This window comes from Manduca sexta, chromosome 14 (genome assembly GCF_014839805.1).
Source record: "Manduca sexta isolate Smith_Timp_Sample1 chromosome 14, JHU_Msex_v1.0, whole genome shotgun sequence".
Lineage (NCBI taxonomy): Eukaryota > Metazoa > Arthropoda > Insecta > Lepidoptera > Sphingidae > Manduca > Manduca sexta.
Window position 1 is genome coordinate 4835923 of NC_051128.1, and position 72089 is coordinate 4908011.

The 72089-nt window shown below is 36.4% G+C and overlaps 3 protein-coding genes across 6 annotated transcripts in view; 1 reads left to right on the forward strand and 2 right to left on the reverse strand.

Moving 5' to 3' along the window:
• LOC115456145 (alpha-amylase 4N) overlaps nucleotides 1-5256 on the reverse strand; it is an 11695-nt gene extending 6439 nt beyond the window's left edge. For 2 of the 3 annotated variants that reach the window (XM_030185061.2, XM_030185082.2), the window contains exons 1-4: nucleotides 5035-5256; nucleotides 4017-4196; nucleotides 3460-3617; nucleotides 266-437 (exon numbers count right to left, since the gene is read on the reverse strand). In XM_030185061.2, coding sequence (XP_030040921.1) covers nucleotides 266-437; nucleotides 3460-3617; nucleotides 4017-4193 — 507 coding nt within the window. In that variant the 5' untranslated portion in view covers nucleotides 4194-4196; nucleotides 5035-5256. Of the gene's footprint in view, nucleotides 1-265; nucleotides 438-3459; nucleotides 3618-4016; nucleotides 4197-4831 lie in introns of all 3 variants that reach the window. The other variant, XM_030185072.1, reaches the window with a different exon arrangement.
• A 1496-nt stretch (nucleotides 5257-6752) lies between these two features.
• On the reverse strand, nucleotides 6753-36588 carry LOC115456130 (F-box/LRR-repeat protein 4). Of its 2 annotated transcripts, none has more exons than XM_030185052.2 (13): nucleotides 36256-36588; nucleotides 35841-35934; nucleotides 34481-34670; nucleotides 33906-34066; nucleotides 26284-26408; nucleotides 18969-19121; nucleotides 18668-18765; nucleotides 16766-16875; nucleotides 15888-16043; nucleotides 15064-15229; nucleotides 14322-14507; nucleotides 10503-10572; nucleotides 6753-10188 (listed from the first exon to the last, which is right to left on the reverse strand). In XM_030185052.2, exons 1-13 carry the CDS (start codon nucleotides 36478-36480, stop codon nucleotides 10078-10080), a joined length of 1845 nt encoding a protein of 614 aa, XP_030040912.1. In that variant the 5' UTR covers nucleotides 36481-36588; the 3' UTR covers nucleotides 6753-10077. The 2 variants fall into 2 exon arrangements, with proteins under 2 accessions (XP_030040912.1, XP_030040903.1); XM_030185043.2 differs by having other exon boundaries at nucleotides 34481-34673; nucleotides 36256-36587.
• Nucleotides 36589-36836: 248 nt separating this feature from the next.
• LOC115440117 (splicing factor 3B subunit 4) lies at nucleotides 36837-40822 on the forward strand. The gene is made up of 6 exons (XM_030164291.2): nucleotides 36837-36932; nucleotides 37240-37323; nucleotides 38173-38270; nucleotides 38681-38857; nucleotides 39680-39864; nucleotides 40335-40822. The coding sequence occupies exons 1-6, from the start codon at nucleotides 36899-36901 to the stop codon at nucleotides 40783-40785; spliced, it is 1029 nt and encodes a 342-aa protein (XP_030020151.1). The 5' UTR covers nucleotides 36837-36898; the 3' UTR covers nucleotides 40786-40822.
• Nucleotides 40823-72089: the final 31267 nt, after the last annotated feature.

Here is a 72089-nt window from a genome sequence, read left to right on the forward strand (position 1 = left end):
AAAATCGCTGGTTTTGACTTACAGCTGATCGAGTAAATTTGTGTTTTAACTAAGCATAGTTTTGCAAATTTTTATAAGTAATACTGTTAGTGAATAAGCGGACTTAATATAAGTTTTCTATGCCTACCTTGTTTTACTTAGTATTTTATTGTGTAACTTTATTGATAAAAAGGAAAAATTCTAGAATCATAATAATTCAATCATTACTTATACCCTTACATACAATCGTAATGAACATATAATAAGACTTAAAATAATATTTTACCTGATTAGGATTATTGTAGTTGTCGATGGCGCACGGAGGCAAATGGAAGTGTTCGCGTGCGTAAGGCACTGAAGGATAGCTGAAGGAATCATAATTAGCTGTACTGCCACCAGTCCCGATAGCTTCTCTGAGGTGCCCAGTCATGTGATTGATGACAACATCGGCGTAAATTCTGCATCAAGTAATATATAGTTAGGGTGCAATCCGCCTTTTTGCAATTACGTTCTAATTAAAGAACACATGTGCACTTTGTGATCTTTATTCTTGTAATTCGGTGAGACAACAATCTGACATGACCGAATAGATCAGGCGCAGGACCAATGACTTTACGTGCCTTCCGAAGTATGGGGCTAACACATCGCCAACTTACTGATGCTGAGCTGCGATTTAGTAATGTTTAAGATGGAAAAACCTGCCAAAATTATTTTTGGCCCGACCTGGTATTCGAACCCAGGACCTCAGCGCGGTAATCTTACTCGGACTGTAAACGCATTACAACTACGCCACTGAGACAGTCGCTAAAGTATTGACATAGAAGCCAATATATATAAAAACACTCATAAATGCCGTGATAGTACAATAAGAACGTATATTTTAAATTGTATAGTTCCAGCTGGAGACAGTATTGATATCGCTGACAACAAATAAGTTGCAATGATAAAAATGCATAAAATTGATAGCGATTTGTAAAATATATAATTAGTAATGAAGATAGCAGACGCAGATTACATTTAAACTTAAGGATGTACTAATTATTGTAAAATGACAAGTCGTGCTACGGCTCAACGTCCAGACCTAATCTTATTAAGGGAAAGTAAAAACTAAACATAAAAAGCGAATATCTTCTCTTTACTAATATACAAAGAAGAGTTTGCTTGAACGCGCTAATCTCAGGAACTAATGAACCGGTTGAGTAAATTCTTTAACTAATAGGAAGCTAAATTACTTCTGAGTGCTATATGCTACTTTCTATCCTGGGAAAATATTTATCCCGGAAAACTTTTTACGCGAACACAGCCGCAGACAAAAGCTAATTTTAATATAAATCTTATGTTCAGACATGTAGGTCGATTATCAAAATCTTTCAAGTACGATGATAGATCCACAAGCGGCGTGTATGTGGTTTTTGTGAAAATCCGTCAGCCTCTGTCACAACGCGTTGTTCACGCCTTAATAAAATCCAAAGAATATAGCGTGAAGTTTTGATCTATATCTGTCCCAATTATATTATGAAATATGTTTTAATAGTGTTTTGTGTCGATGTGTGTTGAACGTGCCGGCTTTCGTTCCTCGATCTGACATTCACCGAATAAAGTAGAGAGAATTGAAAACTTGATAGACATCGTCTAGATGTTATTTTGTAACCTTAATATGCTTTAACGATGACCTTTAATATCCAAATCCAGAAACTACTCGAACCGTTATCTCTCTAAAGAATAAAAATTAAATAATTCCACACTAATCAGGTTGACTCAATCTTATACAAATTCAAGATATCGGCGCAGTCGGATATGATTACCCCCAAATACGATAATACTGATTCTAGTAAATTCTATTATATTTTTAACCTGTTGACAGAACGAAAGACATCAGAAATTACTAGATAAAGTGAATAATATGTAATTTATAAGATAGAGTACCTATGTGCTTCTTGGCTGATGGTTATGCGAAAATTGTAGAGTTGATAATATTTTGGAATCATTTCACAAACCGTATTATAAATATCAATGAAATATTTAAGATATTTCTTATCTTTTTGTGAAGAAAAAAATATTTTGTGCCTATTTAGTTTGTTCATATTACAAAGAAGAAATTATTAACCTGGGAAAAAAAAGGGTACACAAATGTATACAATTGGAAGATGCATTTATATAAATAAGAATCAGTTGCTACATGTATGTAAGAACTTGAATGATTCCTTTCTTCTTGTGTTGCTAATTATGAAGACGAGGTTTGAATCACTGAATAATTTTGGAAAATCAATTGAAAAAGATGAGAGATATTAGCAATTTGGACGATATTTGTGTATAAAAATATTTTTCGTACACGCTAATCTCTGACACCTATCCAATTTCAATGAAAATATTTATGAGAGTTTATTTAGTTCCAGTTTGAATTATAGAATGATTTTGGACCCGATAAATAGCGCTATTCTCGAGACCTAAAATATGAAAGGTTTACATAAAATGCGGTCTATAGCAGAACAGCGTGTAACAAGCCCACTAGTTAAATAATAAAACAGCTACAAAGAAACACTTATCATTCCTCATGCTCGTTTCAAACCTTATCAAACAATAATACATAGGTAACGAATTGAATGACTCTATATCTTGCTACGCCAATATTATTATAAGCAGAGCTACATTTTTGTAACAAGGTATCAGGAAACAAAAAGATGACGTGAGAATAAAATAGGACGCACGAGGTGAGACGCTTGAGCCAAGAATAGCAGCCATTTTTATTTTCATCGATATTATACATAGGGTGAATTTCCTGTGCGAAACGGGAGCAAGAAATCAATCTGTATTTTTACTTAGCAACTGAAAATGAGCTATATTGTCTTTTGAATTGAGTATATTAAATATGAACTGGATTAACTTCATGTCACTATGAATCTAGTAATCACAAGAATTTTGCTGTAGATTACATCAGGACTTTCACGATAATTTTAGTGCGCATTTGGCAACAGTTTAAGTATCTACATGTAGTTATCTTGATTATTATAATAGGTATTAAACAGTTTGATTCCACGAGACGGAGCTAGGAGTTTATTAAATCCATCCTAGCCAAATTTCAGCCACGGCGGATATTCAAAACTGAAATCAGCCAGGTATGCAGGAGATATTATAGTGCACAAGTGTACGCAATGCACAGGTACACTCTCTATTCCTTTACTCTCATAGTCCGGTGAGACGGCGATCCAACATAACCGGAGAGAATAGTCGAAGCAATGACTTTACGTGTTTACGAGGCACGAGGTTCACACCGCCAACTTCCTAACTCCGAGCTGCGACTGAGTATTCTTTAGGATCCATCTTAACCCAGTCACAATTATTTCTTGGCCAAAACTGGAATTTGGACCCAGGACATAGGCGCCGTAGTCGCACAAGTACTGCATACACATTATAATTCCACGGAGGCAGCCAAGAGTTTATTAGCAAGAAATCGGCATGAAAATTAGATGCAATTCTTACCTGACACCAGCATCGTTACACCTTCTCGTCATATTCACAAACTCTTCTTCGTTTCCAGATCGGGTCACGAGCTTGTACGACATCACTTGATATCTCTCGTACCATGGTCTTGAGCCGTCAGCAAGATGGATCACAGCATTTTCTGACGGAGGAGAAATCTGTTGGACAACATGATCAAATAGATGTATATTTCAGATTTTAATTAATTTGGTCGTTTCAATAATTTACTTGAGCTACTGCTAACGACTGCAGTTAGGTAGGCTCAAGGTTGGATTCCTATATAAGACTTGTTAGTCTGGGGCAGTTTCTACTACTGTCTCATTAAAAGTTAAACGACAGCGTGATTTGTCTTTCTTATTTTATACAAGATTTTTCAGAAGGTCTGAAACCTTCAACATAACTAAAGCCAATGAGGCACTTGATTCTTCTAGAATTATAAATATTTACGGACAGTAGAGCTCGCCTCTCATCATATCACATACTTAATTCTAGCCAATGCTATTAAGAACATAGAACTATTCAAAGCATTTAATGGTTGCATAGTAAAAGAAATTTACCTGCACTCCGCCATATCCTTTAGGTCCCAGAAATCGTTCGCACTCGTCGGCAATATCATTCCATTTCCATTCGAACAGATGGACTATGGTAGATCGGTCAGGCAGTTGGTTAGTCCTGCTGTGATGGTCACATTTCACCAATCCGAAGACCAGTCCAAGTAATAGGTGTACATACATTATCTAGAATACGTTCAACATTTTAAATTGCGGAAGGTCAGTGTTACAGCGATATATAATATATTATTAAACACACACACACACAATTTATCATTTCTGTACACAGAAATGATAAATTGTTGATGAGAGCAATCTTGCGCTCATTATAAAAACTAAAAGTAACAGTAGCCATTTTTCCTTTTTTTTTGCGTGTCAATTCAGTTCGAATAAAAATGTCAACGCATGGGCAGTTCTGCGTTTTATTTAATCAAAACGAAAAACGATTTAATACAGTGGTCAATACGGACCCGAAACAGTCAGTTTTCTTTATCTAGTTAAGACTTAATCATCGCCTCTGAACTAAATTTTCCAAACCAGGTGAATGCTAATTGATACAACGCAGATACTGATTTACTTTACGGAATAGGAAGCCTGCGTGATTAAAATTCAAGCGATAAAAATAATTATCATTAAGAAGATATATTGATGAAGACGAGAAAACCAATAGCCTAGTTGGGAGTGGAATGCACTGGCGAGGCGAATGTCGCAGGTACAAAACCCTAGGGCATATACCTATAAACTTATGTGTGTATTCTTTAAGAGACAGTGGCATTAAGGTATCTAGTACAGGAGTATCATAATTAAAAAAAAAATCTTACCTCCAAATTACAGAAAAATTTAAAAATAATATCGAGGCGCTGGATTTCTATCCCCGCCTGTACTGGCCCGAAAAGAGGAAACAACTACAATTTATACTCTTCTATGCAAAGAAGGCAACACTACAATACGATCCAGAAGTATTTCCTTTATTTTAGCGTGACAGATCTTCAAATTAACATTATAATAAACTAACTCTACTTACGTGGTATCTAAGTGCAAGATTTCACATAGTTAAACAATGTTTCTTCAGACGCTCACCACAAAGTGAGATTGGCAGGTCACGATATACGTTGTCCGCCAGCTTAGCAGCACTGGCCGTTTTATTATAATTGTATATGAGTAAATATATTTTTGTGTCCGATGCCAGAACGTCCAGATTGCATGGAAACCATATATTTTAATGTTTGTCTTCTATAATGCTAATTCTATACTCTATAAATTCAATAATTGCGATGAAATTTTGTATCATCATATCTTACAAATACATTTTAATATCTAACGAAATTCCACTTTATATTAAATTGATTAAGTAACACAAAATGAAACAAAAGATTTCTATCCATTTTTACAATTATTTCTATTGTATTAGGAATGATCCTTTGCGTAATCCACGCTTATTGCTTTACAGATTTACTATATTCTACACTATTTTAATTTACAATATCTTCCGAGAGCATATATAACATAGTACGTGCTAAATGTAACTATAGAATACAACTGCATTATTTCTTTCATAAGGTTAGTTCTGTTTAATTCATTATTAATTGTTATAAGTAGTTGAGATCACACCTACAACTGATATTTCCCGTTTGATGCTACATTCTTATGAGTACGATATGGACATTATAAAATATAATATGTACCTAAGTTTATTTATGGTCAAGAAACTTGAAATCTTAGGAGTCCTATTTGTCATCTGAAAAAGCCTTTATAAATTATTCGTTTAATAAAAAAATGAGTCGTTGCTTGCACAACGGGCACGTTTGTATAGCGAAGATAAAACAATCGGACAGGTCAAGGTCAGAAATCCAAGTCAAACACAATATCATGGATAATTATTTTAGGTATTGCCAGTTTTTAGTGCAAAATTTCATCCACTTGCACATTAGTGGGGTCAACACAACACACCTGTTCACAGTTGCAGGAACGATTTGGCAATATTGACAAGCTTAATCTTGGATCCATTCCCGAGAACTGAACCAATCAGAATAAGTATTTATGAGCATGTCACCAAGCTGTATTCTGATTGGTCCATTTTCGGCTACCCATCGAAAAGAGCGAACTGGATTGTTTTATTAAAACCAGTGGTTAATTTACATCTTCCTGACATCAACGGGTTAAATCATATTGGAAGAGGTAGTAGAATGTGGAAGCAATAATGTACCAACCAACAAATTATACAAAAATAGTTTATTAATATTTAACATGCAATTTATGCAAAGGTTCAGAAAAATACGCCAAGAGCTATTTATATATGATACAAAAAAAAAATCGACTGCCTCGGTGGCGTAGTTGTATTGCATGCCCGGTACAATAACGCTCTGAGGTCCTGGGTTCGAATCCCGGGTCGGGCAAAGTGATATTTGGGTTTTTCTGCTCAGTATCAGCCCGGAGTCCGGAATTTGTGCCCGATATGGCGATAGGCTCGTCCCCTATCACATCATGGGACGGAACATACTTGGCGAAAAGTGGGTGCCCTAGTTGCGCCTCTGCATACCCCTTCGGGGATAAATGCGTGATGTTATGTATGTATGTACAAAAAAAAATGAGAACCAATCCGCCCATTTTTTTTTATAAATAGATTTTTTGCTGAAACAAGTAACAGTCCACAAATGTTTCAAAATAGTTAGGTTAGAGTTGGAGGTTGGTCCAATTGGTATTGCAATCGTATAAAAACGTCAAACTAAATCAAACACAGTGTCATATTTTATAATTTAATTATGAAAAAATATCGTCTACGAAATAAACTTACAATCTATGACTTATGTTTTGGACTTGAGACATTGCACCGGCTCCCGAGACGTAAGCGAAGCAGGCATATTCTTTAATATTTTCGCATTACTTAACATATAATTTTGTGAAAATACAATGAAAACTATTTAAGCTAATCATTAAGTCTTTTAATGTAAACAATAATTTTTAACATAATATGTATCCATTTATGCAAGAAATAGTATAGTATTAATACCAACTCAAAATTATTTGAATCCTAATATGGTTCACATTATACATACAATATGTTTAATTATTCCTTACTTTATAAATTTAATTACTAAATTAATTTGAATATCAACAGCCAAATAACAACACAAACATAGCAATATTTCAGCAAACTTATTAAACAATAAATTATGACAAACCAAACCGATTTTATGTCAATATATATTCTAAACTTAGATACGATAAATAATATTATTCTCTTCAGTTACTGTAAAAATAGGATGAATAGATGCCCTATATTAATATTTAAGTCTCAAGCATTAATTACACTCCCTAGTAATTACATTTAAGACAATTATACGATGGTTAAAAGGCGAATTCGCTTAAACATTTTTTTTGCTACTCTAAATTTCATAGATTTTTCAAATCAGCAAATTTTTCTGTTTTTTTAAATAAGTTAATTTTTTCGAAAAAGAGAAATGTCGCTTGAGTCAATTCGCCTTTCAACCGCCGATGTATATATTTGCGTAAATTTATATATCAAAATATTCTTCTAGACTCTTAAGGATCATAAAGTTATTTTCTAACTATATAATTTTACTGAAAGACAGCATATTACGTCTTGAAAAGTAAGCTACAAATACAAATAGGCAAGTGTGAAAGTTTTAAAAATGTATACTAACCTATTTTTATTTATTTTATTTATTAAGTCATAGATATAAAAACGATTCACAGCGACCACTGCACTAGGCTCTAGGCCCGTACCGCAGTAGACCAAATAAGAATTAACAGATTAACTTCACAAGGATCTTGTGTTATATTTGGTTAAACATAAACTCACGATTTAACACCGAGAAAGTAGACATAACTGGTACACTCAGTTCCAGTCTATATCGTTTATTTATAAAGCATAGTTCGAAATTTGCTTTATGATCGTTTTCAGACTAAGTATATCAAAAGAGTAGTTAATAGGTCATTCGAAATAGTTTTTCACGACTAATTAATAATACATATTTTGTAAAATTTTATATAAAAAAGGCAATAATAAATATAGCATTAAGAGTTTGCGTACTGTCCGCTATGTCGTTACAGGCGGTTAAAATTTGGATATTTTTTTTGTAATATCCAAGAAAAACGTAGCACAAGTTATTTTAACAACAGCACAACAAGAAATGTATCTTCGATTGTGAGAAATGTTATCTACATTTTGTATACTTACTTACTGTATTTTTTCTCACTTGGTAAAATACACAAATAATTTTTGTGAATGTATATTTCTATCACATAATGTGGAATTTGGAAGCAAAGAAACGATTATGGATAACGAATTAAATATTTATTTTTTAATGAATCTTTGATTACAGTATGCAGTCATTACAACATGGTTATTTGTTTATTCACATGACAATAGCAACGTAAATGCGATGTATACGATGAAGAACATTTTACTTCAGATTACATTTTAATCAGTCTTTTAGTGTATCGAATCTTAATATTAGGAATAAAAATTTAAAGCCAAATTTCGTGATCACCTTTTAAAAAAATGAACGTCTTTTTTATTCTATGTAGAAATACTACTGTACCTTTCGGATATCTATAGTCAAATAAGATCTCACTAATCCGATGATCTCGCTGTCAAAATTTAATTTTACATGTCTTTCAATTTAATTGTTTTATAGCAGTCGATGTCCCAATTATCATCAACCGATAAGCGGCTGCCGCATATTTTTAGTAGCGACTTTAAGGGGCATGAAATAAAGTTTTTTTCTTATATATTTTTTATAATAATACATGGGATAAAATCCGGTTCATAACTATAGAAATGGATTTAATTTAGTAAGTAAGGTATTCGTTTTTATACTGTAGTGAATATCGTAAAGGAATAAGATCTATCTTATTTGTCAGGTCAATCATTTTAAATCGTTGTTAAAATTAATATTTTTTGCTGCTTACAACTTTTTATTTACCCTCTCTTATTTATTTATATTTTTGGCAACACTTACTTCTAGTCTCTGAATTACTGCTGTGATTTTTGCTTAGCCATTTATTAATCTATGAGAAATTGAAATATAATTGACATTTATTTATGCAAAATGGTAGTAAATTTCATTCTATTAATCTAAACATTAGGTAGCTTCGTAGATTTGTATGTAGCTTAGAGATTATTCTATATTACACACAAATCAAAATGTTTAGTCAGATTATACATACAAATATTTCATTGTAAATAGTAAATATACGAGTTTATTTTTCCTGTCTCGGCATAGTGGTTACCCAAGTGAAGCCTTGCTTGGAGGGCCGGCACAGTCATGCCGGCATGCATGAATTTACTGTATGCCGTGATGAGCTAGATAAGCCGCATATGACAGGGCCGAGGCTTGGATCAAGCATTATATAAAAGCATAGGGACTAGCGCATTTAAGAACGCGAATTGGCTCATATTAGACAGCAGTATTCGGTTAAGGAGAATAAACACATGACGTTTCTTTCCAAACTCGTTGCTTTGCGGAACTCGACACCTTTATACATATCCTAAAATATTTACGCGGGCGAAAAGCGCCAAAAACGAGTTTCAACGTTCGTTTAAAAAAACGTCATGTGTATAACTTAATTAAGTACTTTGTTAAATTTAATTCTCTCCAACACATTCTGCATTCTTACCAATTACAAAGAAATTGTATAGAAGAATATAAATACTCCGTTGACACCTATTAACTGCCAGTGCTTATTGTGTTACACACTTCATAACACATATGAAGAACGCGTGGATGGCGAAATTAAATTACTATATTTTCAATTGAATTAGTAGGTAAAAAATGCAAGTCACCTATAAATCAAATCACTTTCGTCAACTGCATTCTTCTTGAGTCTAATAAAGCCAAAATAATAAACTTTATTACACACTAATAAAATATAGAATCGCACATAAATATTTATAAACTTAACTTCCGTAAAATTATGCATGCTTATTACGAGAGACGGATGAAGCCAAGCAACGTTTATTTAAACGCGACATTATTTACACATAGCGTTTATTAAAGCGCAAAAAATGCTCGGTATAATTTTGGATACCGTTTTTTTTTATTTATTCTAAACTAGGCGCAAGGAATAATGGATTAGGTGCTGTATTAAGGTTGGCAGACTGAAACGATCTCTTTATGCTTACGTGCGGATACTGCTCCCGCCATTCCAATACCTGAGAATTATTATTCAATTTATATTAACATCAATAAGGACATGCTTGTTGTATAGGGCCGATTAAGCTAAACGATCACTATTTTCATCTTCGGTACGATCCTGACATTGAACCAATCAAAATAAGTTATTCCAAGCCTGTCAAAAAAACTTAATCTGATTGGTCCAACTTTGCGATCAATGGCAATCGTTTATTGTAATCGTCGGATAGTTTTTTTTTTTTTTTATATAAGATATATATTTATTGATAAAGTTCTTTATTAATTAATAATTATAATATGTTATAGCACTTTAAAAGAGAAACAGTTCACTGACCTGAGATTCTTGTATCTGATCGCAGAAACTGACGTCCAAAAGTCTTAGCTCTCTGCATTCCGCCAATATTCTGTAATAAAGGATGGAGAAAGTGAGCGAAGAGAAATATTTTTTTTTTCCATAGATAGATAGTTGATGAGCGAGGCCTTGAGATTTTATTTTATTTTAAATGTTCGAAAAGAAATAAATTATTTTCCAAACAGAAGTTTTTTTGTAGAAATCATCTTAAAAGTTAGAAAAGTTTCAGTAAATTAAAAATAGTTTAAAAATATTTTTATTAGGTACACACCGCGACGCGACAAGTATAAAATTATCAAAAATATGTTTTTGGATTGTTGTTTAGTCGCCTGCGCATGCCGCTAACGCCGCGCAGCGCGCCCAGGAACAGCTTGCGCAGCTCGTATTGTAGAGTACTATAGCGGTATACGCACGCGTCGCATATGTCTGGCGTGACGGCGCGGACGCCGAGCAGGTCGAGCTGCGCGAGGCGCGTGGCGCGCGGCAGCAGCGCGCGCAGGTCGCGGTCGCACACGCCGCGCAGCGCGCCCAGGAACAGCTTGCGCAGCTCGTATTGTAGAGTACTATAGCGGTATACGCACGCGTCGCATATGTCTGGCGTGACGGCGCGGACGCCGAGCAGGTCGAGCTGCGCGAGGCGCGTGGCGCGCGGCAGCAGCGCGCGCAGGTCGCGGTCGCACACGCCGCGCAGCGCGCCCAGGAACAGCTTGCGCAGCTCGTATTGTAGAGTACGTTATGGCGGTATACGCACGCGTCGCATATGTCTGGCGTGACGGCGCGGACGCCGAGCAGGTCGAGCTGCGCGAGGCGCGTGGCGCGCGGCAGCAGCGCGCGCAGGTCGCGGTCGCACACGCCGCGCAGCGCGCCCAGGAACAGCTTGCGCAGCTCGTATTGTAGAGTACGTTATGGCGGTATACGCACGCGTCGCATATGTCTGGCGTGACGGCGCGGACGCCGAGCAGGTCGAGCTGCGCGAGGCGCGTGGCGCGCGGCAGCAGCGCGCGCGCAGGTCGCGGTCGCACACGCCGCGCAGCGTCGCCCAGGAACAGCTTGCGCAGCTCGTATTGTAGAGTACTATAGCGGTATACGCACGCGTCGCATATGTCTGGCGTGACGGCGCGGACGCCGAGCAGGTCGAGCTGCGCGAGGCGCGTGGCGCGCGGCAGCAGCGCGCGCAGGTCGCGGTCGCACACGCCGCGCAGCGTCGCCCAGGAACAGCTTGCGCAGCTCGTATTGTAGAGTACGTTATGGCGGTATACGCACGCGTCGCATATGTCTGGCGTGACGGCGCGGACGCCGAGCAGGTCGAGCTGCGCGAGGCGCGTGGCGCGCGGCAGCAGCGCGCGCAGGTCGCGGTCGCACACGCCGCGCAGCGCGCCCAGGAACAGCTTGCGCAGCTCGTATTGTAGAGTACGTTATGGCGGTATACGCACGCGTCGCATATGTCTGGCGTGACGGCGCGGACGCCGAGCAGGTCGAGCTGCGCGAGGCGCGTGGCGCGCGGCAGCAGCGCGCGCAGGTCGCGGTCGCACACGCCGCGCAGCGCGCCCAGGAACAGCTTGCGCAGCTCGTATTGTAGAGTACGTTATGGCGGTATACGCACGCGTCGCATATGTCTGGCGTGACGGCGCGGACGCCGAGCAGGTCGAGCTGCGCGAGGCGCGTGGCGCGCGGCAGCAGCGCGCGCAGGTCGCGGTCGCACACGCCGCGCAGCGTCGCCCAGGAACAGCTTGCGCAGCTCGTATTGTAGAGTACTATAGCGGTATACGCACGCGTCGCATATGTCTGGCGGTGACGGCGCGGACGCCGAGCAGGTCGAGCTGCGCGAGGCGCGTGGCGCGCGGCAGCAGCGCGCGCAGGTCGCGGTCGCACACGCCGCGCAGCGCGCCCAGGAACAGCTTGCGCAGCTCGTATTGTAGAGTACTATAGCGGTATACGCACGCGTCGCATATGTCTGGCGTGACGGCGCGGACGCCGAGCAGGTCGAGCTGCGCGAGGCGCGTGGCGCGCGGCAGCAGCGCGCGCAGGTCGCGGTCGCACACGCCGCGCAGCGCGCCCAGGAACAGCTTGCGCAGCTCGTATTGTAGAGTACGTTATGGCGGTATACGCACGCGTCGCATATGTCTGGCGTGACGGCGCGGACGCCGAGCAGGTCGAGCTGCGCGAGGCGCGTGGCGCGCGGCAGCAGCGCGCGCAGGTCGCGGTCGCACACGCCGCGCAGCGCGCCCAGGAACAGCTTGCGCAGCTCGTATTGTAGAGTACTATAGCGGTATACGCACGCGTCGCATATGTCTGGCGTGACGGCGCGGACGCCGAGCAGGTCGAGCTGCGCGAGGCGCGTGGCGCGCGGCAGCAGCGCGCGCAGGTCGCGGTCGCACACGCCGCGCAGCGCGCCCAGGAACAGCTTGCGCAGCTCGTATTGTAGAGTACTATAGCGGTATACGCACGCGTCGCATATGTCTGGCGTGACGGCGCGGACGCCGAGCAGGTCGAGCTGCGCGAGGCGCGTGGCGCGCGGCAGCAGCGCGCGCAGGTCGCGGTCGCACACGCCGCGCAGCGTCGCCCAGGAACAGCTTGCGCAGCTCGTATTGTAGAGTACGTTATGGCGGTATACGCACGCGTCGCATATGTCTGGCGTGACGGCGCGGACGCCGAGCAGGTCGAGCTGCGCGAGGCGCGTGGCGCGCGGCAGCAGCGCGCGCAGGTCGCGGTCGCACACGCCGCGCAGCGCGCCCAGGAACAGCTTGCGCAGCTCGTATTGTAGAGTACTATAGCGGTATACGCACGCGTCGTCATATGTCTGGCGTGACGGCGCGGACGCCGAGCAGGTCGAGCTGCGCGAGGCGCGTGGCGCGCGGCAGCAGCGCGCGCAGGTCGCGGTCGCACACGCCGCGCAGCGCGCCCAGGAACAGCTTGCGCAGCTCGTATTGTAGAGTACTATAGCGGTATACGCACGCGTCGCATATGTCTGGCGTGACGGCGCGGACGCCGAGCAGGTCGAGCTGCGCGAGGCGCGTGGCGCGCGGCGGCAACGCGCGCAGGTCGCGGTCGCACACGCCGCGCAGCGCGCCCAGGAACAGCTTGCGCAGCTCGTATTGTAGAGTACGTTATGGCGGTATACGCACGCGTCGCATATGTCTGGCGTGACGGCGCGGACGCCGAGCAGGTCGAGCTGCGCGAGGCGCGTGGCGACGCTGCAGACCGAGAAGGTCGCGGTCGCACACGCCGCGCAGCGCGCCCAGGAACAGCTTGCGCAGCTCGTATTGTAGAGTACGTTATGGCGGTATACGCACGCGTCGCATATGTCTGGCGTGACGGCGCGGACGCCGAGCAGGTCGAGCTGCGCGAGGCGGGGCGCGCGAGAGTTGTAGTAGAGAACGTCGCGGTCGCACACGCCGCGCAGCGCGCCCAGGAACAGCTTGCGCAGCTCGTATTGTAGAGTACGTTATGGCGGTATACGCACGCGTCGCATATGTCTGGCGTGACGGCGCGGACGCCGAGCAGGTCGAGCTGCGCGAGGCGCGTGGCGCGCGGCAGCAACGCGCGCAGGTCGCAGTCGCACACGCCGCGCAGCGCGCCCAGGAACAGCTTGCGCAGCTCGTATTGTAGAGTACTATGGCGGTATACGCACGCGTCGCATATGTCTGGCGTGACGGCGCGGACGCCGAGCAGGTCGAGCTGCGCGAGGCGCGTGGCGCGCGGCAGCAGCGCGCGCAGGTCGCGGTCGCACACGCCGCGCAGCGCGCCCAGGAACAGCTTGCGCAGCTCGTATTGTAGAGTACGTTATGGCGGTATACGCACGCGTCGCATATGTCTGGCGTGACGGCGCGGACGCCGAGCAGGTCGAGCTGCGCGAGGCGCGTGGCGCGCGGCAGCAGCGCGCGCAGGTCGCGGTCGCACACGCCGCGCAGCGCGCCCAGGAACAGCTTGCGCAGCTCGCCGCCGCACAGCCACGACAACCACTCGCCCGAACCGCCCGCTTGCAGGCTGCAATCACAACGTGCTTGTCATTTTTTTTTTTTATTGTTTATTATCTCATCATTTTATAAAAATGCGATGATACCACATAACGCGGCGATAGCCTAGTTTGGAGTCGAACGAACTGCCAAAACGAATGACCAAAAATACAAAACCCAAGAGCACGCACCTCTGACTTTTCTAAAGTTATGTGTGTATTCTTTGTGAATCATCGCTTGCTTAAACCATGAAGGAAAACATCGCTAGGGTACCTGCATACCTGAGAAGTTTTTTTTAGGAATATGCAACGTATGTGAAGTCTCCCAATCCGCATTAGGTCAGCGTGTTGGACTAAGGCCTAATCCCCCACAGTAGTAGAAGAGCACATACATGTATTAGCGTGGTCAATAAATCATTTAGCTAATCATTTATTTTATTTTTTTAGTTTTAACAAATTATTAATTAATAAGTACCCTTCGATATTTAATTTGGTGTATAAAGCATTGCATACAATTTAAAAAATGACTACAACAAACAAATCATATACACATATTAAACATCGCACAAATTATTAAAAAATACATACCACCATCCAACATCCAGTTCCTGTAACTGCTTACAGTTGCCGAGCGCTCGGATCCCGTTCGGCGTCAGAGAATACGATTTCCAAAAATCCACTGATATCAAATTTGGACAATTGGCCCCTAGAGCTATCGCCACCTCGTCCATCGACGAAATCATTTTACAGGACCCTGTAAAACAAGGTGAATTATGTTTAAATAAATGTAAATTATTTGTTTTCATTTACCTGTAGGTGTAAGATAAAAAAAGTGTAAGTTTCGAACAAAATAAATAAATATCAATTTTAAAGTGATTTAAATTTTAAACGGCCTAATGACACCCTAAGATAATTCGTATTTTTTACTGTCAAAATCATACTTTTAGTCAGAAATATACTCACACACACCCAATACTCGCACTAAACTACAAAATTATCAGAAAAGTAAAACCGGAATTATTGGTGGAAATATCCGTCATTTGTAGAAATATTTTTGGCTCAATGTTAGCACAAGTAAAACCGATTATATGATTTCATTTTTCAACGTAATGTTCAAAGTACCCTGAATGAATCTAGAATTTAGTCTGTGCCAAAGGAGATATCCAAAAACTGTTTATTATTGGACAACAATACTTTATATGTATTACACAAAATCATCATAAATTGTAGCCTATGTGTTGTTCTGATGCATAACCAATATTACTGTAAAGTTTCATCAAAATCCGTTCAGTAGTTTTTTCGTGAAAGAGGAACAAACATACATACATCCAACCTAAAAACTTTCGCATTCATAATATTAGAAGGATACTACTAAATAATTAGGTGTATATAATGTCTAAATAAATGCGTACCAACATTAAGATGCTGCAGACCGGGGTTGGACCTCACAATGTTGACGGCCGCCGCGGTCGTTATGTCGGTTCTGTACAGATCCAATCTTTTCAATCTCCTCAACGTCGATAGACACATCCAATCCGTACACCCCACCACGGAACGGAGGCATAGTTCTGTGGAATTGTAAATTGGTTCTTATAGAAAGGTGATTTAGGGTTTATAATGCATAGACAAAATGTGGAGTAAGTTTAGTTACGAGTGTGACGTAATATAAAATTCAAAACTATTTTTATTAATAATATTATTCACAGCGGTTTAATTTTCTTGTAGCATAAAACAGTATTGGATTATAATAATGATAATGCTCATAATCAATGAATAATTAAAATTATTCAAAATCGAAGTACATTTCAGGGCGTTATGAATAATTATATTACATTTATATCAAACGTTTTAAATACAATGACGTCAGGTAGGGAGGCGGTCGTGAGACACACACACGCACGCACACACACACACGCACGCACGCACGCACGCACGCACGCATGCACACACAGGAATAGAGGGGCGAGGGGGAGAGAGGGGTCGAGGGGGGAGATAGAGAGAGCGAGAGAGGGAGCGAGGGGGAGAGATAGAGAGAGCGAGAAAGACAGAGAGAGGGGTAGAGAGAGAGAGAGACGCAACTAGTACAGCGACTTTTCGCCGTGTAAAGTTTAAAATAGCATAATTAAAGCCACTGATTTAGGGCAATATCGAAATTCTATTTACAAAACAGATATCCTATTATTACTATTTCCACAGTAAAAAACAACGTATAAATATTCATTACATAATATATCGAAATTCACACATATACATAATATATGATTAAAGAACAATGTGTCACAAAACTAACCTTGTAAGTACGTAGAGGTGTCAACTATGGCTCTTAGCACCGCGTTGTCTACAAATTTGCAGCAATTCAAACGTAGATGTGTTAATTCGGCACCACTGTCTTTGAGGAAACTGTGCAACAAAACAACATTTAGTTTACGATTTGAAATCATGTAGCTTTTTCTTCGTAATGAGCCACAAAAAAACATATTTTTTTTAAGAACCCAACATTGACGTTTATAGTGTAATTAAACACTGCCCAGAAACATTTCCTCAAGTTAGCAATAAGTAATTATTACTGAAAGAATCGAAACATTCGATTATTCCAATTGTTCGAATGAAAGTAATGATTGATTCGATTATTATCGACGCACTGCCACTGCTCATTCCAGTCCAGTGACTTGGAAAGAGATTAGCAAAGGTGTAATTTACCACCATTATTCTTCGAGATATTGTTAACACCTCAATCGAGTAATATCACATCCAAAACTATCAATAGTAACCAACGCCTTTTAAACTAAAAGTATTTTTTGAATACATTAAATCTTTGTTAACGTAGACCCCTAAGGATTTCGAGTGCCTAAAACACTCACCCGAAAGTCCAGTGTACTTGTATAAGCCGGCCCTGCTAACAAACGTTTAGTCAGGTAAAAACAAAAACGTAGATCTACTGGCCCGTCATAATTACTGTTGCGCATAACATCACGCCATCATTGTCAATGAATGCATAAAAATCAATGAAATCAACTTACATAGCGTTAATTAATTACTCATTGTTTCATTTCATTCTTTAACAGTCATCTTCCGGTAAGTAAATTGATTTTATTCTTGATATTATATTACTTAGCGTTTTATAAAGTTGGAAAATATTTTGTCTTATTTTTGTCTTATTTAATATTTTTTTATAATTACGGGACTAAATTAAAATTCTCCTTAAAATGCAATTTAGATTTTGGAGGTAGGTGAAAATTTCTAACAATTGAAAATTTTATAATAATACTAAACATATTCATTCTGATACCATAAAACCCTATTTTTATCGTTATAATTATTACTTTTCTCAGCCCGCATTTAACTTGACACCTACTATTTTATTGAGTGACATCCACGACACTGCTATGAAACAAAAAATACATAGTACTCAGAACCTAGTCATAATTGAGCCCGAAAACATCGAACTAATAATATATAATTATTTACGCCCGTTATTACCTTGATATAAAGCCGTCTACCCACTACACAGTTTTGTATCATGACTATGATAGTAACGTATCGGGTAAAAAAAAATATTTTTATTGAAAATATGAAACAGTACCGTTCCGTAAACGAACAACACCGTCGCGTGCCATGCACGGACCATCAACAATTCGCTGGCCCACTTTTACAAGTTTTGTTATATTTTTGCATAAATTGAATTATATATATGATTCTATGTCCTTTTTAGTTTTCGAAATGTAATCCCGAAAGTATAAGTAAAGGGTCAACCATGAATTATTTTCTTCGTCTTTAATAAATTAATTTTTTTACCAATATTATAATTTTAAATTAAATTTTTACATCATTAATTAAAATTAACCTAGACCTTGTAATAATGAGCCAGCGAATTGTCGACAAAAATATTTTCCGGTGCAATGACGTTCCGTGCATGGCACGTGACGTTGCCAAACCGGTGCGCACAGACAGCATAGCAACTACGCTGTTGATACGTTCTAGTGGGCATAGTAGTCCGTGTCGTATTTCTTCCGTGCCTGATACGTTCACAGCACGATCATGGTATGATCCGGTTAGGTGGGCAGACTCCTTTAAACGTTGTCATTATCTACTCATTTTATGTCTAATTAAGCAAAAAAACAACTGTCAACTCTAAAAAGCGAAATAACTGGGCTACGTCATGATATTAATGATAATTTTCTCATGAACTTACTTCACAACATAATTGGACTGAATCATGCAATGGCTGCCGCACCAAGAGAGATCCAGTTTTTGAAGATATTTGCAGCGCATGGACAGCGTTACTAGAACCTGAAAAAAGGTACAACTATGTTTGAGTTTTTTTTTTTTTAGTTTGCGCGTAACAATTTTTTTCTTTAATTTATACAAGTTACCAAAATACATTGTTTGGTTACAACTAAAAAAATTACATTGCATCTGATAATGTTGATTAATCTTCATAATATTAATTATAAACGACAAAACCTCATAGTAAGTATTTTTTTGAAACAAACCTGTGACTGAACGCAGTGCCAATACGGTCTTAGGTCTATATTCCGATACAGTATAGCGTCAGAGGCGAGCCGGTTGAAATGTCGATTGACTTGCGCGCATCGGCATAATGATTGCATGTCAAGATATTTCATCACGCTTAAGATGGTTTCATCCTGAAAATAAAAAAAAATGACAATTACAAGGGATATCCTTCAAGTCCCATTAATGGGAATGTAAAAGCATTTTGTAAAACCAGCTTAATCAATAAAATAAAGATCCAATAATAGATTGAAAGTAAGCTATTTTAAATCAAAAGAAAACCCGTTTTTTTCTGTAAATACAGGCAAACATGTTTCCAAAAACTATACCAAATCAAATTGGTCCAATTTTACGATGGATCGAAAAAACAGTTGAGATAGATTAATGAATTCGGCGGATGGCGGGCGTAAATTCTCTGATACAACTTTCACTAACCTTATCCTTTGATTGACATATTTTGTGATCAACACCTAACAGCTAAAGATCATGTTCAAAAACAGATTTAAAACTAGGAAGCTAAGCTAGTTATCCAAACGCAAAATATACATAAATAACTAATCTCTCTACAGGCTTTGACCATGATCCATGATTAATACCAATCATTGCACCAATCTGGCGTACTATCCAAAACTATTTGCACCAGTTAAAACAGGGCATGCCAATAAACGTAAACCCGCGCAAATTACTTCATTGACCGTGATCCGACGTAACGAATCGATCAAAATTTACAGCAATTTCAAGGCGCGCCTACTATTCAGTATTACCCGTGATACAAGACAAAACTTAGATAAATGTTGCGCAACCAAAGTTTACTGGTGGTATGTCTCTCATATGTGAGAGTCCTCCTGGATAGGTACCACCGCAACGTCTATTTCCGCCGTTAAGCAACAGTGTGAAGTCACTGTTGTACTCCGGTTTGTAGGACAATGTAGTCAGTATAACTACTGGACATAATAAGACTATATATGTTTCAGGATGGCGAACGCAGTGGAATACCAAACAATGCTTAGTAATTCAAGGTGTTGGATAGTGTTTCTACTGTTTATGGGCGGTCGTATCGCTAACCATCAGGCGAACGACAAGCTCCTCGTCATTCAAAGAAATAAAAAAAAAGATACGTCATGTTAAATAAAAGATAATGTAAACATATTTGCACTTTACATTTTGTACGTGTCAATTGTTGTGCAAATGGTAAATATATGATAATAGACCAGCCCCCTATTAGATACTGAGTCATAATTTACTTTTGGGTTTTCTAAATTAAATAACTAATAGTATGTAGGTCTCTTGACTGCCTCGGTGGCGTAGTTGTAATGCATACGCGTATGGAACCTAGGACCTCAGAGCGATGCCGTACCGCGGGTACGGCATCGCTCTGAGGTCCTAGGTTCGAATAGCGGGTCGGGCAGTGATATTTAGGTTTTTCTGCTTAGTATCAGCACGGAGTCTGGAATTTGTGCCCGATATGGCGGTAGGCTCACCCCCTATCACATCATGGGACGGAACACATTTGGCGAAAAGTGGGTGGCCCTGGTTACGCCGCTGCATACCCCTTCGGGGATAAATGCGTGATGCGTGTGTAAGTCTCTTGTATGGCACAGATACAATTCAGTTGGTTAACTACACGTAATATTGCCAAAGGAACCCATAGCTGTCCTCAATGCACCGTGGACGACCATCGCTTGGTTATGATTGGTATCTTTATGGAAAATTTGAGCATTCTCATTTCTAGAACACACCTGTTGTACCGTTTAAAGTATTCATACTAGGCATCATGAACCTACCAGCCATTCCTCCTAAAACCCGGCCTGGCCTACGTGTATCTACTGTCGAAGGGTAATCATCTCTCGTCAGTCGACATTCTATTGGACCCCACTCCAGCTACCATCAGGTGCAGTGCAGTCACTTAGACGTGCACGTATGAATAAGAAGTGACACAATACTATATCATTTAAAATTCTGTATGGTGTTGCTACTGTTTATAGTCCGTCACAAGTCAATCGACCATCAGGCCAGTGAGCTACTAGTCACATCATTTAATTACAATAAAAAAATCATAGTCGTAATATAGTTTGCGCCAGGAAAACAAACTAATTAGTATTGGTATTGCAAATATTTTAAAGTCGTCAATCGTGTGACGAGAGTTGTTCATTGTAGTTATAAAGTTACTATTTTTAATTAAGTATTATATTATAACGATTTCTTTTATTTACGTGAATGTTTAACATTGAAATAAAACTGTACAACTGATTTTGAATCCGCCCCGTGACCATGAAGTCGACAGTCTTCGAAACTTCGGGAGTAAAATTAAACAAGTATATCTCGAACATTGACGTATAAAAACGGCGATAGCCGAGTTGGTTGTGGAACGGACTGCCGAGACGAATGTCCACAGGTTCAAATCCCAAGGGCACAATCGCTGACTTTTCTAAAAAAAATTGTGTGTGTTCTTTGTGAATTATCGCTTGCTTTAACGGTGAAGGAAAACATCGTGAGGAAACCTGCATACCTGAGAAATTCTCTATAGGAATTTTCCAGGGTATGTGAAGTCTACCAGTCCGCATTAGGCCAGCGTGGTGGACTAAGGCCTAATCCCTCTCAGTAGTAGAGGAGGCCCGTGCCCATCAGTGGGACAGTATAGAATACAGGGCTGTTATTATTATTATATTGTCGTATATTCTATAGATACGAACGTCCATATAAACTATTTGTTCAAAATCTGAACTAAAATGGCAACCAAAACGTCACTGTTATAACCTATTTATTCACTTCAACAACAAATATTTTTTCTTATTTGACAAATATTTTTATTCACAGGTTTACATTTACTCGAGTTCTTACATTATGAGCGTCACTCCGTACATAAATAACCACACGCTGTCAATGTCGAAATTATATTATAATCAGGTGTACAGATTGCAGTGCAAATGAGTCGAACACAATGAGTGTACGGACCGCCAGTTCTAGTACGTAGTACATATATATCGATGATCTCGAATAAATCCAGTGCTAAGTAGTTTTATTTCAATATAATGTGACAATAGATTTTCTCATCCAATTTCTACCTTATTACAATTAACCATCATTACTCAATTAAGACCATCATGACGAAGGTATAGCTATTAAATTAAATTGATACTGAAAAATAAAGACCATTTACCATTAAACACCAGATAATTCACTTGGCGTGTTTCATAAACGCTACAAAAACTTCATCCAATTTTCGTCCAAGTTCATAACAACTCAAACAGGGCAAAAGTAGGTACAAAACATCGCCATGTGCCTCCACTTCGAAGAAAGTAACATCACGTGCCCGTAACTTTATCAAATGTTGTTAAAGTTAATTATTTATCGTCGCGAAATGTACAAAACGTTCTATATACATTTATTCTAAAATATAACTCGTTTATATTCGATACATAAACCAAGAACATTACATACACATGACGGAAAATTTCTGCCAGATTCATAATGGAAAAATACAAACACGTATTCAACTAAATTACATTATTTTATTATTTGTATGACCGTAAATATTATTGAAAAATCGTGTTCTATGATGAATGTTTTTATTATTCTTCCGGTTGTCCAGAATTTCAAGGCTAGTTTGTAGAGCATAAAATATAAATCCAATTGTGATTTGAACAAGTGACACTGAAGTATGTTCGAAGTTATTATCTGAATTTTATGTCCTTAACTTACAATAAAAGGAACAATAAGTATAGAACATAATATGTAATTTGGCTAAGGAGCGTACGTAACAAATGACTAATTAAAAACTAAGGAATTTTCAATTAAAATAATACTATTTTTCAGATTTTATCGCAGCTTTTATATTATAATTTTCTCCCAAAGTTTCAAAGACTTTTATGAACCCATTATAAATAAAAATGGCAAATATTTATCAATACACCGATTCACGTCGACATTCGTACTCTTCAAATAGTTTGTGTTCAAATTGTTTATGTTCATCATTTAAAACGACAGCTATTCAATCAAGTATCGCTAATGTAAATATACCGTGAGAAAATCATTTCTATGCGTATTAGAACGACGATTATCAGGAATATCGTTCTTGCGAGACACTTCAATAGTACATTTTAATTCCGTAACGATGGTAAACAAAACAATCCACATTAATATGATAAAAAAAAGTTTTTTTCCGCGGGAGGTACCTATTCTCTAGTATTTATTGGAACTTTCTAGGATTGCGTCATTTTATCGATTACCAAGCTGATGGGTCACCTAACGTTATCTGTTTCTACAATCTATGAAAACTCCGAATTTCAAAGGAATTTCAACTCAAATACATACTGTCACTACGGAACCACGTAGCGCTTTGCTTTACAAGTTTTTGCTTGTATACGGTGATGTTTTTATCGAAAAAACGAAGAAGCAAGGGAATCCCAAAAAAAAAACGATATTATTATTCATTACACACCACTTAATATTTACAATTATAACAAAGAAAAAAATATGCCACATAAACGATCACATCTATTGATCGCGTTGACTTCCAAGTTTGATTTTATCACAGGTGAAACAGACCAAGCATTTGATATAAATGTCAAATTGACACCTCTACGCGTTGCTGAGAAACCAATGATAAAAGAAGTATAGAGGATGGGTAATATGGTCACGTGACATGCGGCACATTTCATGAACAAAATGGTGCCGACTCCGCCCCTTACAATAGTGATATGCTAGTACCGAAAATTTTGTATCGACATCGAAGAATTAAGAGAGACAAACAAGCCCCAAAAAGATCAAATACGAAAGGGGTTAGGAACTACCATAATATAAATATAACAAACCATAATGTAAACAAACAAACTGAAACTGATTTATAAGTAACAATTGTTAAACAAAGCAGTACCTGTTGTGACAAACATCCAGTTGTGTTTGATCTATATTTGTATGTTGCACTATTCCTTGCTAAAAATTTAAGTTACAGATTAAGATATTTATTTAATACATGATAAATGGAATAAGATAGCGTAGCCAGCAATTATTTGGTTGGTTTTATTTTATTTTATTATTATGCTCTTTGATCGAGAAACATAACTATGGTTCAGCAAACTAAAATCAATGACCGTAAAAATGGTGGTTAAGATAATCAATTATAATAATTATTTGCAATAACAACAATATGATTATGTATCTATTTCCGTGCATGCAAAGGTTGCTCGAAACATAAGACCGCCAATTGTAAAAATATATCTTACATTTCATCTTTATGTTGTTTCTTTTATGTTTATCTATTCTTTTATGTAACAATTCTAATTTTATTCATAGCAATATATTAAAGTAATATTACTACTTATTAGGTGAAGTATAATAATCATTACTATTTTACTTATCGCGAATATTGTTGGAAAACAGTTATCTTTACTCGCGTTAATTAAACGTGTGGTTTATGCATATCTTCTCAAAATGTAAAGAAATATGTATTTGGTGTAGGATTCCAATCACGTCGCTCAATATTCTCAATTCATTTTGCCTTGGTTTTTAAATTTTTTGGTTATCTTAAAAAATATTCTAATTTCACTTAGTTTGTCCTTCTGAATAATACAATATTGATGTGTGCTCTAACATTCTTTCCAAAGACAAAAACCGTAACTGATAAACGGGCGTCTGTTAAAATATCGATATCAATAATTTCTAAACAAATCCACCCACCCATCCCTAAGCTCGTGTGTAAACAAACATAATGATTTTAATGTGTATAAATCACGCCTAAAAGGGTCCAAAGCTTAACAAACCAGATCCACATATCATTTTAATTGATAAAAACACATCCAAAAAGTAATTATACAAAGATATTTGCTAATTTTCGGTAAAAACAGTTACTAACCTATGAAAATATATTTCGGGGTCTTTCTTGCGTGAATTCGATTTGCATCCTTTCACACAACACTGAGTCATTTTCGAAACTTAACAAATACACTAATAAACACACTGAACAATTGAGAATATGATTATATTACTTTAAATTCAATATTTATGAAGATTTGTTTACATCGTCTGACACTACATGTACTTGCCGACTGGCCAGCATAAAATGGCGTTTCTGCCGCAAGGCGGTCCCAGTGTGTTGAAGTAAACGAAATAGTGCCATATGCGAAGAAAGCAATTATTTTTGTCTTTTTTTTGTTGCGTTCCAAATAAGCTTTGAGTAAAAGAGATAGACATATATATTGACAATTCTGCGTCGATTTCCCTAACATAAATATAACTTATTCATATAGCTAACTTTTGAGGCCTGTCCTCTTTATATTTAGTCATTGTGAGAAACAACATCTTGAGAGACAGACAGACGGACAACAAAGTGACATCAATCGGATTCCCTAATTCCCTAAGTAATTTATGTAAAATCTAATTAGAACATTAGAACGATTTGCAGACTGCATTTATACATATTGGTACTTATATTATGTTATGTTGGGTTCTTTTTCGGAAAATTTCACACTTCGCCACTGCTATGAGGGTTCCTTTTGAGCTAGCATTGGTGGAAATAAAAACTGGCCAACAATTTAGCAAAACATGCAATACGTGGAAATATGGAAAACAGACGCAATATTAAAAATAGTGCTATAACATTTACTAACAGCTCCACATTACGTGTAAAATAGGTTTAACGAAGAGCATTCAAGATAAGTAGTTCTCATACAAACAGGTTTTATACCTAGAACAACGTAGTTATCGTTGTGAGTAGTTTAATCTGCGAATAATAATAATGTTCAATATAAATAATCTCGAACTGCAAAAGCATACTAAAATAGTTAAATAATTTCTTGCTCATGTTCTATAACAGGCAAAGTGACTATTAAGAAATTCCTTACAAGAAAGGTTATGCTTTATGAAGATCGACAAAAAACTGAATTGTGCTTTAGTTTTTTTACGTCACGTTTTATGTCATTATCAACAGAATCTACTGCTGTCAATTCGAACTCATGATCATCATCATCATCAGCACGTTGTAGTCCACTGCTGGATATAAGCCTTTCCCAAGGTATGCCACAAATTCAGGTGCTACCGGCCCGATTGTGTAAGTAATTCTCCCATCTAACCAGAGGGTGCCCCACGCTACGTTTGCCAAAACGCAGTCTCCACTCCAGAACACGCTTACGCAAGCAGCTATCTGTTCTGCTACACATGTGGCAAGCCCATTGCCACTTTAACCTACTAACTATCAGAGCACCTTGATTCTCTGACGGATCACTTCGTTACGAACTTTGTCCTTCAGAGAGACAGCATAGCTCATTTAATCTAAATTAACTGTTCATTGCAACTTACAGGTAATCGTTGGAAGTCACCGAGCGGTGGTCCAGTGTCGATCTGCGCATTCTTCTTGGGAGCATTTAACTGCGGCACGATCGCTTCGTGAAGATTCGATGCTATTATCTTATTCAGAAGCTGACCTGGAATAAAAGTTATTCTGAATTCTTCATATTCAATGATCACACACGTGACGATTTTAAAATTGAAATTCGTTATATTTTTGATATGATGGCTCAAGGTGACCTAGTATTTGGTTCATTTTGGATTGTGAATACATACATGAATTGAATGCGTCGTGATGGCGTACTCGTTTATAAAACATTTTTTACACTATTTTGTCTCTTTGTAAGAATCGTGATGAGTATCTGTTATTTAAGTGTTAAGTTTTTATGAATCTATTATACTATTAAAAAAGCTGAAGAGTTTGTTTATTTGTTTAAACGCACTAATCTTAGGAATTACTTTACGTTGGATAGCCCATAGATTTATAACTCCACGCTATAACCAATAGGAGCGGATTATTAATGAGAAATGTTGCAAAAACGGAGAAAATGTACACTTTTTGAGAGCTTACGTTGCGAGCACGGCCTAAAGGATAAAAGTTAAACAACAATCATGTATGACGAAATTGTTCCTTTTAAAAAGTAAATCAATATCTCACGCCACATCTGTCTGCCTGTCAGAACGCGATAAACACAAACACTAACCTACGGATTTCCTAGAAATTTGTTATGGAAATAATTTAGGACTTTGGGAAGGACATAGGCTACTTTTTATCCCGAAAAAATACATAACGGGACTTTTATCCAAGACTATATCACGCTAGCACGCGGGCGGAGCTGCAAACTAGAGCTTGTAACTTTTATAAGCTAACAAACAATATGACAAAAAAAAATGTGCTGCAAAGTTACCAACCAGGACGCTGTAAATCCTTTATTTAAACCGACAGTAACAAGGTATTAAACATACAGAAGTAAAACAACAATCGAAATTCATCTCAATATGCATTAAACAATTAAATATTTATCCACCAACGTTATTAAAATTAAAACTTAAATTACAAATTATTTACGAACAACGTGATGAAAATTGGTTATATGAATTCAGAAGATATTGAGTTTCTCAGTACAATCTCTTTTTTTTTATACTGAAATGGCAATGTACATGGTAACAATAGAATGTCGACTAACGAGAGATGATTACCCCACGACATTCAACAATATTATGCCGGCCTGTTGGAACCGGGTATACACAAGCTAATCCCGGAACGCGACACACTTACGTGGGCCCCTATGGTGAGTTTTAACACCTTGTGTACGGTGGTCGTTATCAGGGCGTATATAAAACATATCCTACCACCAACAATCACTACAATTGAACTTTAGTTTCATTAGAAGAAGGTCCTACATCTTTCTGAACGCTTCAGTTCCTGGTCGACAGATCAAAACCGCAGTAAATTTAAAATGAAATACTACTGTAAAAATATTTTCTTTTATCGTAATCTAAGCGGCGACAGCCTAGTTGGGTGTGGAACGGACTGCCGAGACGAATGTCCGCAGGTTCAAATCCCAAGGGCACACACCTCTGACTTTTCTAAAAAAAACATGTGTGTATTCTTTGTGAATTTATCGTTCGCTTTAACGGTGAAGGAAAACATCGTGAGGAAACCTGCACATCTGAGAAGTTCTCTATAGGAATTTCGAAGGTGTGTGAAGTCTACCAATCCGCACTAGGCCAGCGTGGTGGACTAAGGCCTAAACCCTCTCAGTAGTAGAGGAGGCCCGTGCTCAGCAGTGGGCAAGTATATAATACAGGGTTGATATTATATTATATTATATATATCGTAATCTTAATCTCTGGAACTATCTCCGACACTGAAGTTTCATTCACATGTCAAACTACATTATCTCTAAGTGCTATAGACTTATTTTATGTCTCGGAAACTAATTCATTCTTGGAAGGAACCGCAAGACTTGAGTATAATAGTCCGAACAGTCACAAGAACCACACAATTATGTTGCATCGTCATCAGACTTCCTATCTCACACAACCTAGTTCCGAAATGTTTTTTTTTTAGTATTTTACGAATCGAATTAAAAAGTAATAAACGGAGGTCACGTGGCCTGTCACATGACTTCATTTAGTGATCTCATTTCGTCGTGCCTAATTAGATGAAGATATTGAAACGTTGCGTCGCGTAAGAATGAAGCCTATGATATCGGGGTAAAGTTAGCGTGACCAATTAACTTTATTGATTACGGAGAAAATCGTTCACATTTTAAAATACCGATGAGTGAGTACGGTGAGTGGAGTGGGATCCAATAGAATGGCAACTGACGAGAGATGATTACCCCTCGGCAGTCGACACAATTATGCCGGCATGCTTGATCCCGGAACGTGAGAAACTTTTGGGCCACTATGGCAGGTTTACACCTTGTGTACGGTGGTCGCTATCCAGGCGGATATAAAATATATTCTACTAACAGCAAAATTGCACTTATTGATACAAAAATATGTAATAGCGATAAATTGAGTACATGTTGCTTTGTTCAGGAAACATAAACTGCTTTGTAAGTACACTCATCCGATAAATTAACTAAAGAATAACAGAATATGTTTTTTTTTTAATTTGATTTGTGTATTATATTATACAAAAGTTTTCAAATAAACAATACTACAGATTCTAGCTCATTATTCTCTGTTAGTCAATCGAAGTCGCTTTTCTTGTATTTTCGCCTTACTTTCTCGCATTACAGTGACCATAAACTGAACCTAAAGAAAGTAATTTTTATGACTACACTTATTTATATAAAATGGGTTAGAAGAATGTTTTTCCTTAGTGGCTGTGTTTCTTTGAGAGCCAATTTCCTTTTTTTAATACAAAATAAATTTTTACTAACCATTAATAATTGAGAATTGGCTAATAGAGTACGTGTTAATAATAAAGTTCCTAGTTCCTACTCAGTTGCGACTGTATCCTTCAGTAAAATTTTTGCCAAGTCATTTCACTCAATGCACTGCATGCACAACACTGACACATCAGACTATCCTATAAATTTTTATATCAGGTAATTTTTATATAAGTATTTACTTATAATATGAGCCCTGTATTATATGTTGTCCTATTGCTCGGCACGTGTCTCTTCTACAACTGAGGGATTAGACCTTAGTCCACACGATGGCCAAGTGCTGATTGATAGACTTCACACACCCTCAAATTCCTATAGAGAACATCTCAGGTATGCAGGTTTCCTCACAAAGATTACCTTCACCGATAATTAACAATGAATACGCACATAATTTGAAAAAATGTCACGAGGTGTGCTTTGGGTTTTGAACCTGTTGACATTCATCTAGGCAGTCCGTTCCACAACCAACTAAGCTATCGCCGCTTCTAAAAGGACTTACTTATATTACAATATTTACCCTTTTAAGCATTTTTGAATCCATGTGTTATTCGATTTAATCCAAATCACTTTAGTACGCTGGTTGCCGACAAAAATAGACAATTGCGGCAATACCTACCCAGATGAAACCTCGCATACACAAGACGATAAAAAAGTTGTAGTGTATACAAGCGTAATACTGTAGGTATTTACAGAACGGTAGTTTCGCACAATTGTCACGTACAAGGACTTGTCCTTTGCAAAACACTTTCATGCCGGCAGTTGAATAAGGATTAATATTATGCATATCTCGAATACTTATAATCTTTACATAACTACATATAAAACCACCGCCGCGTCTGCCTGAATGCGATGAACTTAAAAACTACCGAACGGATTTCAATGAAATTTGGTATGGAGATAATTTGAGACCATGGGAAGGACAAAGGCTATTTTTTATCCCGGGAATACCGTTTCACGGGCGCAGGCGAGGCCGCGATCAATCCCTTGTATTTTCCATAGTTAGATCGATTTTTTTATTTTGCTTTTCGTTGTAAAAATGTTCTATTGTCTATTTAACTACAAACAAATTTAATAAGCGCAAAACGCCCCAAAAATAATACAAACACAGTTTTGTTTCGTTCATATAAAAAAAGATAAATCATAAACTGCAAATAAAGCAAGTTAATATTGTCCCTAATAGCTGATTGTAACTTTAATGTCACCAGTACACTTTAATTAATTTGTTTGTGTATTAATATTGTTAAAATTCAAGTTTTCTAGGCAAGTTATGAGTAATCATTATTTTGCCAACTCGTTTAAGGATCAACTTGATTTATCAAAGCTACAGCTACTGCTTGCGGTATAAAAGGACCTTTCATATGACATAATATCTTTAGAATACCAACCAGGCCAGGAAGTGAATGATAGATGATTACGTTGGAATCTACGACCTTATGAACCACCTGTCACCAGCAATTTTGTATTGAATATTTAAAGCAACTATTAATACAATCATGTTCGGGCTCAACAGTTTCATTTCAGAAACACGCTGAGCCGCATCAATACCCTCCTTATGTCACCCATTGTCACCTAATGTCTGATGTTGTAAACAGAAATCCTCAAAATGGTTAGGTTAGGTTAGGTTGGAACTGCGTCGATAAATATTGTTCAGGCAACCAAATATACATTTTGAACCGAAACAAATTATATTTCAATATTTAAAACATATTTTATATCGGTTACTAAATATGTTGCGGCTTAAAAAAATTTACTCGTGACAGATAATAGGTGATTTGTATTATGACATAGTAGTAGCAGTTGTAATATATAGCGGCCCAACTCTTTCAGCGTTGAATCGTTACAGATTGGACATGTACCACAGTGTGGAATTGTTTAACGCATGTAAATCGGCCAGAGGATTGTATATAACCTTACCCCCTTATTCACATTGTGACTCAATATTAGCCAATCACAACGGCCCTATGTCTACGCACTGCGAAGGCTGCCATGCCGTCAGCACTGAGAAACAGACTTGTTATCACAGCTTTACTCCGTCCTTAGACAAAAAACATCTATAAATAAGGGGGTTAGATTTGCCCGGAACTAACCCCGCATGTTCGTTTAAGGAACCGTTCTTTGAAAACTTAGAAATAGCGTTCAGTCCAACGCAATATTCCCCCACTGTCATCCATCTCGAGCTCGCAAACATAAACTGTTACGGCTATCATAACAAAATCTCCCCACCATTAATACTTCGTTAAATAATCTATAATTTTACGTAATTATATTCGCAGAGTAAATTTATATAATTGTGTCATGAAAGAAAAACTGCCCAAACATTATGTAAGTATTGTGAAGACAGAGTTGCGGTAAAAATGGGGTCGACGTCCCACACGGCCGTCTTTCATAATCACAACTGCTATAAATTATATAATACATACATAACATCGCGCTGTTTTCCCTTCTCTGGGGCAGGCAGAGGTATAACACAAATCGCCAGCTTTGTTAGTTCCATCTTTAGAAGGCGAGTCAATTACCATTTACCGCGCATATATCCAGACTTCGGGCTAATATTAGTAGGATTAGGTCCATATTACTTTTATTTTATATGCTTCGTAAACATTTTTTTTTACACTTGACCTAGTGAGTGGCGTAATCCAAAAACTTATTGTTTTTTCACCGACTGGTCCCAGACCGTAACCATCGGAAAGGTCTGAGATGCAGAATAAATATATCCAATATCATCTAGGTAAAAATAAAATAGCGTCACGCCTGTATACCCGGATGGTTGGGCAAAGATAAGAAAACGCAAAATTTGCACAAGTTACCAATTGCAATGTAATTAATTTTAAAAAATTGCATATTTGTAAAATGTAGGTAGATATTGTTACTTTGACTTATCGGATGACCAACACCTCAGTACCCCCGTGACCATGAAGGCTGCAAAGTCTTCGAAACGTCGGAAGAAAATGATAATATAAAAACCGCAACAAAATCCGAAAAACACCTTCATTTAAATGTCTGACATTCGCATAAACATAAGAAATCACTACAATTATAATAATAATATGGTATTCCCATACCATCTTATGATACCATACCCTACCAAAATAAGTTTCTCTACCAAGACAGAATACAATCTCAGGCCAATTTTAACAGTGCATACATTCTATGCGCACGATCGTATCATTGACATCATCGTAATTATCTGCAAATTTCACACGTCATCCATTTGCATAACCCAAGAATAGAGTCAAGGGCGCAAAAGAAATAATCTACGTTGTAAATAGGTTTTAGTTGTATCCTTGCAGCTACTCTACGTAAGATTTATGCTTGGCAAAGATTTAAATTGCGGTGCGCTACTATGTTATCGAAGATTAAATTGCGCATGATCGAAAAACACTTGAAAATTGTGTAGTTGCGACGAACATAAGATTATCTAAATGTTCAAAACAAGCGTCTTGAATTAGACCGCCTTAAAATATACGTCAATGGATTGCCTGAATTGGGTATTGTTAGTGAGTTATTCGTGGGTCTATGTTGATTACGAATATATCTATACTATTATATAAAGCTGAAAAGTTTGTTTGTTTGAACGCTCTAATGTCAGGATCTACTGGTTCGAATTTAACAAAATATTTTAGTTGGGATAGTCCATTTATCGAGGAAGGCTATAGGCAACATCACGGTATGTCAAATAGGGTCGGACCATCAATGAAAAATGTAGCCAAAAGAGGGGAAATTTATTCCTTTTGAGAGCTTCCTTGCGTGCGCTACGTAAACGGTTAAAGTTACGAAACAATCAGTTATGTCGGGATTGTTTTCCTTAAAAATTCGAAGAAATGCTCGATATTCGAAGACTGCCTCATTAGTGCAGTCATAATGTAACTTACACGTAAAAAGTAATTTCTGTGTTTGTATATTCGTCCAAAATGACATACTTAGGTACTTCTCGTACTAACTTTACGCCATAATTTTACTTTCCATGGAGGAGAAATATCCAAAATCATTTAAATGTAGTTTAATTTAAAATGTGGAGTAGTTATCGATTAATGAATAGCATAAAATTACACTCTACAAACGACTTCGCCACTGAATAATATGAATGTAACACAAATGAGTGTAAAATTGTAAATGTATTTCAAAATGGTTTTATGATGTTTAAAACGTACGTGGATAAGCTTATCTTCACGCAATACTATAAGCAAAAGTTCACTGCACGTATCAAGAATGCAAACATACTTTTAATTTATAAAAGAAAAACATACAGATGGGGAGAGGTCAAATAATTTAGTCACTACGCGTTTTACACACGTAATTAAATAATCGATAGTATGACTCATTGAAAAGGGTTCGGGGCCACGTACGAAAAGGCGACTGATTCCCTTAGCTATATTTTTATTATTCGACTGCCTACCAATCATAAGGGTATATGGTGTAAGTTTTCCAAAATCTTGATATTTGCCTCGTTCTAATTTATATTTTAAAACTATATTTCATTCGCGACTGTGTGATTTTTCAGGTTATAATGTAGACATAATAACGCTGAAAATATCTTTACCAGTTGACTAACGTCGCGTCAAAATAGGTTTAGCAGTTGCAATTCGTGATTTTTTACAATTTTTTTCAAGTTAACTGTAACATAAGTTATAGTCCCCATGCACAAGTTGTTAAAATCACGCGATTTAAAACGGTTTCGCAAGATTTTTCAGTATACCAATAAAAAAAAAATGCAAAAAAAAAACTTACCCTTTTCAACTACTGGTTGCGTCTTCGTGTAGAATATAGATGAGTAGACAATGTTATTCTTTAACTTCACTATGTTCGGCGGCTGTATGCCTTTCAAAAGGACGGCGTCGAGTTCCGTATAGTATGGTAACAGTCTATGATTGAACTCCAGTCTTAATATCCTGTTAGAAAGAAAAATATAGTATAAGTATATTTTTTTATAGAATATTTTTCATATAGGTACGCAATAGGAAAAAAACAATAAAGGTTCATTTTATTTTGGTTCTTACATTAAAATATATTATGTAAAGATATAATTTATAATGTTCCGCCAAAAACAAATAGTATAAATATGTACTTGTATTTTTAAAATTAATTAATTATATTGGGTTTAAAATTACTGAGGATAAACGATAATGACGTCAACACCATTACGTTCAAGACGAGTGAACGAGACAGTGAGATAAATTTACCATTACTACCTATACTATTTATTCCCCACAATTAATGTTGCATAAACTGAAAATATCAAATGCTCCCTCATCTTTAAACCAGTTCTCATAATGTTTTCACACGTTTTTAGTGTTGATCATTACCTGGTCGGAACATTAAGCTGTCTTATAGGCGGACTGAATATCCTGGGTCTGTCTCCCACATACTCCGGTTCTCCCTCCCAAAGGAGCATCCACGACGCCGGCCCGCGGGCCCAAATCCGCACCAACGCTCCGGGGTTATACGTCTCGAATATCGACACCTCGAGCGGGTACACTGCCCTTTCGAAAGATACTTCTGTCGAAAGGAAAGTTGTTTGCAAAAACATACACACAAATCATTGCCATGACAAGGTTCTATTTGTAAGGTATTAAAAGACATAGAGAACCCTGTAGCTCCAAGGCAGTGAAATGGAGGAGATACAAAATATTGCTATGTTTTTTTCATTGCCTTAATAATTAGATAAGCAAATGGTTTGCTTGGCAGTGAACGGCTGCCAAAATAGTTGTATATAAAAGATTGCTACCTCAAGGCATTAAAGTTCAATGTATAAAATGGGGTATACATCAGGGCTCTTATACTCTATGCCATAATTATTTTGACAATAGAAATTGGCATCCAGAATACCATTCCACACTAATATCACTAAGATAAAATAACACATCCATGTTATGAGTTTACACTGCTGTAGAGAAGATGGCCCCAGCTAAAAAATTCATTTGACAATTATGAATATTTTTAATATTACAAATATGTAGGTACCATTGTATTTTAAATGCATAATAAAGGTATTCCTTATACGAAAAAAATATTATGTCATGCTTCTTGGTACATGAATGGAATGCTAATTTCATACAAATTAATCTTATTTGTTATCTTATAAACTAGTCCATATGTCTATAAGGTCACTGTAAACATTGAGGAGTACTGCAAATAGTAAACAAACAAATAAATCTATAATTAGTAACAACAGTGATAAAATAATTTATTTGAATCCATAAAATGTTGAGCATTAATTAATTTTGAAAATTTTTATTCTACATCCTTTTCAGAAACAACTAAGTTATCTAAGCAAAATGATAGACTTATATAATAACAATAAATATTTATATCTTGTTTATTACGAATCTAATAAGACTAAAGAAATATATATACTTATCTTGATAATATTCTGTGCTTTTGTTATACATATTACAGACACATTTTTTTTGGTAGAAAGTTCAATTAGAAACAAATGATTGTACATTAATTAAACATACCCTCTCAGGCACAACGGCCCAAACTGCTACAGGCTAAGTACAGAAAAAGGAGCTCCTAAACATAGAAACATACCCTCTAGGTAGTAGAGAGAACCTGTGCCCAGCAGTGGGGCAGTATATAATAGAGGGGTGATTTCATATTATATTATTATAATTAGGCATACACCAATTAGAATAAACCATAAAATATTTGACTGTTACTAACCTACAAAGTCCTGACTTGATATTGCACTAGTGTTTTGTGGCATATAATCTTCTTGTGCAGAAGGTGCTTCATCCCACCATGTTCCATAAGTTCTCTACAAGGAATATTTTCAGTCAATATTTAATATTAATATGTTTAAACACAGTTCTAAATTTCAAATTCAGATTTATCAATTAATTTTCGGTTATTGAATATTTCGTTATTTAATGTTTTGTTGGCAAATTTATTGACTATGTTTTAAAAAATACAACTCTTACAAACAATTTTGGAGTTCCTAAACAACATTCACTGTTTTATTAAAAACATTACCCTTGGCAGTCGATTCAAAATAGATCGTTGGTATCGCAATCAAAATAAACAAAAAATATGATAACAAGTTTCGTTAAGGAAATTATTGTTATTTCAAAAACATTACCATAACAAAGGCTTGAGGATAATCTCCGTAATCAGGGAAATTGGAAGGTGGGCCCCGAAGATTGAACGCCGTGTACGAGACACTGATTTCGCTTCCGTACTGAGAACTAAAGTCCTCAACATTTTGCACAAACTGTTCCAATATTAACTGATCACTGTCCTCGTCAACTTCTTCGTCATCTTTGAACCAAAACAAAGACGATATCATATCTGAAGCACTCTGCATTTTATTTTTCACTTTTTAATACTTCGTTGTACACAAACGAAGATTGCGAAGATGCGCGCTGAAGTGATTTTTTTGTTTTGTTTGCTTGGTTTTGTATATCGACCATCGACAACACTTAATGACAGTTGACACTTGACATTGACAGACAGCACAGAATATTTCAAGTAGCTAGTGATGCGCTACATACTAGAATTTAAGAAAATATAATCATTATTTCGATTCAGATCATTTGCGATTTTAATAATGTTTCATCGAAAACCGTCTATTTGACAACGAATTAAATTGATGCGATAATGTCCATATTCATGGCGATTGCCGACAGATTCAACAACTATGAAAATTCATTTGGCAACACTGCGACAACGCGAAATGACAGTGTCAGCCAACTGTCAAACAAACAAATTGTTGTCAGACAATAATGGCAGCGGGGCCAATTGCAGAAAGAAATCAAGGTATTTTATAATATTAAAGCGTTTTTACAACAAAACTTAATAAAGTAGTCACATTAACATTTGCACTGTAAGCGAAAATTGGTCTTTAACTTGTAATACTACATTGTATTAGGGAAATACATCAATATTATGATTTGAGGTTATGTTTTACTAACGCTTTTATCAATTTGTCCTCATATTTTACGATAACCAGTATTACTGCTGTTGTAATTATAAATACCTACACAAACATGTATCTGTTTAATCGAAGTATATATACTTAATTAATTATGTATCCAATATGTCATTCCCGCCTTTCCTATTACAGATGCCACAATATACGTCGGAGGTCTCGACGACAGAGTCACGGAGACGTTACTCTGGGAGCTTTTCGTACAAGCCGGACCGGTGGGTCAGTATCCAACACTTATTACGTTCATAAGAAACCGTTATAGGGTCACTTTGTTTATTTGGCTGTCAAGAGCCTTTTGCTCAGGAATCATCAGGAATTACTAAAGAAATTTTGGTTTTGCTCACGAAATATTCGGGATTGCGGTTTTTACAGCTGTGAAAAAATATTTTTTGTGAGTCAATCTGATTAAAACATGATCTTTTATGTCCCATATTTTGAAATATCACAAGAGAATCAAAGCTACAGAGTGCTTCACATTGACCTAGAATCACGAAATTTGGCAAGAAGCAATTTCTTGCAGGATATATAATGAATAAATGCTAAATTACTATTACAGACTTGTTATTTATAAAGGAAATTGAGTTTTGAACTAACATACATACTTAGAAACCTCACCTACAACTTTATACAGAATTATCAAAGTGCGATTGCAACTTGCACTTTTCACATTTTGTACTACACACTATACAAATAATGCTAAAATACTTGCAATTATATCTTTTGTCAAAGTAGAAGTTGCCTTCATACATTAGTGTTAAACTTCAAGTTATGAGCACAAACTGAAATAATTATTGAGATAGGACACCAAGTCAAATACTACCTTTTGCATCTGGTTTCTGACCCAACAACCAATTAAGAGGTGAAGGGATATTGCTTGAGGCTCTTGGGTCCATCAGTAGAAAAGACAATCAGGACATTAATTGTAGAGTCCACATCCCACATTTCAGTAACCTCATGTACTAAGTCTAAATATTAAGTCATTTTTCCTTTTTCTGCCTTAATGGAGTTATCATGCAATGGGATGCCTTATTAATAAAGTATTACTTTCAATCTAAAATATATTTACAGTAAATGTGCATATGCCAAAGGACAGAGTGACGCAGACCCATCAAGGATATGGATTTGTTGAGTTTATGGGTGAAGAAGATGCTGACTATGCTATAAAGGTATACATTTTTATTTTAAATTTACTATTTATTTATTTAAAAAATGCACACCAGTAACACATACTTTAGCTTAGTACAGTGTTACTTTATAAGAACTTGTATATCTGATCCACCTGCTTATTGAAGATGTGGATAAAAAAACAATATTAATAAATTAAACAATGGTATACTTACAGTATTCCATATAAAATAACGTAGTATTGATAAAAAGAATTTTAATTTATAGATAATGTAACAATTGTAGATCAGATACCAATAATGATTTTGGGGGAGACCCGAGTTCACCAGTGGGCTGATGATAGTGATGATGAATAATGGCCATTTTAAATAAACAATCCCTTTTAAAATCTATCTCAAAAATGGATCAATCAGAACACAATATGCTGTAAATTTTATTTTATCAATTTCAGGTTATGAACATGATAAAATTATATGGTAAACCTGTAAGGGTGAACAAGGCATCGGCTCATCAAAAGAACTTGGATGTGGGTGCCAATGTGTTTATAGGAAACTTGGACCCTGAAGTAGATGAAAAGTTACTTTATGACACATTCTCCGCTTTCGGTGTTATCTTGCAAACACCCAAGGTGAGTTTCTTACTTTCCTTTTCGACACAAGCTTTATTGTCTATTAATAGTAGAGTATGAAGAAGAAATAGGAAATACATGTTTATTCAAGACATGGAAATAACACTAGCAGTGTATAGCGCATAGCGAAGACAAAGAATAAATCGAGACCTGAAAATATTACAAATAATCTGTCACTACCAAAAATGTTTACCACAAATAGCATCACTTTACAAGCTGAAAAATATTTGTTAAAACTGTATGCATTTCAAAGATTTCCAAATATATGGTGGACTTGAAAATATGATTACACATGCATTTACACAGTGGTGCATCGTCTTTCTGCCGTGTGTAGTCCGTCCCTTTATGTTATATTAGACGAGCCTATTGCCATATCGGGCTCAGATAAACTCGGGGCTACTAGTGAATAAAAAAAAAACAATGGTTTGGGGACTGAGCCCGATACACTGCCGTCGTGCCGTAATACAATTACGTCTACGACGCATTAATTAAAATATAAATAATATGGTCTACCTATATTCCAAAGAGACCTCATCTTCGACAGCGATAGAGATCTTAGAAGGAAAAACTTAATTTACCGCAAATACAATAGATAGATAGATGGACCGCAAATACAAATAAATAATTTAAATCCCTTTTTTTAATCAAGCTTATTTAGATTTATTAATTCTCACAATCTAATTAAAGATTAAGATTGAGAATCTTCATTGAATTTGTCCATTAGCCTTATTTTTCATTTAAATTGGAAACCAATAAACAATATACTTTTAACAAAATTCACATTTTTATTACCTTTACTATATTGTTATAATTTGTATTCAGGTCATGAGAGATCCGGAAACTGGTAATTCCAAAGCATTCGCCTTCATCAACTTTGCCTCATTTGAGGCGTCTGACGCGGCTATCGAAGCTATGAACAACCAATATTTGTGTAACAGACCAATTTCAGTGTCTTATGCGTTTAAGAAAGATGTCAAAGGAGAGCGGCACGGATCTGCAGCAGAAAGGTGAGAATAGTATAATGCTATTATGCTGAGACTAAAATTATTAGTTAGTAGTAGATGAGTATTTTAGTCTTACATTGTGTCAAGTTTCCACAGATAATAGTAGCCAATTTACTATAACTGGTGTAAGTGTAAAATTTATTGGTGGTAGGTAGGTCTCTCATATGTGAGAGTCTACCTGGGTAGGTACCCTTACAAAGGTTATTTCTGTCGCCAAGCAGCAGTTTGTAGTCACTGTTGTGTTCCGGTTTAAAAGATATTGTAACCAGTGTAACTACTGGACATGATAAGACTTAACATCTCATGTCTCAGTTATTTGTATTTCAAGGTTTTGGATGAGGTTTTATGGGCGGTCGTATCACTCGCCATGAGGCGAATGGATAGCTCGTCTCGTCATTCAAAGCAATAAAAGAAAAACATTTACCCTAAAGTAATTCTGTCGTTTACTTTAATATACACAATTTTGTCAACAGATTACTGGCTGCTCAAAACCCTTTATCGCACGCGGACCGTCCTCACCAACTGTTCGCGGATGCCCCTCCACCGATGATGGGGCCGGTGTTGATGGCGCCTCCACCGCCGCCGACTCCGACGCCGATGCCGCCGCAAGGACCTCCGATGAATGCACGGCCTCCTCCACCTTTGCCTATGGCGGCGCCCCCACCTCCGCCGTCGTCAATGCCACCGCCGGGCCCGCCGCCGCCACCAGGGCCACCGCCACCTCCGCCGCCATTCCACCATTTCCCCCCGCCTCCGTTTGGGCCGCCAGGTTTTGGACCTCCTCTCCCTCCTGGTGCGAGACCCCCACCTCCGTGGAGGCCGCCACCGCCATCCTTCAGGCCTCAGTTCCCGCCGCGTGGGCCGCCACCGTTTGGGCACCCGCCGTTCCCGCCACACCCGCCTGAAGCGAATTATAGTTATTAAATGTAAATAAATGAGTGATATTTGTGTTTTATTTTTATTTAGAAATTTCTGTTACCTTTTTTGGGCTCGATTTTGAAACAATAAAATAATAACACGCAAGTCGGAGTGAAAGGGTTTGATAAAGTAACTATCAACAAAAACAATGGGAAACATATTAGGGAAATTACATTCTACACTTTAAAATACTAACAGTGTATAGCGACTAGCGAAGACACAAAGAATAAATCGCGGCCTGATAATACTAAGAATTGTCACTACCAAAAATATTTTTCGCAGACCATACCTCCACTATGTTTTTACGCGTTATCGTATTGTCAACATCATGGTTTTGTTTACAATTTTGTATAGTTCTTCGTGGGCGTATCTGAAACTAAAATACGGAAGCGTGAATAATGTGCGACCATAAACTCCAAAGAGAAGGGAATCGGCAGTACGAATCGCTTAGTTGCCGTTTAATGTTGTCAGATTAGAGAAATACGTAAACATTAACTTACTCGGCATGAAAACTATGCGTAAATTTCTCAGCAGCGAGGAACTGCTACTTATCAAAAAATCATACATATATCGAGGTCACTTTGTATTATAACACAGTGCGTACATTATGAAATAAAATGATCCAAATCATCAAGGGTCAATATGCTTGAAATAAAACCTTTAAACATCTTAACTTTAATAGTGTACAGCTGGCGCACCATGCCCAGAGAGACGGCCAGGGACTTATTCTTTGGGGCTAATAAAGGAAGCGCGAAATTTTTGCCGTCTGGGGTCATTGGATCTAACACGGCCGACAGAAACCCACGCTACAAGATTTTTGCAAGTTTTATTCAGTACTATCTACAGAGAATTTTATTATACAAAGATGTTTACTACAGTTGTATCGTGGTACGTATTTCTATAGAACTAGCAACTTGTTCGTGTGGAAAAAGTACCTAAATAATGAATAATTACCACGTCAAGATTTTCTATTTGTAGGCATGTAGGTACCAACAGACCCATATAAGTATATACCTAGGTCTATGCTCCCCGAATGAACAGTTCGTGTAGGTAACAACTGTCCTGTCGATTTGTTCGCGTACATTATTTATTCAGCTGAATAGCTTCATTTGCCAGCGGAAATATCGCTCGGGACGCGCGTTTACGATATACGGTTACTGGTATTTATTATACCTACTTGCAATTTTCGGCTCTTTGCTCTTACGCCACACAAAATATTGGGTCGACAAGACATTTTATCGCATTTTAAGACTAGAGGTCTGAACGTCAACCTCTCTGAGAGATTCAATCCCGGCCAAAACTTGTTAGAAAAAATTTAAAATTGTTCCAAGCCAATTGGACCCATAAATACCTACTACCTAAGCTGCGACGTTGTACCCCGAGGACTACGGGGCGATGTATCAGCACTTTTCATGAGTCATGACACAAAAAAATAATACTTAATAAAGACGAAAGTTTCTTCACTCGTAGTTTCATATACATTCATATAGGTACTTACAATAGAAATTCAATTCAATTCATCGGGTCAATTTCCGGCAAATGGACAAGTGGGTCTCTAAATGCAAAACTTTGCAAACTTTGAAATGAACTCTCTGGATCGATGTTTCCCGAGTGCTATAACTTGTTCTTTTAACGAGGCTAACAAGACCTCCTGGTAGGCAACGCCTTATCTGTGCCTCTGGCATCGCTTAATTCCATGAGCTGCAGATGCTGCTTACCATCACGCGGTTTAATCGTTTGCCTTTCCAGGAAATAAAAAAATAGAAAATGTTTAATGTTTTACCAAGCTGAATCGACAGTGTTGTCCATTCGCCCACATTATCATCATCATTTCGGCCGGGAATCGTCCACTGCTGGACATAGGCCTCCCCCATTGAGCGCCATAGGGACCGGTTCTGGGCCGCTCTCATCCATCGGACTCCAGCGACCCTCACCAGGTTGTCGGTGCATCTCGAGGGCGGTCTGCCTTCGCTGCGTCTTCCGGTTCGTGGTCGCCACTCCAGAACTTTTCCGCCCCAACGGCCATCAGCTCTACGAGCCATGTGTCCTGCCCACTGGCACTTGAGTTCCGCCCACTGTAGACATTTTATAATATCTACAGACTGGGCACCGTCTATCAAAAATAATTTCTCCCAACAATATTTCACAAATCGCCTCCATCGAGCCCAGTTGAAGCCAGTAATAGCAAAATATCGCATATGATACAGAGGCATATAGCCGTGATCATGACGCGCCTTATTGGATGCGCCTCGCTGCGACAAACCGGACACACGGAAAAGGAAACTCGACCGATTTGAAAATATGACATTTTTATTGCAAGCTCCATTTTATTGTCTACGGAGTTCGCAAACTGTGCAATTACCGGTGCATCGTTTGCGCATATTGCATTGTATGCTTTTCATCGTATTATGATTCAAAATTGTTTTTAAAAATGTTTTAAATATAACTTATTGTCCAATTTACTTCATTATCAACATGTGTATCTACGCTCATGTGGAACAATTATCACATAGGTACAAGCTAGTGATACTTCGAGAACCTATTTTAAAAGAACTTTCCCGTACAAACACTGAAATAATGCACTATATTCTACTAAAAGTAGAACGCTAATGGCTTCCAACAAAACAAAGAGACACGAAATTCTATCTCCTAAAAAACATCTCAGCAATTTATATCACTACAAAAAACATCCACACTAATTAAAAAAAGAAAATTCAAAGAATGTGTGTTACAAGGTAGTCGGTATTATCATCACAACTATCTAAAGAAAGCGCGCCATGCATTCCCAGAGTGCTCAATCCCAAAATCTCATCAACAGCAAAAGTCCCATTCACTAATTATTTGGGGCAACTCCAGCCCAATTTCACGGACAAAAATGACCCGTGCGCACATGAAATTGAGAGCTAAATCCAGCGTGGGTGCATTTCCCGCGTGCCATGATAATAGCCGACCAGTGCCGGGGATTAAAAACATCGTTAACTCTTAAAATGAAACACAAATATTTGCGGCATTCAGCTGGTTTTATGCGTAGGTATATGAAAAGGATTATAGTTGAAATTAATAAGCGTTGTTGTACTCTGTTGTTTTAGGTCGGCAACATACTGCTTTCGTTGCCGGATCTCTTGGGTTTAAGCCCGATGTAATCTCAAAATAGGTTCGTAAAAATTAAGTGGATATTATTTTCATATCTAGTTTACATTCAACGTCGTAAATCATGTATGATTTATTTAAATTGGCGTTTTCCTAATCGAGTAGGTAAGTTGTGGATCAATTAATTATTTAAGTAGGAAGGTATTATTTTCTATAAGCTGCTTCATAAGTATAAGGTATATAAGTACATAATAAATTTTATCGCTATTAAAATCATCTTCAGATAAAACAATTACATATAACAAGAGTCTCTACCTATCTCTATTAATAAACAATTGCCTGGTTTTTCTAAAGAATCAGGTATTAACGTAAAACAGTAAAATATATCTATCAGTTTTAATAATAACAATTTATATTTGCAGCCGTAGGTAACATAATGGCCGCGGAGTAGTTTTCCTTTGTGGACTTAACAATGAAACCGTAAATCTGATCTCATCTTGAAATGGACGGATTACTTATTCCCGATTCACGTAAAATATAACTTTCAATACATGGGGGATTGTACCGATATAATATGTAGGTAGGTACATATAGCTACATACTCGAGTAGCCAACTTGGGGTAAACCTCAGATGGATCTTAAGGAGGGAGACCATGAGAGAATACGTAACAGGACATAAATAATACACACACTGACGCCGTTTATTCTCAAAGGTGCAGGATTATTCTATCAGTTTATGGAAAGAAGAACAAAGTATTTACAATTCACATCAAACCTCTTTCCAAATTACTACCTTTATCGTATTTCTACTACTATCGGTTATTTTTGAAAATACAATAATTATACTTTGACAAGTAAGATAGTATTAACTATATAGCTGTTTCATTTCATTCGAATCAAACAGCAGTATTCGAACTTATATTGAAATTTGTGAAATTCGAGATGTAAGGAATTAATTGCTAATAACATAATTATGATTATCAATTTATAAACCTAGTCAAGCTACTTAATCTAATCTTTAGTAGCGTAATTACATTTCTAGTCGCTATTACTCTAACAATAAGTTATACAAAAGTCCGAATCCTGAATAGAAAAATGGTTACCTTAATCACAAGGAAAATTGGTAAGATGCGAAACACAATACGAATGATTTTTCATTCCACGTAATTTAGCGATACCGTACTTGAACATAAAGATATTGCGTATTGAAAAAATATGCTATATTTTGTAACCAATCGCCTAATGGTCGGAAATGCTATATTTCTACCGGTCTAATTTTTTTTTACATCTAACCCTAAGTAAATATATGAGATCTAAGAACACTTTACCTTTCACCTAAAATATATTTTTGTTCGCTGTAAATCATAGAGATGGTATTATGATAGAATAATATTCAGAAATGTATCGAGTTAAATAATTAAGGTTGGTTTGGTATTTTGAATTAATTTGGAAGTTATTTTGTACGCACGTATTTATAATAATAATAACAGCCCTGTCTTATATACTGTCCCGCTGCTGGGCACCGGCATCATCTACTACTGAGAGGGATTAGGCCTTGGTCCATCACGCTGATATAGTGCGGATTGGTGAACTTCATTCCCTCAAAATTCCTATAGAGAACTTCTCAGGTATGCGGGTTTCCTCAAGTTGTTTTCCTTCACAGTTAAAGCAAGCGATAATTACCAGAACTCGAAACTTACTGTAATTTCAAACATTTTGTTTATAAAATTTAATTCTGACTTGAAAAAGCCTTGAAAATACGTAGATAACGTTCTTGCGTACAACAATTTCATGTGTTTATAGTTGTGTAAAATAAGGTAAGGTTTAAAATAAACTTAACGTAGAGTTCAAAACAAAACTACCGTTTCTTTGTATAATAAAATCATAAATCGAGAAACTAACGAAGTCCAGTAAAGATGCGGTGACCAAAACTCCAAACTTTACGACTTCAGCATAATAGATATAGAGTACTTCTATCATATTTTGTTAGAACTTTTTCACTGGCGACTGATATCGCCTGAATATAGGGGAATTCAGGTTATATTTTTAAGGAATGTTCGCAATGTACCATCAATTTTTTATTGGTATTGCAAGCTATAAAATCCTGAATGGAGGTCCGTTTGTTTGTTTTATCTTCACAGTTGAGCCTGTAGTAACGAGCGCAGTGAAGTAATAGTGCACTGTAATATAAAGTTCTTGACGGATTTAAATAATATCTACCGTTTATGGTAAAAACTATCACGTACAGTCAGCCACGAAAGTAACGACCGAATTCAAAATTTGAATACGCTTCTACACATTACCTTCAATATAGTTTTTTCTTTATCCAAAGACAAAATAAGTAAACTTTTTAAAGTTTATTTTGTAGAAAAAAGTTCAAAAGCAATTTGAAATTTCGAACTTTTCTTTTTTGTGACTGTACATAATAATAGAACGGCTTCATCCCGTCATTTCATATAAAAACATCGAAGTAACAGTATCTTGAAATATTTGTACACTTCTTATGTTCAGATATCCATAATCCTTACGGAACCATGCAAGAGAAGGCTTATGCTATTGTTACGTAGATTCAGTGAGGTGCTAATTTTCCTGGCGCGTGTTGCAATGCTTGGCTATTGGGATAATGCATAGAGAATTTAAGGGGTGACAAACCTTTTCTAGAAGCACAAAATGATTAAAAAAATATATATACTATACATAAATAATTTCTTAGTAAAAATAGTATAGTCTATAGCACTCAGGATAGTGTATATTCCTATTATTGAAAAAAATCAGTATCGGTTTAGTAGTTTTGTAAGTAACTAAGCGCATTCAAACAAACTCTTCAGTTTTATATATTAATTATTAGTATAGATAAGGCACGTATTTATCTTTGGGCAGTATTTAATATAGGGTTCATATTATTATGTTATAAGGTATTTGCTCGCGAAGCTGGGCCGTGTGATAAGTTTTTCCTGTTAGAACACTACCCATTTATAGCGTCACCTATAGATCGCCAATGCCATCTATTATATATGTGAGAGTCTGCCTGGGTAGGTACCACAATGTTTATTTCTGCCGCCAAGCAGCAGTGTGTAGTCACTGTTGTGTTCCTGTTTGAAAGACATAATGAGACTTAATATCTCACGTCTCAGGATGGCGAACGCAGTGGAATACCAAACAATACTTTGTAATTCAAGGTGTTGGATGGTGTTTCTACTATTTATGGGCGGTCGTATCGCTTACCATCAGGCGAACGGCAAGTTCGTCTCGTCATACAGAGCAATAAAAAAAAATAAAAAATAATAGTCCAGTTGCCAAAGGTTTGGAATCTCTGTAGAAGGTAATTAGTACCATACCACACGCCGTAATGGATTTACGTCGTAATAGGGTAGTCTAATTAGAGACCTGCCTATGGCCTTCCGTTTAGTTACACGAACGAGGTTTAATAGATAATATTATGCGTGAATTACAGTGTCACTATCTAATATGAACTGATCCGTGTATTATAAACATCCGCCCTTGCGGACCATAACATCCGTTTCCGGGATAAATTATAGCACTCACAAATACTTGCCAAAAAAATAGGTACACTTGCTTTTGCTGGCGTCCACGTGAGAGTTTTCCGGAATATATATTTTTCCGGGATAAAAAATAGACCTTCCCAAGACCCCAAACTATTTCCATGTCAAATTTTATTAGCGTTCGGCGGTTTTTAATTTTATCGCGTACAGACCGACGCGGCGGAGGACTTTGTTTTATAACATAGTTCAAAAATTTCTCCTTTACTTCCAACATACACCGAAACATCTAACCTTCGCGTAACCACGATTAAAAATGTTAAAAAGCTTTTGCAAAGTTATCATCGCAAAACCATAAAGGTCAGTTTCCCCTGTTTCATACGTTAGAGACAAAAGGAAGACGTGATAACTAGTCCGCAACTTACACCTAACTATAACACTACCGCCTTATTTACTTGCTGTAATTACGCTTTCACAACTTGAAATGTATTTTCTCCAAAGAGTTTTAAGATTATATAGAGTGAACATTGGAGAGATCGTTAGAGCAAAATTTTGCGCTCACGCAATGGTTACATAATTTACTGTGAAATAGCAAAACACCACTTCATATTTATTCAATTTTTAATGCGCATATTAGCTTATTTTCTGTAAGTATATTATATTTGTATCAATATCTAAGGGCACTGTGAAATCTTGCCACATGGACATGACATATACATGGAGACATCGACTTATTACCAATTGCGTCCCGGTATCCGCCTGTGTATATCGGATTCCAAACAGGCCGGCATAATTGTGTCGACTGGCGACGGGTAATCATTAATCATCTTGCGTCAGTCGACACCCTATCGAGACTCTACTCCACTTAGCATCAGGTGCGATGAGGTCACATTGCTGAGCCTATATAGATTAAAAAATAGGAAACGTCATAATAGGAACGCAGACGCTGGCTTGCCAGATAATGCCAGTTGTAGAAGTAAAATATCTTAAAATATAGTCTGTATCTTTAAAAGAAATCATTCGGCAAAGGCAAACATCGTGAGGAATCCTAAAACTTGAGACTTCTCAGAGGCTAAGGCCTAAATCCTATCAGAATTAGAGTAGCGCCTTCCTCAGCAGTAGGCGATTTATAAAGCTGGTCTATTAATAAAATAATGATTTAAAAAATATATATAATATCTACCTGATATTTGTAATTACTTACTAATCAGATAACAGCCACTGTAAATACACAATGTGGTTAGAAACCAACAAATAATAGTCAAAAATATCAATTCATTTAGTAACCCTAAAATATAAATCAAGAGGAAACAAACAACACAATTTAACATAGCAAAACATATAAAACATATCAATGGAAACCGCGAACATCCAAATTGACTTATTGCGTCGAAATAATGTTCTCTACTATTCATCAATGTACTTTTGAGTTTAGTTTAATTGTAATAGCCTTACTAGTAATAAAACGACCCTGGTTAGCGCGCCACTTTCGCATTTTCTTTTTAAGGTTTTAACAGGCCGGTATAATTATGTCGCCGAGGGGTCATCATTACTCATCAGTCGAAATTCTATTGGACCCCACTCCACTTACTATCAGGTCACTTTGCCTTGGTCATTTAAAAAAAAAATACATAAATAGTTCAAGAAATTAGTACCACATTTTACCGTAACATGACGCGGTTATTTATTTTCCTATTCAATTCATGACTAGCAAGCAACATTAAGTTAAAAAATTAAATATAAATATTATAGCAGTACCCAAATATCCCCCATAACATATTAGAAAGAATGTAATATCGGCACAATAACTCAAGATGACGCGTAACAGTAAATTTCAATTTCTTACAAAACGGGAACATTACCACAAAGCGGACATACCGGGAGCGTGCACCGTCCATACCCTTTGTCCTGGCATGCACATAATTCGACTTCGCCCAATATTACCCGACGTGAACTACGTGGTCCTATCCAGTGCTGGGTTCGTTGCACAATAAGAGCGTTGATTTTTTTTTTATCAGCACAGAGTCTGAGATTCGTGCTCTATATGGCAATAGACTCGCCTTCTATGACATTATGGGACTGAACACATTCTACCGTAGTTGCACATCTGCCTATACCTTCGAGAATAAACGCGTAATGTGAATTATTTTATTTGAGATTGCCATCTTCATAGTCGCCCCGATTTCTTCTATAATAAAAATAATTTTAGTTGTGATCAAAATTGGTATACTGTATAGTTTCATGTAATACTTTTGGCTTTTGCCTGCGGCTCCGCCCGCGTGAAATTTTTTTTCAGGGAAATATTTTTTGCGTGGATAAAAAATAGCCTTAAAACACTCTGGGTGTAATGTCTTTCTATTAATAAAAAAAATCTTAATCGGTTTAGTAGTTCCTGAGATTAGCGCATTCAAAGAAACAAACTCTTCGCCATTATAATATTAGTATAGATATATGTAACATTACCACATTTCTCTGTTTCAGTGGTAGGCAGAGGTATTTATTACCCCTACATTTAACCAGCTATGTAAGTCCCATATAAAAAGGGACGAGCCTATTACCCTTTACTGGGTACAATTACAAATTCCAGACTGAAATTGAAGAGAAAAGGATTATCAATTAGTATGTTGAATAAGCTTAATTACCAGTATACATTCATATTCTGTTTCTGATCAGTAAATCAGAAATTTATCTTTATCGGGTACAATTACAAAATCCGGGCTGATATTGAACAGAATAACATTAAAACTGCTATGTTGAATAAATTAAATTACCATAATACATTCATATTCTGTTTCTAATCAATAAATCAGAAATTTATTATAAGTTTTTTTTTTCTTAATCTAATATGAAAGTACCTCTCGGTGTACCTCTTCCTTTATAAGAAAACAAGGCAGTTATTTCCAGGCCAACGCCCTTAGGGTGATTGACCCTCGAATGACCCTTCATATAAATAATACTCCCTAATACATTTACAAGAAATATATTTTTTATTCAAATAAAATACATTAGATTTGCTTATTGCTTCCTTGCGTTTTCAAGGTGAAAAAATCATTAAAGTCATTCCTTCGAATTATATACCGCTCGTGTACCAATTGTCTCCGCTTTATATTTTGTTGTACACACATCACGTCTTAATCCCCTAAGGGTAGGCAGTGGCGTAACCAGGGCTCTCAGTTTTCGCCTGTGTGTTCCGTCCCATGATATGATAGGAGCGAGCCTACTGCTATAAAGAGGATAAATTCCACTCTGGGCTGATAGGGAGCAGCAAAACCCGCCCAACTTGGAATTCAAACTCAGTACCTCAGAGCGGTATCGTACGCCACCAGGGCAGTATATTTCTTTATTAACATTACTACATAAGACTAGATTATTATGTGGGTAGGTACAAAAAATATAAATGACAATATTCACTTTATTCATGAAATAATTGGAGTACAAATAAATGTAAATTAAGTACCATTAATACAATATAGCAACCGGATTTAAGTCTTAACATTACTAGTAAGGACGAAATTTTATAAGTATTTATAATACTTATATACAGTCAATTGAAAATTATTTTAGCAATATAAAATATTTAACATCAAACCAACTTCGATACAGAAACAACATAACGAGATGAAATCAACATCCGTTCTGAATGCGGCCTCTGAGCTCGTCTGATATTGCTCTCTTGGGCTCTGTCACTGATATTCAATTTAGTTTGAGGTCAAAGCTAAGAATAAACATAATTCGACGTAGCTGATCGACTAGAGACTATAGCCTGAAATAGATTCCATTAAATTTAGGCGAATTATAGACTTATAAATACCCCGCTTATTGAGTTTATTTAAAATTAGACTTTATTTTATAGCAGCAATAGCCTAGTTGGTTGTGGAACGGACTGCCGAGACGAATGTCCGCAGATTCAAATCCCAAGTGCACACACCTCTGACTTTTCTAAAAAAATATATGTGTGTATTCTTTGTGAATTATCGCTTGCTTTAACGGCGAAAGAAAACATCGTAAGGAAACCTGCATACCTGAGAAATTCTCTATTAGGAATTTTCGAGGGTGTGTGAAGCCTACCAACCCGCACTAGGCCAGCGTGGTGGACTAAGGCCTATTCCCTCTCAGTAGTAGAGGAGGCCCGTGCCCAACAGTAGGACAGTATAGAATACAGGGCTGATATTATTATTATTATTATAGACTTTATTTTATAAATGCCAAACGTCAATCATTCATCAGATTAACGTTTCGTATTTTAAATACTAAGGGTATATACTACATATCTTTTATATGGCCACGGTAAAATGAACCTACTGAACGTAATGGCAAACGGATTGGAGTCCAATAGAATGTCGACTGACGAGAGATGATTAACCCTCGACAGAGAACAAGCTGATCCCGGAACGCGATACACTTACGTAGGTAAGAGTGGTGATCGGAAGCTAGAGGGATCTTCATAAAAAAATAGGAAATATATAAGCAATATAGAGAATTTATATTTACATAGTATTGGTTTTTTATGTTTAAATAACCGATATTCAGAGCTTTGCGAAGATTTAATAAATGACTGAGGGTCCTATGCGATCGTTTGTCGGCCATGTCGGTCGCTTTCTTGAGGTTGTATTGTTTTCTCGTCAGTAAACTTAATTATGATTCAATGCTACTGGCAAACCACTACATGCAACAGACAATTTGGACTAAAGACGTTTCTAATATTTTGGAGAACTCTTTTTTATATGTTTTCTTGAGGACTTGTAAATCAAATTAAGAATCGTATTTTGAAAGTAAATATTAGCGCAATTTAAATAGCTAGTTATGTAACGTCTCGAAGTACCTGTAGTTAAGACGCTAACTGGGCCCTTATTCTGTATGATAGTGTAAACGCGTAACGCGGCCGTGTCATGTTATCTTCGAGAAATGTGTGTGGAATGGTATTCTGTAAGCCAAATTTCTATAGTACTAAACATGATGGGTTGTGTTACGTGCTTGTTACACACTGTCAAAATAACGTGCGGGATAGAGAATAAGGCCCCTGCATTGTCTCAATTCTTAATATAAGTCTACACACTCTCTTAAAAATTTTGTTTATTTCACCGCTATAATTTGTAATTATTAATTAATTAAAATGTACCCTTTGCATCGGCAAAACTTCGTTTTATTTTAATTATCTCGAATGAAAGTTTGACTTCCAACACATTTGTTTACGTAAAACAAAAAGTATTCAGCACAAACAAAAATATCTAAATATAAATGTGAGCGACGACACGTCCCTAAAATGCTAAGACAAAAGTTTTGAAAGTTGAACAGAGACGTTCAGGCGGAAAATGTTCATAGTTCCGGACAGTTTTCGCGATAACACTGGACAAATTGGTTTTACCTCAACTGACTCGCTGAAATAGTTTTTATTATATGTTTTTTGAGATCGCTGTTTGCTGATTTCGTTTGATGATTTGTTTGTTTTGATAGAATGTTTTTACTGTTTGAAAATATTTTCTTGAGTTACATTTTTGTCATTATGATTTAATACATGGGTACTTATGGACACTTATGTTGTGTCAACCAAACAAATACACGTTGTTCATAGTTCTGACCATCTAAGACATCGTGCCTAGAAAAAGGTTATAGGATACTGTTTCATCACTTTAGTGACATACACACGTACAGAAGTATTATATGTATATAAATAAAAATGAAAAAAAAATAGCTGTCTGCCAAATTCGCATGCATCAAACGCGCGAAGTTAAAGTGGTGGTTAAGTTTCTCAAATTTTCCGATTGTCTTAATTTTTCTTTCCATACAAACCTTTTAAAATAATATTAGAAGATAATAAAACAGGTGAATAAAATCGTTCAAGTCTTTCTTAATTTATGGAAGGACCAAGGGAAATAGGGATTCATATATGTATAGATTTATCTTTTCTAAAATAAGAATTAAACATAAACTCAGATTTTAATCTTACGAAATTTATGAACGCAAACAAACTTTAATATACACCGTGTCCTGCTTTTTGAAAAAATTAATTTTCTCCTTGCTAGACAATGTTCACCACTACCCAAAATATTCCTTTATATCACGTCTTCTATTTCCGTGGCTTATTATATATTATAATTAAATAACTAAAACAGAATAAATAACTAAAAGAAACGGGATGCAATCTCATAAGCGTGTGTTAGCTCTGTTTGTACCCGTCTCAAAGGCGAGGGACTTCTTTACGGTTTTATTTTTACATCCAAATGTTTTGATGTAAATAAAATTTTCGCTTTGACTGAATATTCTAACGTGTTTTCGTCTGTACAATGTTATAAATTGAATATTACTTCAAATTTTGAACTGAAATGGAATATGTATGAGTTATGTCTTCAATAATCGGATATGGAGTTAATAAAGCCAGAACGTCTGCTGTAAATAGAGAATTAATCTGTTCATTAATGCATTCGTGAATGATGTCTATTGGATAACTAGACGTTTTTCACTTAAAACATATAATTTTACCAACACACCTATAGGTATATATAATGCTGTAGAGTTTGTTTTTTTGAACGCGCTAATTAGGGCTATTAAACCCATTATGATGTTTTATTACTAACTAGCTTTTGCTCGCGGCTCTGCCCGCGTTATAAAGTTATTCAGGCTAAAGTTTTCCGTTATAAAAATAGTAGTTTCCCGGGAGCCTATGTTCTTCCCAGGGTCTCAAACTGTCTCCATACCAAATTTCATCTTAATACGTTAGGTAGTTTTTGAATTTAACACGTTAAGGCAGACAGATGCAGCGGGGGACTTTGTTATATTATTTAGAACTTTTTAAGTGAAACAATCCCGTCATACATCATTGTTGCATAACTTTAACCGTTTACGCAGCGCAGGCAACGGAAGCTCTCAAAACTCATAATTTTCCCCGTTTTTGCAACATGTTTCATTACTGCTCCGCTCCTATTGGTCATGGCATGATGATATATAGCCTATAGCACTCCAGGAACAAAGGGCTATCCAACACAAAAAGATTTTTTCAGTTCAAACCGCTAGTTCCTGAGATTAGCCATTACTGCTCCGTTCCTATTGGTCATAGCGTGATGATATATAGCTTATAGCGGTCCACAAATAAAGGGCTATCCAACACAAAACGAATTTTTCAGTTGAAACCGGTAGTTCCTGAGATTAGCCATTACTGCTCCGCTCCTATTGGTCATAGCGTTATGATATATAACTATGAGCACTCCACAAACAAAGGACTATTCAACACAAAAATATTTTTTCAGTTCGAATCGGTAGTTCCTGAGATTAGCCATTACTGCTCCGCACCTATTGAATATAGCGTGATAATATATAGCCTATAGCTCTCCACGAACAAAGGGCTATCCAACGCAAAAAGAATTTTTCAGTTTGGACCGGTAGTTCCTGAGATTAGCCATTACTGCTCCGCTCCTATTGGTCATAGCGTGATGATATATAGCTTATAGCGGTTCACAAATAAAGGGCTATCCAACACAAAACGAATTTTTCAGTTGAAACCGGTAGTTCCTGAGATTAGCCATTACTGCTCCCCTCCTATTGGGTATAGCGTGATGATATATAGCCTATAGCACTCCACGAATAAAGGGCTATCCAACGCAAAAAGAATTTTTCAGTTTGGACCGGTAGTTCCTGAGATTAGCCATTACTGCCCCGCTCCTATTGGGTATAGCGTGATGATATATAGCCTATAGCACTCCACGAACAAAGGGCTATCCAACGCAAAAAGAATTTTTCAGTTTGGACCGGTAGTTCCTGAGATTAGCCATTACTGCCCCGCTCCTATTGGGTATAGCGTGATGATATATAGCCTATAGCACTCCACGAACAAAGGGCTATCCAACGCAAAAAGAATTTTTCAGTTTGGACCGGTAGTTCCTGAGATTAGCGCGTTCAAACAAACAAACAAACAAACAAACAAACAAACTCTTCAGCTTTATATAATAGTATAGATAAGAAGCTACATTACTCCTTAGTGTTATAGGTTACTTTTTATGCTAACAAAATATTTATCTAGAAAAAACTTTTTCAAGCATGGGACCACAGACAAAATAAACTATAAATTTATTTATAATTACAAAAATATAGCGAAACTGGACACACCTACGTATTCCATTCGAAAATGAAGAAAAACATACTGAAAGAGATTCTCTTTATAGCAGGTAAATAAAACAAATAGCAAAGCAAACCAATGTTTAAACTATGATCGGCAACAGCTAAAATACCATCGATCATTTTCACTTTTTAAAAATCTATCACGCTGCACGCTACAGAAAGCCACGTGTAATGACTCTTGCTGTCATTATCCGGCTGCCGATTGAAGATTGAAAATTTAACGAGCATCATTTCCCCGATGCAGCCCCGAGCTATGCTCCTTAATACATCCCTTTTTGCGCTGTTTACTTTTTAAATTTTGCTACATGTGACATTTTCTCCACGTTGTTATTCTGACAAGGATCTAATGAATGTGGATGGTGGCTAAATAGGGGTGTTCTATGACGTCTTGTGATTGCAAGAGATTTTTAGGCATAGTGTCTGTTGTTTTTATATTTAATTCCTCTTTTTTTTTAATAGGTTATTGATTAATAATATAATTAATTATCGATGAAATTATATATAAACGTTTATACGTACCAGTTGCATTATTACAAAATTATAAATTCAAACAATCTTTTATAATGTAAATTTATTATATCTTATATGTTAATATAATTTTATTCAAGAATCACAAGACAGTTGCAACAAAACAGATGTCCAAATATTTCTTTGACAGTATGTAAAAATACATGAATCGTTGCAATGTTTTCAGCTCGATGCTTTTTAATTCAAAGGAGACATTTGCCATACAAATGCTTCGTGAAGAGATTCATTATATCCACTCGAGGAATCTCAAAAGTATTGGCAATGTTCCCCTAACATATGCATCGGAAAGGGGCTTCTAAGTAAAAGGATATTTTCAGTGAATTGATGCATAATTTTTACATCCAAGTGCTCTTCTGTCGACTACCGTGGAGTGGTTGGTCACAGACGTACAAAATTCCATTAGCGAGTTTTGGACGTTGGCCAGACTTGCTGGCAAATCGGAAGTAACCATAACCGAGAACTGAGGGTAGGTAAAATGTCTAATGTTTGGGTAATTGTGTGAAATTGCAGAGTTTGTAACACTAGTCGGCAATTTGAGGTTATGTGCAGTTTCTTGGTTATTTGGTTAATGTAGTAGTAGTTGATAATAATATGCCATAGTTTTCCAATGTTAAATTTTGTGTAAAAAATGATTCGAGACTGGAATATTATTAAGAAGGTATTGAGTTGATATTGTGTTGATAAAACCCATTAAGACCTAAATACTATTAAGTACTAAATACATACTAAATACTCAAAACAAAAAGTTAAAAGGGCACTTACATATTGATGTAAGTGCTATGATTTGTAAAATAAGTATTCAAATTGGGAAAAAAATAAGTGGACCCAAATACTATATACATTAAGTAGATGGAAACGCATGTTCGATTGAACTTAGATGTATTCTTTAACACCGTAGACGTATATGAATATCAAATATACAATCAAAAACACGCATGTGTGTGTTTATAGCAATCTTACATGCTTATCACTTTACCTGATGAAAAATGTATTAATTTCTTCTCTTGAATATTTGTTGTGAAGGACTGAATACATAATTCAGAATTTATTTACTTAAATCCTTACGCCTTTCGGCTGCATCTCAATTATTTACGCCAGTTCGACCCATTTGTCCTTTCTGCATTTTATATTCATTGGACGATGGTCGGACGAAATGGTGGCAAACCGGGGACATCGAATTAAAATTTACTGTGCTCTTCATTCTCATGAGTGGACCTCAAATTAGAAGATTTAAAGTTTGTCCCCAGAGTTAACGTGCAAAAAGTTAAAAGGGCACATGTTTTTTAATAAACTCTATGCAGTTTGGAGACGGCGAGATTGATTCAGCATTGTTGTTTATGTTTTCTATTTTAGTATATTTGCCATTATTGTTATTTATTCAGTAATATTTATCAAAATTTGCCACATTATTAGATAACGTAGGTATTTTTGTGGAATCAACGAAATTAATTCCACCGGTGAAATATAACATTATATATTATTATTAACTGTTTCTGTCCAATATAGAGGTGGAATTGTCGTTTATTACAACCTAGGACGGATGTTGAAATACTCGTTCACTAGATGCATTAGCTTCTCTACTACCTTTTCAAGGATAAATTAATGACCTCCCGATCACTATGTACCTCGGCAGTAAAATTTTTCATTAAAAGTTTTCGTTCACTTATCGTATTATATTATGCAAAAACTTATCTTTATTACTGTACCTCTATTTTAAATTGAACACCAACAGAACTTTAAAAAACTCGTAATCTCCAATGCAACTCGGAGCCATCCACTCAATCCTCGCAGTTAACGATGAATGTGAATTTACCATGTTGACTTTTTTACGGTTGTGTGCATAAATTCTGCAAAGAAAAATGATGGCCGACGAATTCCGACGAACGTTTTCCCTGTGAAAGCATGCGTCCAGAAAAAAAACCTTTCAACTGCTTTGATAAGCATCTACAGCGAACTGGTTAGAATTTCGGTATTTTTGGGGTATTTGTTTGGTATATTTCCATTTTTATGGTGTAGCGAGTATGGTGTTGCGAAAAACAAGACGAGAGCTTGACTTCTGTATTGATTTGTAAAGCAATTTCAAATCAGATTTTCCGAATCTTTGGGGAAATCTTAAGATCAGTAACAGAGACTAAACATGCTTTCACTAGTGGTGATAATTGAAATAAGACTATTTTTCGTATTTTATCGAGGTTTTTTAAATTATCTCCCGACATTTCAAGGACTACAGCATTCATGCAGCATTCATGGTCACAGAGGGAGTGATGTGTTGGTCTTCCGAAAAATCAAAGTTACAATATCTAATATTTTGTTTCATTTTTAAACGTCCCACCTTCCCATGACTGCTACAGTCTTTAAAATGTCAAGAGAGAATTATAATAATAATTGCGGTACGAAATATAGAATATTAGATATAATTTCTATATCTAACATTCGCGTAAACATAACAAATCATAATGATGAAACTAATTCTCGTAGCAATGATAGTCTTATTGTGTTACTTGAACATGAAAAACGCAAAACTTTGCGAATTATTATAAATAACCTTTAATTTCTATAGTTTCTTGCATCCATAATAAATTGCTGCTATTTAACAGAAACACGCTGAGACGTTGCTAAAGGAACTTAAATTTTAAACACCAAGTCTGTTTCTATGCTGATTTCGACTTGAGGTCAGGCAGGGGTCAAACAATTTGCATGTTACCAAGTACCGAAGTACTACCTTTCACCAACTGAGCTAACTAGAATATTACAAAGATATTGTTATAGAAATAACGCTTTAGGAATAAGTTTATGCACGTAATTTTAGCTCTTAATTTACTATTTTAAATATTACCTGCTTGGTGTCCTCCCAGATGTATGGGCAATAGAAGGTCGTAGGTTTGATTTTACATACATACATAGTATCACGCCTTTATCCCATAGGGGTAGGCAGAGACTATAGATTGCCACTTTGCACGGTCCTGGCATACTTCTCGCGCTTCCTCAACCTTCATTAATCCTTCATTAATCGTTTGATTTTAGGTCGAGTAATACTTTCTTTGACTCTTTCCTTGCTTAAGATTACAGAAACCTTAGAGGACATTGCAATCAGGTTTCGGTAAATTCGTAAAATCAAGTCCCATTGTGTTTGCAACATACTTGGAAATGTTTGCTACTTCGGACTACTATTGATGTGGTATATCTGTAAAATGGTTAAAGAATTTGCTATTTTCGAGACTCGCTGAAATATTTGCAATCGTTCCTATAGCTCGTTTGTTCACATTCATCCACAATTTTTCACATAACAGTCGAATGCATTGTACTTGCTATCCCGATTGAAACTTGTCGCGTCTGAATTATACATGAGACGATACTCACAATCTGTAGTCTGAAAGACCAGGTCATACAGAACTGCTATTAGTTAATAAAATCATGCAAAGGTAGGTCAGTGATGGCTGGTTATTGAGCGGTTGTTTTCGAACGCGCCGAAAGTTTGACAAATGGCTCACGCTGCAGTTCAGGGCGATAAGCCGATATGTCCCTTTGGCGTGAGCGTCGTATCTCGAATAGCTACGATTTCGTCCGCTAGGTGGGATTTATGGTATTGCTCATTTTGTTTTCACATTGAAATAAGTTGTTTATGGTAATGATTTCTTTGCTCGCGACTCTTTTCATGGAACTCCTTTTCAGATATGGAAGTCTCACCATGAAGATTCCGATAAGGTTCATTTATGTATTCGATTTAGATTATATTTCTTTACTGTATTTATTTCTAACCATTGACGGATGTTTCTAACACACAAAAAATATCTATAACAACGCATATTGCATTCCGGTATGTATATTATACGAAGTAGCATTGCTATTAAATTTTGAATGTTATTTGAATTTTTTTAGACTTCATAATTCATTATTATGTTCGCTAGCTCTTGATGTTAACGAGCTCTACCGCTATAGACGTATTAAGCAGCCAATAGCGTGTAGTGGACGGGTCAAGAGTTTGCTTCGGTTGTCGATCGTCAATGCAGATTAGTTGATTGACGCTTCGATTGTACGTCGAAAACTGATAATATATAGGTATATGCTTGGTCTTTCACGCGGTCGGTGCCACAAATAATATTTGGTATTAATACGTAATGTAAAATGTTTGTTTGGTTATTTTGAATTAATTTCATACTACAGTTTTGAGATGTAAGAATGTAGATATTTATAATTTAAATGTTAAGTAACACTATACATGATACGATTGCTAAAGTATTTTTTTACCAATACAAGTAATAGTAGCTAAAATGTTAATTAAAAGAATAAAGTAAATCAATTGGAATCTTGAAAATCAATTATTTATGAAGTTCTTATTCAAATTGCATCGAATTGCCTTTAGTTTGCGTGTAAGTTACATCGAATTAATTTCGTCTGAATTTCTCTCCAAGCACTTTATAATAAATTTAAATTCGATAAAGTACTAACATAAATTCAATTTCTATTCAAGGTTTCTTTTTAGAATTTAATATTAGCAAAGTCTATAGACTTGAGTACACTATTCCAAAATAGTGACTCGACTGAAATTATTTAATAAAATCTTATATTCGATTTTCTAACAAGTACGAACTTATTTAATGGCTTCTATACAACGATGGCTTCGAATAAGTATTTAAACATAATTGAAAACCATATTAATTAAATCTTCAAATAGCTCAGCGTAATGAATATCTTAGAAATTCTCTTTGATTCTTACACTATTTACCCAAATAATAAGGGAGACATTAAAGTCGGACCTGTCAAAGACAAAGCGGTCACAAACATTTTATTCATTGTCCAAACCATTCAACAAGGTTACCCAAATAGTTCGTACAGTCAAAGCCTCTATACTAGGTAGCACGTCAACTTAGGCGTCCGGCAATGTGCAAACTTGGTCCGGCCCAGCTTTGTGTTCTAAAATACAGCTTAATTATCAACACCCAGGCAACCCTAATTACGTCACGCTTTGAAGTGAAAAAGGACAGTTTGCAGTTTGTTGAATAGTTGGTGTGGCCTGATTTTATTACGGTATATTCCATACATAAGCAGTGGCAACTTGTCTTTCATCTGGAGTATAAAGCTGATGTGTCGTGTTTTTGCTGACCCGCTATTTATATAGCTATAATATCTCTCTTTGAGTTTGTCTCTGTTTTACGCAGATAGTCATTTGATTGATAATATTGAGAAGCAAAAGCAAGGATTTAACAGAATTTTCGAAGATATTTTCCCTTATAAGTCATTATAATAAATAGTTTTCGATAAAATAGCACATACGTAGAATATGCCTACACGTATTTCTGCCTCTATAGCAATATCAAGAACTAAGATTCACAAAATACTGTATACACAACTCACCCTGAGATATTAAAAGGATCTCATTATGTCTAATCCTTAAATAGTTTTAATACATAATTGATCAGTGTTATCAATTACTTATCAAAGATACAAAAGAGCCTAATCAACCAATAACATCTATTATTAATTTCCAATGACTTGTCCTAACCAACTTTACACAAACAATGTCTATCAAAGCGTAACGTCTTTGAAAGCAATTTCAAAGTCAGCAATAAATCCAGCACCTCGGCTGAACACTTCCACAAAGCCTCACTAACCAACGTGGCAAATCACATTGCGATCCTCTATTTCAAGCTCTGTTTGATTTCAATCTGTACGGGTCGATGTGACCCAATTAGCGGTTTGAACTGCCAACGACCGTTGACGTTACTATAAGCAAAAGTCGAATAAAACTCACTGTGACTGCCTCGGTGGCGTAGTTGTACTACATGTGCGGTACGGTAGTGCTCTGAGGTCCTGGGTTCGAATCCCAGGCAAAGTAGTATTTGGGTTTTTCTTCTCAGTATCAGCCCGGAGACTAGAATTTGTGCCTGATATGAGGATAGGCTCGCCCCCTATCATCATCATGGAAACATCATGGAACGGAACACACTTGGCGAAAAGTGGGTGCCGTAGTTGCGCCTCTGCATTCCCCTTTAAGGATAAATGCGTGATGTGTATGTGTGTGTGTGTGTTATGGGGTTCATGCGTAATACCTTTCTCCCTTCAGGGATAGGCTAAAATCAACATATTGCTTTCGCCAGCTATGTTAGGTTCTATAAAGAGCAAGTCTTTTGCCATATAAGTACCAGGCACAATTTCAGATTCTAGAGCGTTACTGAGCAGAAAAATCTTTTATCATTGTCCGACATGGGGGTTGAATCCAAGAGACAAAGTAGTCGCATCGCGTACTCAATGAAAGTACGTCATCAAGGCAGTAAAGAAGTAAAGTTAGATAAGTGTGATCAGAATTTTACATGTGAGTATATTTACGGTTATTTGTTTACTTCTAAAAAGAGTATAACTTTATGAAATTATGTAAGTTGCCGCGCTTCGACGAAATCAACTGTATACTGTGACCTCTAATGTTTTCTATGGTAGCATTCTGGTCACGCGGTGCATCCAAACTTTAGCCAAAACTGCATACATTTTGACTTTACGCTGTGCTTTTTAATGCTTTAATGCATTCATTGTGGCATTTTTCACACCCTAAGTATGTATTATCCCCATAACGAAATATTTTTGTCACAGCACCGTTCGCAACAAACAATATTAATAATCCGGTGCTCTGACGCGCACAGCCGCGTGACTGTTCATCTTACATCGGTATTAGGGACACTTATTTAGATACGATATTCCCAAACGTCAAGGAACTTGTCAACGACCTTGTGAGGAAATGATGTCGTTGAACAAAATATACGATAATAGGTGTTGCGAGGCTACGATTGTATAGAAGAAAAATCTGGGTTAAAATTTCATTATGTATATACTTTTTTGCGATAAAAAGTAATCATATATAATCTAAGGCAGGAGTCTAAATGTTTGACGACATAACAAAAATATATAACATAATATATACCTATATCAAGCCAGTGTAACTAATTGACATAATAAGACGGAACATTTCATATCTCAGGATGGCCATCGAAGTGGAATACCAAACACTACTTTCTAACTCAAGTTATTGGATGGTGTTTCTATTGTTTATTGGCGGTCGTGTCGCTTACCATCAGGCGAACGGAAAACTAATCCCGTCATTCAAAGCAATATATTTTGTATTGTGTAACACAGACAGATATTACTGAGGTTTTTGTTCAGGCCTATAGGTATCCTTATCTTCTGTATTACCATGTTAAATATGGTAAAACAGAAAATAAGGTAAGTGAAATATAAAACTATAATATGATGTGTTTACAACGTTTTGAAAATCAGTATATAATTGATGCCTTTGGTTCTATACGACTCTTGTTTTAATTGAGGAGATAATCTATTTGTATACTATTGTCCTTAGATGTCTAAGGTGAATAATGACCAGTGATTGCACTAATTACAAAAAGAGGAAGACTCATTATAATTTCAGATATTTCACGCTATGTCGTTACTAAAAAACTTGTATCATTCCGGTTTCCGGTGCGCACATTAAGAATTCTTTCTTATGGTGCAAAGTTGATTAAGCAATTTTTCCGAACAGTTGTTTGAGATCAAATACGCAAACTTTGGTAAGTACATATTTAATAAACTTTTTATGTTACTTAGTAAAAAATGATATTTTAATAGTTATCGTTGTGGAATTCTTGATGTTTGAGTTTTTTCCGACATTGTATTGAGTTTTTAATTAATAATAATAATAATAATACCAGCCCTGTATTATATACTTGCCCACTGCTGAGCACGGGCCTCCTCTACTACTGAGAGGGATAAGGCCTTAGTCCACCACGCTGGCCTAATGCGGATTGGTAGACTTCACACACCTTCGAAATTCCTATAGAGAACTTCTCGGATGTGCAGGTTTCCTCACGATGTTTTCCTTCACCGTTAAAGCGAACGATAAATTCACAAAGAATACACACATGATTTTTTAGAAAAGTCAGAGGTGTGTGCCCTTGGGATTTGAACCTGCGGACATTCGTCTCGGCAGTCCGTTCCACACCCAACTAGGCTATCGCCGCTTTTTTTTTAATTACGGACGGACGAATACGAATTATTTAAAAGGACCATTTTTTTGCCACGGAACTCTAGAATCACACACTGACACACACATTTTAGAATCCCGGCTGATACAGAGTACAAAAATCCAATATCACTTAACGCGGCTCAAGAAACTATGAACAATATTCCATTCCTATAGCAACTTTAAGTGTAGCAATTACTTCTTAATTCAGATACATTCACAAATAGTTAAACAATTCCTCATTAGCAATATCTAGCAGTAATTAACTATAATTAACGTATAACAGATCTGATATCAGCTGTATTTGAGCTAAATACGCTAATGAATTTGCTAACAATCAAAATTATGTCACAATATGGCCTATTCGATTGAATCGTAAATCGGGATTATTGTTTCAGTAGCATAACATCTATGCTATTTGTCAAATGAATTCAGATTATCTTATATATAGATTAATTATAGTATTTGATTAGGCCTTTGGTCGCGTACCTACACCTAATTTCTTTGATGGGATGCTATTTAGACTAGATTATGAAAAATATCCCCAATTAGACTTAAAAATAGCCCGGACAATCAGATAAACATAGTCATTTTTCGGTAAAATATATATAACCATATGAGCTTGGATAAAATATTTCGAAGTCACAAAATAATTATTACAACCCAGAACTACAGATATTTTCTTGTACTAAGTGACCCATCTGCACCTGATGGTAAGTGAAAAGGAGTCCAATAGAATAAGGATTGACGAGAGATGATTACTACTCGACAATTGATACAATTATGTCGACCTGTTAGAACTGGATATACACAGGCTGATCCCGGAATGCGACACACTTACGTGAGCCTCTATGGCGGGTTTAAACACCTTGTGTACGGTGGTCGCTATCCGGGCGGATGTAAAATATATCCTACCACCAGCAAAGATTAGACTAGAAACTTATATGACTAGAACTAATTGTTTTTTAGACTGGTACTTCAGCAAGAAGCTGCATGAGGGTTCCCATTGTTAGCACAATAGGTATACATAAAGTTATAAGTAAACTATTCGACTTGCACAAAATGTGATTGTGCTGTTTGTGATTGTGTTTGTAGTGTATTTATATTGATGAGTGTTGTGAATAATTGTTGATGTTGATTTAACAAAATGTACTCATATTATTCATGTCCATGAAATTTTATTTGTAATTTAGTTATCATTGTTATTATGTTAATTATTTACTTGTCATTGTAATAGTATGCAATCTTTATAAAATAACTGTATAGAAGAACTATGTTAAGTAGTTTTCTCAGTAAGTGATTAATTTATAATCTTATGAGAAATAAATGATCCTTAAACCTTAATTTATATTTTTAGTTTTATGTTTTTGTTTTGTTATGTTACCTACTATGTGCATGTTATACTGTTTGTGGTCAATAATAAATCTGTCTTTCTTTTTTTTTCTTTCGTTTTAAATCACGTTCAGCTAAACATAAAGTAACCGTATAAAAGAATTAATATAAACTTTACTTAATTTTTTATTGCTCACAGCGTTTCGTGTCATTGTAACCTACATTTTCGTTTAATTAATTTATTATCAAAGCCAGCAACAAACTTTTCTTCGAACATATTAAAGTTTTATAACAAGCATACATACTTCGGGACCTTCTGATTAAATATTGAAATATCACAAGTCTTTTTACGGTCAAAACTTCGAGGTTCCTCAAATTACAAATAATTATTTCAAGAACTTTGTCGTACAAATTAAAATATGAAGTTGGAAATTGTTATACATTTTACTTTCCGAGAAAGGCTTTTAATTCTATGATAAAATTAAGGAAAATGTGTATTAAAATACATTTAAGTTTAGACTAATTAGGAAAACAAGGTTGGTTTATATATAATGACCCCGTCCGCGTGAAAAAAAATCCGGGATAAATATTTTGCTGAGATAAAAACAGCCAATAGCATTAAAGAGTACTCTAAGTTCCTATTAGTGAAACCAAAATTAAAATCGGTTTAGTAGTTCTTGAGATTAGCGCGTTCAAACAAACAAACTCTTCACCTTTATATATTTGTATAGATAAGAACCCAATGTTGCAAACAATTCTCATCGTTTTAGTGCATAATATTGTAGAATTAGGCTAAAACTCTTTGAATCTTTGAGCCATAGGGTATTTGACTTGTTTTTATTTATATTTTTTATTAAATATGTACGTCGTATTAATTCTAAAACAGAAGAAATTATTAAAATCTGATGAAAAATATACAAGTTATAAGCCAAGGAAATTAGGTAGTAGGAGTGGGTGTCAAAAAACAGAATAGGGACGAAATACTTGAATGCGACGTCAGCGAGCATTACGCTGCATGCGAAAGAATGAGATGAAGCTATATCCCCACTCCACGCCGGCTCCTGTACGTAGCAATATTTTAAATTAGAATTACTGCCGCATTTCTTATCAACTTTTAATGCTGTTTGCCCATACAAATTTCCTTTTTTTTACTAATTGCTGTATATAAAAAAATGCGCAATATCAAACATAGTCAAATACCCTATAAAGTATGTAGATATATATAATAATTATAAAATGAAACTTTAAAATCGACGCTGGTGTACTAAACTTAACATTAATTCCTGAGATAAAACCATTAAACGAACCATCTATTAAAAGTCTTAATAATCGTGCACATTAATCAAATAAAATTATGTCGGCGCAATAAAATTGTTCGTAGTTATTAAAAGTTTCGACCCCTTAATTGCGATTGTAAAGCCAAATCCTTGCAGCTATAGAATAATATAAGAAATGATGTAGAACCGTCTATCTTTTGATATTTTTTTTTTTTAATGTTTCCCAATTATTGATAATGGCGGAAATATTGCGAAATTTTGAATGGGTTATATGAAAATCAATGTGTTTCGAAATCAACATAAATATATTAATAGTCATATTTTCTTGATTATGATACCTGCTATAATGAAATAATCAATTTAATAATATTATCGAAAATATTTTTTGTATATTTCACAATAAAAAGATTACCAAATATTCATTTCAACTTCCAAACTAAATAACACTTTCTAACTACGATAATAGAAAATATTTTATCTTACACATTTTATTTCAGCCTTCCGTAGATTAATCTTGAAAATATCGTAAGTTTTCTGAAAAGAAAACGCGGCGTACATATTTAATGCGAAACAGGTGAAAACATACGCCTTTGTTTGTCCGTGCATGAGAAAAGATTATTTTCATGAAAAGAAAGTAAAGGTCGGTCAAAGGTCAAAGGTTCTTTACCGGAATATACAATACAATAAATCAATTTAAAATAATTCATTCGCTTCTTTGGTTATATGATTATGTAATAAAATTGTGTAAGTACCCCGTAGCCTTAACCTTGGTTAAGAGTAGGTACGAAATTTGTGTTTTTGGTATAAAACACACCTGTTGTCCGGAATAAAAAAAACAACTGAAATGACGAGCTTATTTTCACAGATATTTTTTACACATACATAACTCAATATTTTTAAGTTTTTTTTTAACCATGTTGGGTTTTCGCTAAAAAACACCCACGAGATGTCCTAAATAAGAAAAAAACGACTGAAATAACATTTTTTTTACATTTAACTCATCGTTTTTAAGTTTTTTTTTACCCATGGATTATAAAACCCAATTTTTTCTTCTCTGGCTAACTTATCATGTCTATGGGTATTGTCATGTTAAAGTACTTAATCTGTCTTTTCCGTACTGATGCCAAGCGCATAGCTTTAAATCTTATAGGCATTTTAATATTCGCATAACTGTCACATCTTTTTCTTGCTCTCTACTCGACTCCACTAGGGACGTCCCACGAAAACTCCTTCGGAAAGGTCACCGAGTCCCATTTACGTCGGACCCTATTATCCCTTCCGAACATATTGCCATTATTGGGATGACCTTAATGGGAATCACCTCCCATACTATTCGGGTCGATAAGTTATTACTATTAATATGAAATGGAATATGTCGTGATTCGATTTTATTACGCGCCATGTTCGCGTGTGTTGGGAATAACATTAGCTTCCTTTGAAGGTATAATGAGATTTGTGACATTTATAATGTGTTTCCGGTTCCGCCTTGATACGTATGAAAATGTAGAACAAAATAAGTTAATCTACATTACTACCTCCTAGTAAAATTATTTATTTACTCATCTGCGTATTTACTTTTAAGTTTTTATCACTTTTAGTTAGTTTAGTTAGCGGCGATAGCCTAGTTTGGTGTGGAACGGACTGCCAAGACGAATGTCCGCTGGTTCAAATCCCAAGGGCACACACCTCTGACTTTTCTAAAATCATGTCTGTATTCTTTGTGAATTTACCGTTAGCTTTAACCGTGAAAGAAAACATCGTGAGGAAACCTGTACATCTGAGGAGTTCTCTATAGGAATTTCGAAGGTGTGTGAAGTCTACCAATCCGCACTAGGCCAGCGTGGTGGACTAAGGCCTAATCCCTCTCAGTAGTAGAGGAGGCCCGTGCTCAGCTGTGGGCAAGTATATAGTACAGGGCTGATATTATTATTATTATATTTTATCACTTTTACGTCGACAATTTGAGAATCAAGGACAAAAACCTAATAAGTTAATTATTTATTGAAAGTAATTGATAATAGACTTCGGCAAGCACCGTTCAGACGGGTAAAACTGCGATAAGTAATGAGGTAAATATTCTTTTAAGTTAGAAAAATCTCCAGCTAAGTCGTTATAAATTTAAAGTCTTTATTCTTTTATTTGAACGATTTAATGTCTGGAATTACTGCACTGATTCTGAAAAATCTTACTCTAATATGAAGCTCCATTATCTATAAGTGCTAAAGGATATTTATTAATCTTGAAATACGCGTACATCACATAATTTATACAACAATATTATATATAATATGGTTCCACAAAAATACGATTATAGTAACTAAATATTTTTCTACCTACATTGGGACCGTATTTATAGATGCAACTCAGTTGCGCTCTGAAGTGTGATATCAGCTGAGACGTTGTCAAATTAAAGTCAGCATCTCAAGGCTGTCACCATTTAATAAACAGATATGAACAACATCTCAAATAATATCTAAAGTCACAGCATATGAAGGATTTTAACAGCTGAATTTAGTTTATTAAACCAACGTCATGTCAGCTGAGAACAAACCCTTAAATGTCAACTTAAGCTTTGTTTATTAAATAGTTTGATACATTAACGCCCGTATTCATAGACGTTTTTTATCTAAGGACGGAGCAAAGCTGTGATAACAAGTCTGTTTCTCAGTGCTGAGAGTGCTAAGGCCATTGTGATTGGCTAATATTAAGATACAAAAATATTAGCCAATCACAACAGCCCTATGGCTAGACACTTCGAAGGCTGACATGCCGTCAGTACTGAGAAACAGACTTGTTATCACAGCTTTGCTCCGTCCTTAGATTAAAAACGTCTATGAATAAGGGTATAAATGTATATTTGGCATTTTACTCAAAAGTGTGATTGATTTTTAATGCGGCCCTTGTACTGCTAACACAATCGTGGTATTCAGTTTCGAATAAAGGCAAATTCGTTAACACAATCCAAATTTTAATACTGACGGCGAGGTTCCAAAATTAATCCTTGCAAAAGACTTTTCTCCTGAGAATAGGGGAGGAATCGTTTCCCTACCCAAAATTATCTGGTTACACCCATTCATAACTTGTATCCTGTGGGATGTTGCCTTAATTATTTTTGGAATATCCATTTACACCACATGTAAGGGTACATTTTCACATTCCGAGCTTCTCGTTAATTGAATGTAATTCTTAGATATTGTACCTAGCCTTCTGCGTTATACAATTTTATCTCACTTAGATACGATTATGTGAATTTTACCCTTTGACGTATTATGGCTTTGAGATTAATCACAATGTTTGCAGTCAGTAAGTATTTCTCATTTAAGTACATAGTTTTACGAATAAATTCCCATTTTTTAATTCGTATATAATATATCTAAGTATTATTATTATTCACTCAGTAAAATTACTGGATATCGGCTGTCGTTATTGTTTTACGAAAAGCAATGACATATCGCTGCATTATTACAAGGTTCATTGTTAAATTTATTGCAATAATGGAGTTATATATTTCAAAGTATTTTTTATGTCCTATTCAATAAAAAAATCTAACAATCTCCAAAAGGTAAATAAAGAAGGAACCATGAATTATTGCTTTTTCAATTTTTCACCAACATGAAAAGTGTAAATATCTTTTGTTCTAATTTTTACCGACATGAAAAACGTAAATATATATATTCTAAATATTAATAAAAATTAACATAAGACCCTGTAATAGTAAGCCAGCGAAATGTAGATTACTTTAAAAATCAAAGTTATAGCAGCCGTACTGCTTTTGACTAAGTGTGACGTTCGACAACAGATTAACAAGGTTACTTAAAATCGTTTATAATACTTGCTATTACTACTGGACAATAATGAAATTATAGATCAGCTATAGTAGCTATGTTATAGACAGAAGAAGAAGAAAAAGCCTACTTCGTTTTGTTTTGTTTTATTTTGATAATGTCATCTTTTTTGTTTAGTTTTGATACTTATTACTAATCGTATTTGTTTATGTTAATTTTCTTTGTGTTTTCCTCTTTATAAGTCCTTACCTAAGCAAGTCTGCAGTCCTGGATTTGTAAATAGGCCGCGGCCTATGGGCGGCAGCCTCTTAAGGGCAGATTGCAGAGGACGCTCGCTCGGTTTAATTAATCATTTGTTTATTTAACTTTATTTCTATAATACAAAGAAATGGAGAATAATTAAGTATTTTAGAAACCTACATACATACTTAAACCTACCAACATGGTGCTGCGGAAATAAAGTGGCCTACACTCATAAAAAATATAAATCCGGCACTGCATGTCTGTCTATGGCAAATAAATTATTATTCTTTCTTTCTTTCTTCGTTGTTAAGTTTCAAAGAAAACCTTGTGGTCCTCATTCTAGCAGTGAACCATGTGAGAATATGCAGAAAACACTGTATTTACATTGTGGCAACGTAAAGAACAAACATCTGTATGAAACACAGGTCTGGGCGAAATAACATCGTTGGGTATGTCAACTAAGCCGATCTCCACATATTTACATTTATGAACCTAAATATACAATTAGAGCTTTGTTTCAATATAAACGAGTTAATTTATTGTTAAAATTTAATAAAAGCAAAAATATACAATGGTATAGGAAGACACGATATTTTTTACATTGACGGAATAAATTCAAAGACCACATTACGCAAATGCAATAAAATTATATTTCTTATTACAAATTATAGTTCATATTATAAACACCGGCCATTTAATACACATATGAAAACTCTTAATTTTACAAAGTTCTCTAATTATTCGAGATAGCCTTATTGCTGCAACATTTATATCAAGTAAAAAAGGTATTTAAGTATCTCGAAAAACAGCAACCTAAAAACAAAATATTTGCACATTATTTAAAATAGACTGCCTCGGTGGCGTAGTTGTATTGCACGTCCGGTACAATAGCGCTCTGAGGTCCTGGGTTCGAATCCCGGGTCGGGCAAAGTGATATTTGGGTTTTTCTGCTCAGTATCAGCCCGGAGTCTGGAATTTGTGCCCGATATGGCGATAGGCTCGCCCCCTATCACATCATGGGACGGAACATACTTGGCGAAAAGTGGGTGCCCTAGTTGCGCCTCTGCATACCCCTTCGGGGATAAAATGCGTGATGTTATGTTATGTATTTAATATAAACAAAACCATTGTTTTATATCAAGTTTCAAAACATCTTTAGAAACACAATTGTAATTTGACGCGGTCAAAGCTTTGAGTATTTATGCAGTCAATCATCCAGCCAAACAGTTGTTTTATCCCGTATGAGCTGTAATGTTGATACAAAAGTTAATTAAATTAATTCCATCCCTTTGATCTGGGATCAGGAACGACGTATCGGGAACTTGAATTGGGGTAATTGGGGTAATTGTAATCTAACCAATCGGACATTAGTTGTGTTGGGGTATTTGTACATCATTTTTGGGGTAAGACATTTTTAAAAAATATCTAACCATTTTTA

Coding starts and splice junctions, on each gene's coding strand:
- LOC115456130 (XM_030185043.2), bottom strand. CDS start 36,480: ATGCAGAGTGCTTCAGATATGATATCGTCTTTGTTTTGGTTCAAAGAT. Junction 34,067..34,480: donor CAGCTTAATGTTCCGACCAG/GTAATGATCAAC, acceptor TCTTTCTAACAG/GATATTAAGACTGGAGTTCA. Junction 14,508..15,063: donor GAACTGGATGTTGGATGGTG/GTATGTATTTTT, acceptor TTGTGATTGCAG/CCTGCAAGCGGGCGGTTCGG.
- LOC115440117 (XM_030164291.2), top strand. CDS start 36,899: ATGGCAGCGGGGCCAATTGCAGAAAGAAATCAAG. Junction 37,324..38,172: donor CGTACAAGCCGGACCGGTGG/GTCAGTATCCAA, acceptor ATATATTTACAG/TAAATGTGCATATGCCAAAG. Junction 38,858..39,679: donor TTATCTTGCAAACACCCAAG/GTGAGTTTCTTA, acceptor ATTTGTATTCAG/GTCATGAGAGATCCGGAAAC.